At 34.7% G+C, this 69541-nt stretch overlaps 1 protein-coding gene across 1 annotated transcript; it reads left to right on the forward strand.

Moving 5' to 3' along the window:
• The first annotated feature begins 30639 nt into the window (after nucleotides 1–30639).
• Nucleotides 30640–58241, forward strand: LOC129886755 (protein VASCULAR ASSOCIATED DEATH 1, chloroplastic). The gene is made up of 18 exons (XM_055961590.1): nucleotides 30640–31021; nucleotides 31215–31274; nucleotides 32271–32321; nucleotides 32511–32576; nucleotides 33603–33698; nucleotides 33808–33906; nucleotides 36514–36608; nucleotides 36681–36865; nucleotides 37635–37675; nucleotides 37797–37884; nucleotides 38018–38104; nucleotides 38189–38243; nucleotides 43257–43323; nucleotides 51357–51456; nucleotides 55754–55815; nucleotides 55902–55944; nucleotides 56050–56327; nucleotides 57756–58241. The coding sequence occupies exons 1-18, from the start codon at nucleotides 30827–30829 to the stop codon at nucleotides 58005–58007; spliced, it is 1920 nt and encodes a 639-aa protein (XP_055817565.1). The 5' UTR covers nucleotides 30640–30826; the 3' UTR covers nucleotides 58008–58241.
• Nucleotides 58242–69541: the final 11300 nt, after the last annotated feature.

The raw sequence follows: 69541 nt of genomic DNA on the forward strand, positions 1-69541 counted from the left end.
AAAGTACTAAAGACATGATCCTAAATAGAAAAATATGAACGTCGAGAATTAGGGTAGTAGAAAGCATTATCGTATTTTTGTGTGGGAGAGGGAGGGACTAGTCTCCCGTGCTCATCTTCTACTTATTTAGTAGCATTAGTTAGTGCTTGTGTAGTATCTTATTCTTCAATTTTTATTACTGTTTTTTTTTCCTTTTACTTTGTTCAACTTGATGTCGTTATTTTCTTTTCAATTCTACTTTGTTTTCAATACTTCTGAGCCAAAAGTCTATCGAAAATAATATTTCTACCTCACAAAGATAAATATAAGATCTGAGAACATTCTCTCCTCTTCGAATTCTAGTAATAAAATTATATTGAGTATATATATTATTATTTTCGTTTTTTGCATTTTCGTTAGGGACGTTTTTGTTTGAAATTTTCACATTAAGATATGGCTAAACATTGAATAATTTTGAAAAAAATAATTAAATATTAATTAAAGGTTCCAATAGTGACTATTTGCCCAATTTCGTAAACGCCCCACCCCCCCCCCCACCCCCAAAAAAGAAAAAAATTAAAAATAAAGGGTCTATAACACTTGTTTAATCCACTTCAATTAAATTAGAATAAGCCGTAAAGAAAAATTGTTATAGTCATGGCGCATAATACGCATAAATGAATAAACCACTTCATATACTTTTAATTTGTATGTTTTATTTTACTTTTTTTTTAGTTCATTCTTTTAAAAAAATATCTTTTTTTTCTTTTTAACAATTTTTTAATTTTAATTTTTCATATAAAAAATTTAAAAACTATAAAATTAAAAGACGCTTTGGTACATTTCACATAACCTTAGTTTATTAAGACCATAAAAATCAAAAGTCTTCCTTACTTTCTTTAACTTCATACCAAATGATAAAAATTTGACAAATAAATTAGAACGAAGAGAGTATATATTTTTCGTGAACACAATTAACATGGATTTATTTTTTTAATTATTCCTTCTTTTTTTTTGCAAGCTATACATGTCTATGTGTATGTTTCGGTCAAAGAATTACGTTTAGTTTAACATTCATAGGTCAATTATTAGTTTCAATTTTGCAGAGCTAGTAATATCATATTGATTAATTTTCCATTTTCCAGATGCTAGAATTTATTTAAAATGTTTATGTGCTTTTCATGGTATAAGATAATTAATATTTTCCTAGTGTTTCTGGCTACTTTGACTACACTGTTAATTACATGTAAGTTGCTAATTACATTACATTCTCCAACATAAACAACTAAAAAGGTTATTATTGGAATTTAAAAATAACGCTATATTTGTTTTTTCTTGTAGTTTTACCTAATTTTGGATTTACATGCCAAGAGAATTTGTGGACATCATAAATAAATAAATAAATTAATATTCCACTTGTGATGCTTAAAGTAGTTTAGTGGGCATATTTTTTTCTTGTACAGTAATTAAGCCAATAAACTAAGAGAAGGTTAGTGCAAATAAATATTAATTATTTAAAATTAACAAAGAACCATTTAAATTCCATGAGCAATTTTGATTCTTTTAAGTTTGTTAAAAGTGAATTTTTTGTTTCCATCAGCATAACAAACTGTCTATTAGATTTGTGAAAAACTATAAAAATTACATTTAAAAAAATAACTAGAAACTTCAAGAAACTATCCCATTAATTTATAGGAATTATATAACACAAGAAACTACATTATATATCAAAATTAACAAAAGTTGCACCTGAAGAAGTTGCACGTAATAGATCAAAATTGCAAAATTACATCTTTAAATGGACTCGCTAAATCCTTTCTCTCTTCACATTACTCGTCAAATATAACTCACATAATTTTTAAAATATTTGACGGAAATAAAAGTATTCACTTTTAGCTAATTTAAAGGATCAAGATTGTCGAAAATATATTTGAGAGATTATATTGAATCTATCCCAAACATAAGGTCCATTTTGTTATTTTCTCGCTCATATATCTTCAAAAATTAAGAAATTATCTGTCACAAATTTAAATTTTTATTAGGTGTCTGTGTCTCCTCTCTTGTTATTTCAGTAAAAGATAAAGCAAGAAGTTATAGGATCCTCCACTCAAAACTCCAATTGTCCCTATTATTGACTGGTCAAAAAGAGGTACAAATTAGAATCACAGTGAATTTGAAATCATCCTCAAATATGTACCTAGTGGGACACCATATTATAAAGTGTTGCCCCATTTAACTTGTCCAAATTGGCACACTCACAAAAAGGCTTTTAAATCAGAGGGAAGAAATATTCAATTAGTGAACATAATTAAGTCATTAGTTACTGTGCAACGTTTTACGTCTTCTCTGAATATATTATTGTTGTAAAGTTATTATTATCTCATTTTAATGTCAACGACTTTAATCTCCTCAATGTAGCTATTGCACGGAAAGTATTATTTTCTCTGTCTCAATTTACATTATACATTTTTTTTGTCCAGTCTAAAAAAAAATAACATATCTTTTTTGTATTTAGTAATTTCTTTTTCCATTTTATCCCTAATTTGGTAATTTATAGAAGTTCTTTTGATTTATTTAGATAAAAAAAATTGTGTTTAATTAAATATCATCGCGTAAATTAGGACGAAGAGGACATTCAGAAGAAGAAAAAAAGTGAATAAGATTATTTATTCATCATTAGATTGCTTGAAAAATTAGAAGAAAAAAGAGTAAGCATATGATAAGATGAATGAAGTGGCAACATATATGATCAAGTTGGTCCTTCACCAATCCCATGAAAGCTGAAACTTATAGTGATTATAATGATTAGCTCAATATATAATTGTTTTGAGTAACAATTTTCAACATATACTATAGTAAGTCATTCCCACAATAAGCTTAAAAAAGAAGCGTTGATTTGTTAAATCATTCTTTTTGTTGTGGGGCAACCTCATTCCACATTGCTTTTTGAAAAGAGGAAAACATTGAGTTTGAAAGTCTTGAGTATTGTAGTATTGGAATTAGGAAAAGAGAAATAAAGTGGGGGTTGTTATTCAAAGGAAGAGATGATCCCTTTACATGATTCCTTTCTCACTTGGGTTTTTGGTCCACAAGACCTACCATAAAAGAAACTTTATTATAATCTGCTGTTCCTTGCTTGTATTAGTTGTAAATCTTGCACTGACTAAGGAGTAATTCATTTATATGGAAATTAAATAGAATTATCCTTGGGAAAAGGGATTACATGTGACGCTCATAACATAGGACAGATATACGAGTAAAGATCACAGAAAAAAATTAGCAGACTTTTAGTTTGACGAGCTTTTGAAAAAAAACCTCAAAATGATATTTAAGGTGAATTTCTGATCAAAATGAAGAGCTCCTACTACAAGTTCACATGCATGATCTAAAACCAAGGGACAATTGGTTGCCAAGAATGTTGAGCCAGAATGGACAATACACATCATAGATTTGGATGGTGCCATATATGAAAATTACCTAATATTTTATATTAAATTAATAAATATTACATAGTACATAAACGATTGAAATTATGGTCTTGGTTAATATCTCTAGTCTATATAAATTTTGTTTCAATTTTATCAATCTCCAAAATGAAGTCATGAACCATTCTGCAAATTGAAATGGAAATATAACTTTCTACTTCCAATTCCTTCTCTTTAAGTAAATATTTAACATGTAATCTCTTGCAAAGTTTAATGGTTTTGTACAATTTAATATAGGAAAACAATGCAAATCCCATTAGTTTAATAAAAATGCTTCTAATTAAACAACAGAGAAAAGCATATAGAAAAGTTACCTAAATACACATTTTATTTTACCATAATTTTAAAAATTTTCTATCATTTAAAAAAAATTCAAAATCCCCTCTCGGATACATCACTTCCCCCTCTCGGTGATACATCCCTATCCTCCTCTCAGATACATTCATCCCTTATGTATTCGAATGTCCTATACTCTCTTTGATATATCTCTATCCCTTCTCAGATACATTCCTCCCTATGTATCTAGATGTATCCTGATGTACCCGGAAGTCCAGTAATGTATTCGGAATCCATAAATTTTAAGATAATTTTGTAATTTAGAAAAGAGTAAGAAAATAATGTAATTAACTCTTAACACTGTGAGATTTATGTAAAGGAAAAATAACACTTATACCCTCAAAAGGAAAAGTTTTTGCCCTTAAATGCCCCATACTTTTATACCTTTTTTATTTTAAAATGATATAAATTTATTTTAAAATTTACGCGCTGATGTCAGCTCCCACCCTACATGATACCAATAGGGTATCAATATATCGATGGAGTATCACATAGGATTTAGTTCAGTCCTATATGTACCGATATGGTATCAATATACTAACGGAGTATTACAAAGAATGCATTTACTAATTTAGAGTTAATAAATAAGATTGTGATTTTAATAATTTTTCTTAATTATTTTATTTTTATTTCTTAAAGAAAGAGCACAATTTTATACGATACCGATAGGGTATCAATATACCGACGGAATATCACAAAGAATTAAACTCGATCCTATATGATACCGATATAGTATCAATATACCGATGGAGTATCACAAAGATAAGTGATCCTGACGTCAACATGATGTCATGCACGAAATTAAAAAGGCGAAAGTAGAGTAAGACGATAAATAGTTTAGGCTATGAGTCTATTAAGAATAAATAATTTGGGTTGGATCCGATTTGGATAAATAGTTTCACTATTGTATCTATTTTGTATAATTTTCCCTTATGTAAATTACACAACTTATTGCCCACTTGAATAAGTGGGACTAAGACCAATAATTCTAGGCCCATTATTTTAGTCGAGTAGGTCCACAATCCAAAGGGTCCACTTTGGGGTGGAAGCCCAAAAGGAACTATTGTGATTTGAAATCAGTTTGGACCAAAGACAAAACGAATTCCAAATTTCCAACTACCATTCAACTGCCTTGAATAAGAGAGACAGTCACGTGACCACAACAAATTATAAGAAAATTGTAATTGACCTTATTATGATGTAGACTAAGGGCGAACAAAATCGAGTCGAAAATTGAATCAAATCGTAAATTGAGTTAAATCGCAAAAAATAATAATTGATTAATGGTTTAATTTGATTTGATTTGGTATTGGAAAAAAAATCCAACTATACTTGGGTAGTTTCATCACTCATCTCATATTTTATATTATTTTCTCAAGAAACACCTTAGATAGTTATATTTTGGCAGGACTAAAGTAATATTTAAAACATAAGTTAATTATATGTTTATATGAATACTTCACCAGAAAAATCTGGAAAAAAAATCGAGGTTGAAAAATCTGAATTTTATAAGTATGATTTGATTTATAGATTTAAAAATCCGGCGCAAATAATTTAATTTGATATTTGAAAAATTCAAACTAATTTCGTCCATGTACACTCCTAATCTTGACCACTATCAACTCAAGAGCCCATTTCTTTAGTTTTCCTATTATTTTAAAATATAACTTACATAAATCTCATAATAAGCTAAATTCTATCCCTATTCCTTTTCAAATTATAAAATTCTTTGAAATTGATAGATTTCGGATACCTCACTATATTGCCTAATACATAGATCGTCGATACATTAGTACATTACCTTTTTGATTGTTGCGCTAAAAGGAAAAAAGATATCAAATTAAATGTTAGTTCCACAAATAATGCAAAACAAATTGATATCAATTTCTCTTAAAATGGTCACAATTTCAAACAATTTAAATTTCTATTTTTCTTCTCCCTAATTTATTCCAAATCGTAATAATTTTTTTTTTCATCATCTATTTTTTTCTTTCCAGTTCATCAGTTATCAATTTTTATTTTTTTTAGCTTTTCATCTATAAATTTCTGATACATATGAATGATGTTCTATCTTTTAGTATTGTGATTACCCAATTAGTCGAAGAAGGATGCATCTTTGATTTCAAAATCAATTGTGGAAAAAAAGCCCCAAAAAGGAGAAAAAAGATCGAGCTATTGGTGGCTCTGGTAAGGGCTTTGGGTCAAGATCCATAGTGACGCTGTAAGACCCTGAAAGTTGAAAAGACGAAAAACGAAGAACAAAAGATGAATCTCCAGAAAACTCTAGTTTTTGGCACCAGGTGATGACCATGAAGGCCATCACGAACTGTGGTCCTCACCATGTTTCGTGGTGTGCCGTCGTGGTCAAGGTTCTGAAACTCAGTCCTGTAGGAAAGGGACCACGACAAGGGATCACGGGAAGTGGTGAGCACCACGAGCCATGGTGTCCTCCATAGTGATCCCTCCCCTGAGACCTCAGTAACTTTTCTAAGGCAGGAACCACGCCTAACCACCACGGGCTGTATAACCTTTCACGTTCCATGGTGGTTATTCCTAGAGAGCCCCTGCGGGGATGGAGCGAGAGAAGTTTTTTTGAGAATGAAAAAGAAGATCACGGCGAGACTTTCCTGGAGGCCCCGTACCACTCCCTTGATTCACGGACCATGATGAACTCTACGAATCTTAAAGGTCTCCGTAAAGGAAGTCCTGAGACTTCCCCGCAACCCAAAGAATACAAGTTCAAGGCAACCACCACGGAGGACCACCACAGACCGTGGTGCCCATAACAGGTTGTGGTGGGCAACCTTTTCGAAAATCACAAGCCCTCACCACGGAGAGGATCACGGACCGTGGTGATGGTCCGTCCTGAGATCTGAATTCAGTTTTAATGAGAGTTATTTGGTCTTTTCCCTATATTTTATCAATGAATGTGGACGATTTTTTGGGATTAGATTCCTAACTACTAACTACCCTAAAGTATTCTAACCCTCTTATTCTCTCCATAACTCCCAAAACCCCAAATCCTTCTCTCACAAGTCTTCTCTCTAGGTCTTCTTCTTCCACAATCAATTTAAGAGATTCTTCAAGGTCAAGGTTAAGGTGTGTGGGACTTTATCCATGGGTTCCTTTCACCCATGGAATTTCAAAGATCTCTTCTCAATTCTCTTATGAATTCTTCAATTAAAAGTCCTAATTTCATGATTTGCATTGGGTCTTCTTAATTATGATTTATTTCAATGTTATTAGCCTAATTATGCATAATTTATATCATATTGCATGATTTTCAGTTGAATTTCAATGACCCATGTTATATACTAGTTTCAAGTATGATTTATGACATATGATCATGATTTTCAATGTTATTTTAATGCAAGCTTTACGAATGAGTTTAAAAATGTTTTACGCAAAGAAGTTTATGAATGTCTTATGAAAAGTTGTGAATAATATTTTAATGATGTTTCAAGCAAGTTTATGAGAAGGAGTGACTTGAGATACTTGAAAGGTGACTCAAGACTCTAGTGAAAGGTTGACTTGAGATCCTAATAAGGAAGGTGACTTAACACCCTAAAGATATTTTATGGAAGGTCTACACCCACATTATATGAATTACATGATAATGAACTATTCTTATTAACAATTTTATGAATTATGATTATGAAAAGTTTATGATTATCACAAGTATGATTTATGATTATGACAAGATATGTATTCTGTGGGATGATGTACTTAGCACCGACTGGACTTTGAGGTGGGGGCTCGACCTAAGCCCTAGGAGCAACTTCTAATCTCTTTAACTACGTTGCCAACATAGGTTTGCCAACATGGCCTACCTAATGGATCCACATATAACACTTGACGTTATCTTTTACTACCAGATAAATATATCCACACTTTCTTTCAACAAATCGGATTGTTGATTTTTTTTTCTGATTTTTTATTGTTCATCTTTTTGTGATACATATAGGTTCATATTTTTATTGTATCTATTTATTTTTATTTTTTTAAATTAATGTATAATGTCTTCTTTTCATTATTATAATACATTATATTTTTATCATGCACAATATATCGTGTTCAAATATTAATTTTGATGCATAATCTTAATTTATTGAAACACAAATTAATATGTATCATGTTCATAGTTATGTATCAAATACATAACCATTAAAATTTTTGTTATCGTTTACTACCAGATAAACGCATTCACACTTTCATTCAATAGATCAGATTGTTGATTTTTTTTGATTTTTCGTTGTTCATCTTTTTATGATACATATAGGTTCAGGTTTTAAATTTAGCTAGTTATTTTTATTTTTTAAATTAATTTATAATGTCTTCTTTTTAACATTATGATACATTAAGTTTTATCATGCACAATGTATCGTGTTTGAATTTTAGTTAAATATTAATATCGATAGATGCCTAGATACATATATATGTTAAATATTGTGTATCCAAATTCATATATAAGTGTAATGACTTATTTCCATCGTTATGGATAAGTCAATAGAAAAGAAAATTAGGCCAGAAAACTTATGAGTAGTAACTTGGAAAATTTGAGTCTATACTAGATTTGGATGGAATCTGAGTTAGGTGAGGTCTGGGGTAGTCCAGTAATGGATGGTGATGATTATGTCAGCATGATAGTTAGAATTGATAACCAAGACATTAAGGAGTATGTACAGCTTTACGAAATTGAATTCAGACGAGTAGAACTCTCGTAATTGATCTTGGCGTGAACGGTTAATTTCAAAACCTTTTGAGAGCATATTGAAAAATGGGGCTTGGGACACAAATCCCGATGTTTTGTTTCGTGCAACCTGTCACAGTGGGATTGTACCCACTATGGTGTGGACACCATGGTAGGGGTAAGTACACCATGGCGGGGCAAACACAGTTTTAAATGGAAAAATCTCAAAAACGTTATTTTTTTACACTTTCTTATTTTTGGAGAGCAAAGGGACGAACTAGGGCTATTTCTTTCTATCTATTGTTGAGATAAAGGTAAGTTAAATACTCTCTTATTTCATAATTTGGTTCCTAAAACCTAAGTTTCATGATAAATATCTTAAGGGAGGGTTCTTGGGCTGAATTTAATGGTGGGAATTAGCCCTAGATGGGTGATAGGATTATGAAATTGACCAATTTTTAGGATTTTTATGTATCCCGGTTATTGGAGGCCAATAGTTTATTGATTTGTGTAATTCTTGTGTAATTTTTAAACCAAGAACAAGCCAAAAGACTTCGGAAAAGAAAAGCTCTAGCTGTTTAGAGTTTCTAAGACTTGGTTTCGAGGTAGGTGATGTTTTTGCATTCTTGTCTATTCTAGATGTGCTTGGTACTGTAATTTATAGTATTATCTGCATATGTGAGACTAGGAAAGATGTAATAAACTTAATGAAATGACTTTTGATATAAATTGCATGAAATAAACCTGTTACTTGATTGTGCAAATATGTGAAACATTGATTGTGGTTATGGTTGATATATATATATTTCACATGTCTTTACATATGTATAGGGATCGGGTGTCACATTTCGACACACACAATATAGGGATTGAATGTCACATTCCGACACAACTGTTGTTTGGGTATGGGTCCTTGAGAGGACTATTATTGGTTGTTGTACAACATTTTAAACTAATTCATGCTTATGAACTTGCTATTTGGTAATGTGTTTCATAGATGCATGTCTTTACTACTTTATATTTCCTTGCATATATTTCATTGACTGGGTTGGCCGCGTGATTCTATCAGTACATCATTGATTATATGTTATGATACTGCACTTATTCTTTCCTTATTGAGTATATGACATCTTCAGACGGCTGCTGACAAGACACGGCTAGGAGACTAGTGATCGTTGAATTCAAGGGTGAGCCAGCTCTTTCATGCTACCGTAGATTCTGTCTTAGTTCTTAGTCCACCCTTCCATACTTAGACTGCATCTTTTAGACTTATTCTTATGTAATTATTTTTGGGATTGTATCCCCTTACTCTTAGAATTTCAATGTAGTAGTTTTGGTATAATAACTTTCAAGTTGTATGGGGTTGGATTTCGTATATTTTACTTATAACCGTGTTAAATTATTCTCTAGTTTATGGGAACTCAGTTTAAAACTTATATAAAGTTATTTACCACATCTTTTTATGCTAACTTTTGTTAGGATGATAGTTTGGGGTATATTTTTGGTTCTCTTACTGGAGGATTAATGTGAGTGCCACTCACTACTCGTTTTAAATCATTACAAAGTTGGTATCAAGCCCTAGGTTCGTTGATTTCATTATACCAAAACGTGTATATTAGAGTCTTGCGAAATAATACAGAGAAAATCTCCTAATTTTGTTCTTTCTTCGTACTATGACTTGATTTTAATTTATATCTGGTGATCCAAATTGGTATCCAACCTCTTTCACTCACTTGTCCACAGATGATTACACACGTTATAATGGTGTTCGGCCCATAGCTCCCATCAATCTAAAGGAGGAGCTAGCTATAAGAGGGCATGGTTGAGGTAGGAATAGAAGATGGGAACGCGGTAGAGGCCGAGAAAGGTAGCATTCGCTAGGGGTCAGGCTCAAGCTGATAATATTCCACAAAGAGAGGCCTCTCCCGCATATAAGCCAGAAGTAGAAAAGGATGTGAAAGTAGAGGTTGAGGAGGATGCTAAGAAGAAGGTAAATGCTGACGTCGATGCTGGAGGACTTCCCCCTCTAGACTCAGTTATCACTCAGCCGATCATCAATTTCTTGAGTGGGTTGGTAGGCACAAGATCCATACCTACATTGCCCATAGCCCAAGCTTTAGATGCTCGTCCCGTTGCTGCTGCTCCTCGGATTGATGTATTATTTGGCACTAATGCCTTTTTTCGTCCACTTCTAGGCCCAGTGATGACTGGCACTGAGCACAAGATGCTAACTAAGTTCTTAAAGCTGAAGCCTCTAGTGTTTCAAGGTTCTGAGAGTCAGGATACTTATGATTTCATTTTGGACAGTTATGAGAGCCTGCACAAGTTGGGCATAATCCACCAACATGAAGTTGAGTTCGTCACCTTCCAGCTTCAAGGTGAAATCAAGCAGTGGGGAGTGCCTTCATAGAATGTCAATTGCTAGTGTTGCCTCCACTCACATGAGTTCAGTTCCATGACCTATTTTTGGAGAAGTATGTGCCCAGTGCACTGAGAGACTATAAGAAAGATGAGTTCATGGCTCTTGAGTAGGGCAACATGACAGTGACTTCTTATAAAGCTAAGTTTTATGCCTTATCTAGATATGCTACACAACTAGTGACTATAGAAGAGGAGAGGATTCATTTATTCGCCAAGGAATGAAATACTAAGTTACAAATATTGTCTGTTTACATGACTTCTGCAGTATGAGCTTTAATGAAGTGAAAGACTTTGTAAATAAAGTGGAAGGAGTTCGACAAGATGGGCAGGCCAAGGTTTTGGCTAAGAAGCTCAAGAGAACAAGCAACTTCAATGATTCTTACTCTAGAGGTTCAGGTAGGCTGGCAATTGTAGCCCGTCCAATTCAGTCTGTCATGCCTGCTTCTACGGGTGGTTAGAACTCCACAACAGAACACTACTCAAGGTGGTCAGGGAGTTTTCTTACATCGGGCAGTAGATCATCCTTTGACCACACTTGTTTTAATTGTGGGGAGCTGGGGTATATGAGGAGGACGTGTCCCCACTCTAGCACTACAGATCCCACGCTACAACAGACTAGAGCAGTGGTACCGAGAAATATTAATGGTTGTTGTTGAGAATGACATTATGAATTGAATCATGCTTATGAACTTGTTATTTGGTAATATGTTTCATAGATGTCTTTCTTTACTACTTTATTATTGCTTGCATATGTTTCGTTGATTGGTTTGACTTCGTAATTCTACCAGTACACCATTGATTATGTGTGTTAATATTGCACTTGCTTTTTTCTTTTTGAGTATAGGGCATTTTCAGGCGACTGATGACAGACCTCAGGTAGGAGACCAGTGATCATTGAATTCAAGGGTGGGCCAGCTTTTTCAGGCTGCCATGGATTCCGTCTTAGTTCTTAGTCCATCCTTTCAGACTTAGACTGCATTTTTCAGACTTATTCTTATGTTATTATTTTTGGGATTGTATCCCCTTAATCTTGGACTTGCTATGTAATAGTTTGGTACAATGACTTTCAGGTTCTAGATGTTGACTTTCGCATATTTTTTTTATGATTGTGTTGAATTATTCCTAAGTTTATGGGGACTAAGCTTAAAACTTATATAAAAGTTGTTGTCACATCTTTTTATGCTTATTTTTATGTTAGGATGCTAGTTTGGATGTAGTTTTAATTCTCCCACCGTAGAGTTAGTGTGAGTGTCACTCACGATTCATTTTTGATTGTGAGAATAAGGATGCACAAGGCATGCAAGAATGAGTTCGTTTGTTATTTCATAGCATTAAGATAAAATGTTGTGTATCCTGTACATTCTGTCATGTATTAACTATATGATTTAGTAGATGCATTATTGTGTTCCATAAAATTTAGTATATAATACATAATTTGTGCAGTTGTGTTTGGTAAAAAAATTGTATTTGATATTAGCACTGTTTAAAAGACAGAATGATGTGTATACGATTCATTATGTTATGTATCTAATGCATGATTTAATATATGTATTAATATATTCCATATTTATTTTATCAGATACATAACTGCAAAATCTTTACACTTTGCCTCAAACTAAACAAACTCCTGATAATAACATTTATGTATCACCATTTATGAATTTGATACATATTTGTATGACACTTTAATGTATTATGCAAGTTAATAAGTATCAGTTGTGTTGTTGTGTGTGGAAGACCGCTATTATGCAGTCATGACATGTTGTTATGTATCATTTTCTTAGTTATCTATCTAGGAAAAAGACATAAGTTTCACCTTGACTTTGTCTGAAAAAGTCACTTACATACTTCATTTTTGCGGATGACCTTTTACCTCTTTATTCTTGTTAAAAGTGTAATTATTACCTCGCTAAATCTATAGGACTACTTTTTTAATAGGCAGTGTATCATATATTTCTTCCACATCATAGCCATGTAGATGTCACCAAATTTATTTACTTTTGATTCTTTTTTTTCCCATTTCATCTACTATATTTTTCCTCTAATTAAATTTGAACATTCCATACATAATCAAGCATATCTTCTTTAAAAGTGACATTCATCAATGATTAAATATTATATCAATGTTTATTTTATTTTTTTCTACTTTATAAATTAATTTTCATAAATATGACTTTACCGAAAAAGATATTTACTGGCAATCATCTATCAAATTTTTATTCCAGCCAAACCCAACTGCTTTACTTCTTTATATTTTTTTTTCATTATTTTTCTTTTGTGTCTGTTTCAAAACTTCATAATAAATCATTAAATATGTCATTACATATAGTGTAGAATTCCTAGAAAAAGAATGAGAGAAATCAAGGATTGTATTGATAATAATAAATGAGTACAAGTCTCCTTTATATAGCAGCAAGTTCATAGCAGCAACCTAGTCATATTCTGACTCTAACTTATCTAACAGTGAGTCCTACTATAACTTAACTCTTTTAGTAGGTCTTTGACAGTCGTTAGGATTCCTATCAGTTGGACCATGTTGTTCAACATGCTCCTTAGATGTATCTTCAACACTTCCCCTCAAGATAATGAGTGGCAGAACAATTACTCCTAGCTTGCTTCGAAAACCAGGAAAAACTTGCTTTGTCAATGCTTTTTGTATGAATGTCAGCTAGTTGATCCTTAGACCTCACAAACTGAGTAAGAAATTGACCTCTGGCCACCTTTTCTCGAACAAAGTGATAGTCCATCTCAACATGTTTGGTTCTAGTATGCATAACTGGATTGACTATCATGTACAAGGCACTCAAATTATCATAATATAGTGTAGGAACTGACTTGAAATACACCCCAAGATCACGAAGTAATTATGTGATCCATGTCATCTCTGCTGTAGTGGAGGCTAGTGCTCTATACTTAGCTTCAACACTTGATCTTGCTGTTATGGTATGTTTCTTGGAAGTCCAAGAAATACAATTTGCACCTAGGTAGATGCTATAGCCTATAGTTGATCTCCTAGTAGTGGTGCAACTTTCCCAATCAGCATATGAATATCCATACAACCTACAAGGTGATTGTGAAATAGTTTTGAATTCAAAGTGTAGAGTGCCTTTGATGTACCTTAGAATCCTTCCTTGAAGATGTCCAATATTGGGACTTTGCATAAACTAACTTGCTAGATTCACTGCATGAGTAATATTAGGTCATGTGAGTGTCAAATACTGAAGACTCCATACTATTATTCTATATAGAGTGACATCTACAAAACTTCTCACATCTTCATGTAAATCATGCTTTTGAGCCAAAGGAGCAGCAACAGCCTTTGCCAATGTCGTATCAGTCTTATCCAGCAACTCAACAGCATACTTACTCTTACTCAAGTGAATTCCTCCTATAAAATACTTGACCCTACTCCTAAAAAGAAGTGTAGAGGACCAAGATCTTTCACAGTAAATTCCTTTCCAAGTTGTAAAATCAACTTTGAGATATGTAATAGATTACTTCCTGTTATAATAATGTCATCTACATATAACAGGAGGAAAATGGTACCTTTGTGAGTTTGTAAAGTAAACAAGGAAGGATCTGCCTTACTATAAAGGAACCCAAGATATAATAAATACATGCTAAACCTGTCAAACCTGATTCTTGCTGCTTGTTTAAGACCATATAGTGCCTTCTTCAATAAACAAACATGTTGAGGATTCCTCGGATCAATAAGTTGACTCATGTATACCTCATCTTGCAAGAAATCATGTAGAAATGCATTTTTGACATCTAACTACCTGATCCTCCATTTAAACCTAATACCAATGGATAGAACCACCTTAATAGTTGTGGCCTTAACCGCAGAGCTAAGTGTTTCTTTAAAATCTATCCCTTCAAGTTGTGAGAAACCCTTGGCAACAAGCCTGTCTTTGTATTTGTCTATAGTCCCATTTGCCTTCAACTTAGTCTTAAACACCCATTTAGAATCAACTAAGTTTATACCAACAGATTTGGGCACCATTATCCATGTTTTGTTGTTATGCAAAGCACTAATTTCCTCCTACATAGTTGCACGCCAATGTGGGGACTTGAGTGCTTCTTTAGAAGTCTTTGGTTCCCTCAAAATATCTTCTTTATTATTAGTATCAAGTGATAAATGATGTTTCTTTGCCTTATTTCTGGTGATCATGCGATGCGTTTATGGTGCAAAAGGTGCAAGAGGTGCAGTCATATTCCACTTATAAAGATCAACTTCTAGATGTATCTCTGGTCCAAGTCGACTAGTAACAAGTACAGGTTTAGAAAATAGTGAACCAATACTTTCAACCTATTTCATACTATCATCATCTGATCTTGCATCACCATAATCGGATCTTGCATCTGAAAAGTCAGTAGCACTAGTAGCATGATCAAATATAGGTGTTACAATATGATTAATAACACCATCACCAGCAATATGTGAATCAGAAACAATACTGTCAACCTGTTCTATACCATTTTAATTAAAGATTTAGATGTTATAATGTGATCAACAACCTGTGTAGTTGAATCATCAGTAGCCTGTGTAGTTGGATCGACCTGTACTTCCCCTGAAGTAGGAGCAGTTGGTGCCTGCACTTTAAAAAAAAATTCAACAAAAGTATCCAAATGAGATGAGACATCGATGTTAGTCTGAGATTGTTTTTGAGACACAAAGGGTAATATGTTCTTATCAAAGATGACATTTCTGGACACATACACCCTACTTGTTAAAGGATGATAACATTTATAACCTTTGTGCAGACTATTGTATCCTATAAACACATATGGATAAGTCTTTGGATTGAACTTGTTATTGCCATTGATATGTGGAAAACACCTACAACCAAACACCTTTAAGCTGCTGTAATCAGGTTGCTCACCATGTAACTTGACAAATGGAGTCACCATCTTTAAGACTGAGGAGGGCAGTCTATTGATAAGAAACACTACAATGAGAAAATCCTCAATCCATAGAAACAATAAAAGATTAGCGTGGAGTAAAAGAGTCAAACTAGTCTCAACAATATGCCTATGTTTTCTTTCTGAAACTCCATTTTGTTCAGGTGTGTTGGGACATGAAATATGCCTCACAATACCACAATCTTCTAAATGTTTAATGAAATATGTTGTGAGGAATTGACCACCTCTATCACACTGGAATATCTTAATCTCTTTAGAAAACTATTTTTCCATCATTTTTTGAAATTTTACAAATACTTCAAAAAATTCAGACTTCTTTCAGTGGATAAAGTCAAATATACCTTGTGGGTCATCTACAAACACAACATAATATTTCATATGCTTAGAAGATTCAACCGGAGCAGGTCCCCACAGATCACAATGTATTTTCAATAAAGGTTCCTTCTCAATTTTATTCCTAAAGTCAAATGAAAGTTTACAATTTTTTTCCAACTGACAACTGGAACAAACAACATGAATTTTATTTCAACTACTGACATTTATGCAACTATTGCTACTCAAAATTTTTAAAGACTTCAAATTAGGGTCCCTTAATCTAGTATGCCACATGTTGTTTGACATATTCCAATCACATGTAGAAGTCAAGGCATGAATGTTATTGTCTTCCAAAGCATATAGTCCACTTCTCTTAGATTCCTTGTCCAGTAGTGTCCTTGTCTTCTTGTCCTTTACAACAAAATTAGTTTCATTAAATTCAAGAGGGCAATAATTATCTTTTGCAATCTTACTAACTGAGAGTAGATTCTTAGTAATCTTAGGAAATATAAGAACCTCCTGTAATTTTAAACCCAATTTAATTGTATTCCCAACATATGTTATGTCTAGTTGTAATCCATTATCAATAATGATATTATCAAATCCATTGTAGTTTTTAAGATCAGACAGAATATCTTAATTATTTGTCATATGACTACTGGCTCTTGAGTCCACATATAAGGTATCATCAGTGGCAGATGTATTCTGCAAATTGACACCAACCAATGCTTGTAGTAGTTCATCAGCAGATTGGTATGAGTAGTCCCACCTGTAAAAATATTTAAGAGCAGTATGGTTATTACTATCACAAATTTGACAAGACTTAGCGTTATTCCTTTTATTGTTCGAAGAACCTATTCCATTCTGGTGATTCTGTGAACCTGTTCCTTGTCCAGCAAACTTAAAGCCTTTTCCTTTAGAGTTGAAGTTGTTGTTTCCTCTTCTCCTAGAGTAATTTTCTCTCCCCTTACCCCTTTGGGCAGAGAATACGATGTTATGATTCTGTGGTGGCACTTCTTCTTCATCCTCCCTCATATCAAAATCCTTGAGAGCATTTATAAATTGATTAAGAGTGGGATATGGTGACTTTTCTAGAATAACAGTCTTGAAGGTCTTGTACTTAAAACCTAAACTTCTAATAAAGTTAATTACTTTGCTATATTCATCCACAGGTTTGTAAATGGCTGCAAGACCATCACATATACCTTTGAATTCCTTAATGTATTCATCAATCTTTTTAGTTCCTAACTTAACACTTTGCAGTTGTTATTTGAATTGAAACTACTTGCCTTTTATTGCTTGAAAATATGCTTCTTCCAAGCATTCTCACATCTCCTTGGCAGTTGAGCAGCCTACAATTAGGTACATGCTTTATTCTATCAAAGTGCCTAAGACCCAACTCCTTAACAACATATCTTTCTCCTCTCAATTGTCAAAGCTACCACTGTCTTCTGCATCCTTCTCAATAGATACAGCTCTCCCAACAGTCTTTTCAGTGGAACAGGTACTCTGAGTTGGTGCAGTCGTTGTGATGAGATAGGTTAGTCGCATTACCTGAATCAACTGCATTTTTTGTGTCTTCCATATAAGATAATTTGTTGGCTTAAGTTTAACAGAACAGGAAGCAATTAGGTGATGAAGGAAGGAGGTGGATAGTGTATTAGTGGATAGAGCTATTGCAATTTGGACGTGAGATTTTGATTTTGATTCAATACTTTAAATAGCAGAAGAGCTTTAATACTCTGATACCATGTAGAATTCTCAGCAAAAGAATGAGAGAAATTAAGGATTGTATTAATAATAATAAATGAGTACAAGTCTCTTTTATATAGGAGTAAGTTGTAGAGTCGTAGGCTAACTAAACTTAGAGTTATACTACAACACAAATACAATAAAATTAATTACAAATTAACAACTACATGTTCATAGCAGCAGCCTAGTCATATTCTGACTCTAACTTATCCAACAGTGAGTCCTACTATAACTTAATTATTGTAGTAGATCTTTTACAGTCGTCAAGACTCCTATCAGTTGGAACATGTCATTTAACTTGTTCCTTAGATGTATCTTCAACATATAGTTGCTGCATTGTCAAAAAATATATATTTCACCATTTTTATGGTATTGGTCTTCTCCTTTATAAAAACCTTTTAAAATTGAGAGAGGGAGGGAGACTTGATTGAAATAAAAAAGAAATTGTTGAAAGAGAAATGATAGAGGTCAGTTTTTCTTGTTGGTCATAAAGTTGGGATTTTTCATTTGGAGATGTAGAAAAGAAGACAAGGAAGAAGGAGAAAAATAAAGAGAAAAGTAAAATAGAAATATAAGAACATAAATTTTAATAGATTAATATAATCCAATTAGAATGTGACAGTTGAACTATATATTTCATTTTGAATTTACTTTATAATTGCTCACACGCGTCAAGAAAGTGTGCACAATTTCTTTGCCACATCATCTCTCGAGGGGACAATTAATACACTTTTAACAACAATAGAAGTGTAAAAAGTCACTCACAAATATGAAGTGTATAAGTGACTTTTCCGAACAAGTTTAAGATAGAATTTATATCTTTTCTCTATCTATCTATAATAAAAAAAAACAGTATAAACAAAATTACATGCAACATCTTGGAGTAACAAACATAATATATTCAAATTTTAAAAATAAGATAGATATCCATACAACTAAATTGGTAGTATCTAAATCTGATACATTGTGTAATCTTGATGCATAAGAGACAACTTTTTTAACACTATTATATATCATGTACATATCAATTAATTTGAAATCAATGTTTTAACTATAGAACATTAGGATTTATGTATCAAGAGTATTTATTGGATAATGTGTATACATCCATAATCTTCTAATTTGAATAAGTCTGAACAAAAGGTAAAGACCGTAGATACATAACAACAACTGATACATGATGGATTATATAATTAGTAATAATTAGGTATCAGATAAATAATTAAAGGGATGTGATACACATGTTTAGCTATTAAAATAGTAAGGTTTATGTATCACGAGTATGATTTGGTACTGTGTACGGATATATATCCTTCTAAATTTGAATAAAGTAAAAGAGACATATCAACACGACAACACCTGATACATGATAAATGATACATTTGATAGAATTTTTTTATCAGGTATCAAAAGTAATCAAGGTTATGTATCAAAACTAATATTTGAACATAATACATTGTGCATGATAAAATTGTAATGTATTATAATATTGAAACGAAGACATTATACATTAATTTAAGAAACAAAATCAATTAGATACATTAAAAATCTGAACTCATATATATCAGAAAAGATAAAAAATAAAAAATAAAAAAAAAGTCAACAAATCTAGTTTGCTGAAAGCAAAAAAAATGACGAAGAAATCCTCCTACACTTCTCTTTTGCTCTGTATCAACTCTTGTATTTTTTTTCACTGTCACAAGGGCGCCACTCATGAATCTTGATCTAGAAGTCGAAAATGCATCTTTCTTGAACTAATTGGGTAAGCCCAATATTAAAAGATCGACCTTCATTCATATGTATCAATATCTTTTTAAGATGAAAAAATTAAAAAAATCAAAAATTAGAGTGATGAAAAGAGATCTTCCTCTTGAATAACTTGAAATCATTAATTGAAAAGAGAAAAGATTTAAAATTCAAAAATAGATTAATGGATATAACTTTGGAGAGATTTGTGGCGTAAAAAAAGGAAGAAAAATTGTGAGTATTAAATTTTGAATTGATGTATCCAAAAAAAGAAGATAATGAAAGCAAAAGAAGAAATTTTTGATATTTTAAAAATAGTACAAAAAATAAAAAAAATATGATAAAAAAGTATGTAGTTAAGTAAATTTTCCTATTTTACCAAGTTGGGCCTAGTTGAAGAGATCCATTAATAGAAAAACAAGAGTGTTTTTGCTCACATAACTTGTTGAATTTACGATATATTCACAAATTATTTTTAGTTTAATTGATAAAGTAATGACTATTAGGCTAATTCTTCTTAATAAAATAGTCATTTTTAGATCATTATTTAAAATTTTATCATTGTTTCATAAGAATGTTAATTTTACCAACTTTGTAATGAATTGAATAAAGTATTTGAACACTTAATATGGAAAACCTACATTTTCTTTTCTACCTTTTAATAGATTTTTCTCACCATATGACTAATTGAGATTACTATAATTAATTAATTGATAATTTTGTTATCCAATCAAACTTTAAAAAGGATATGCAATAAATTTCACATTAAGTATTTATAATTTTTTTAATCTCGTTACCTTCCAACAAAATTATTTACAAACTATTGCAATTACAAAAGGATAATGGACATTTTCATGTGAGACACGGGGAAAACAGCTTTGTGAAATTATTGTGTTTTCACTGTTTATCATCTTTAAAAAAAATTAAGTTCTTCTTAACAATAATTCTAAAATAAATAGAAATAGTAAATATAACTTTTTTGATAAAAGCATTATACGACATACTAATTAATGCTCTAACAAATTACTTCTTTATTGACCTATGAAGAAGAAGACATAAATAGGCAAAACTTGTGAGTGTTTATGTATAGTTTAATTAAGATTGACATATTTCACTATTTTTATGAATTTTGAATAAATACAATTTAATTATATTATATAATAGACTCCTAAAATCATGTTCAACGACTAAACTGTAAGGATAGTCCCATAATTTAAATATTATAATTAGAACTAAAAAAACCATACAAATGAAACTTAACTACTCTCTCATTGTACATAATTCTACAATGAATACTTAGGGAAATTTAATACAAAACAAATGTTGATTCAATTTATTTTTTATTGACAAAGATATCAATAAAATCATATTCTTTATTTATTAATGACTTGCTTGATCAAAAAGTATAATGATAAAATTTATTTATGGGAGTCAGAAACATTTTAAAATATACATATATGAAAATTGAGAAATATCAATCCCCTTAGAATTATAAGCTATTAATTATCATTACTCAAGAACAAAAAGAAAAGCAAAAGAGAAGTCTCTTCCAACTCTATTATGATACAATGTAAAACTTAGAAGAAAAGTGAAGAAGAATTTTGTGTATTTATTTATAGTATGTTTATGTTTTGATTTAACTCCTACGCTTTTTATTACCATTTTATGCGCATCATTTGCTTGTGAGGAACCTACACATATGTAAGTGTTGATGTGGATATATATATATATATATATGTTTCTCAAGTTTTTATTAATTCATAGATACATATATCTAAGTATAGATAGTGTGTGTATAAACATAATATATTTTTATTTTAATGCTCAAATGTACTTCAATGATGTGTGTTTTATGTGTGTGTGTTAGATAGATAGATTGATTTCCTGAAATTCAGTGACTTATAATTTTTCTATGTTGATCAGAGTAGCATACATCTCTGCATTCTTATATATGTATTTTCATGTGTGTTTTTTCTATGTTATAATTTACCGAGATTTACACAGTGTGAAACTTATCTTAATTTTGAGCTACATTTTGTATGTTTGTCGTTGCAGAGTATAAAGATGAAAATTTTCAAATTGCGAGTGGGTCAAATATAATTGTCAAGAGAGTTTCTGCTGGAACGATGCCTTCAACTGTTAAGTGAGTTCTTACTTCTTGAAAATGCAAAATCTTTTTGAGGACTCAATATTGATGTCCTCAAAAGAATTTTGCATTTGCAAGGTTCAAAAACTCACTTAACAGTTGAAGGCATCGTTCCAGCAGGAACTCTCTTGACAATTACACTTAACCCACGCGCAATCTGAAAATTTTCATCATTATACTCTGCAACGACAAACACAAAAAATGTAGTTCGAAATTAAGATAAGCTTCAGACTTTATGTAAATTCTAGTGGATTATAAGATAGAACACATACATACACACACACACATATATATATATATATATAGGGATACAAAGATATATATTACTATTATTAGCACAAAAAAATTATAAAGTCGCTAAATTTTAAGAAATTAATCTTTCTATCTAACACATACGTGCGCGCACACACATGTAAGCGTCTGTGTGGATATATATATATAAAGTTTTTATTAATTCACAGCTACATATATCTAAATATAGATAGTGTATATAAATATCATACATTTTTATTCTAATGTTCAAATGTACTTTTAATGTATGTATGTGTTTTTTTTATGTGTGTGCGTGTTAGATATATAGATTGATTTTCTGAAATTCATTGACTTTATAATTTTTCTATGCTGAGCAGAATAATGTACATCTCTGCATTCTTGTATATGTTTTTTCATGTGTGTTTTTTCTAAGTTATAATCTATCGAGATTTACACAGCTTGAAGTTTTATCCTTCTAAATTTGAATAAAGTAAAAGAGACATATCAACACGACAACACCTGATACATGATAAATGATACATTTGATAGAATTTTTTTATCAGGTATCAAAAGTAATCAAGGTTATGTATCAAAACTAATATTTGAACATAATACATTGTGCATGATAAAATTGTAATGTATTATAATATTGAAACGAAGACATTATACATTAATTTAAGAAACAAAATCAATTAGATACATTAAAAATCTGAACTCATATATATCAGAAAAGATAAAAAATAAAAAATAAAAAAAAAGTCAACAAATCTAGTTTGCTGAAAGCAAAAAAAATGACGAAGAAATCCTCCTACACTTCTCTTTTGCTCTGTATCAACTCTTGTATTTTTTTTCACTGTCACAAGGGCGCCACTCATGAATCTTGATCTAGAAGTCGAAAATGCATCTTTCTTGAACTAATTGGGTAAGCCCAATATTAAAAGATCGACCTTCATTCATATGTATCAATATCTTTTTAAGATGAAAAAATTAAAAAAATCAAAAATTAGAGTGATGAAAAGAGATCTTTCTCTTGAATAACTTGAAATCATTAATTGAAAAGAGAAAAGATTTAAAATTCAAAAATAGATTAATGGATATAACTTTGGAGAGATTTGTGGCGTAAAAAAAGGAAGAAAAATTGTGAGTATTAAATTTTGAATTGATGTATCCAAAAAAAGAAGATAATGAAAGCAAAAGAAGAAATTTTTGATATTTTAAAAATAGTACAAAAAATAAAAAAAATATGATAAAAAAGTATGTAGTTAAGTAAATTTTCCTATTTTACCAAGTTGGGCCTAGTTGAAGAGATCCATTAATAGAAAAACAAGAGTGTTTTTGCTCACATAACTTGTTGAATTTACGATATATTCACAAATTATTTTTAGTTTAATTGATAAAGTAATGACTATTAGGCTAATTCTTCTTAATAAAATAGTCATTTTTAGATCATTATTTAAAATTTTATCATTGTTTCATAAGAATGTTAATTTTACCAACTTTGTAATGAATTGAATAAAGTATTTGAACACTTAATATGGAAAACCTACATTTTCTTTTCTACCTTTTAATAGATTTTTCTCACCATATGACTAATTGAGATTACTATAATTAATTAATTGATAATTTTGTTATCCAATCAAACTTTAAAAAGGATATGCAATAAATTTCACATTAAGTATTTATAATTTTTTTAATCTCGTTACCTTCCAACAAAATTATTTACAAACTATTGCAATTACAAAAGGATAATGGACATTTTCATGTGAGACACGGGGAAAACAGCTTTGTGAAATTATTGTGTTTTCACTGTTTATCATCTTTAAAAAAAATTAAGTTCTTCTTAACAATAATTCTAAAATAAATAGAAATAGTAAATATAACTTTTTTGATAAAAGCATTATACGACATACTAATTAATGCTCTAACAAATTACTTCTTTATTGACCTATGAAGAAGAAGACATAAATAGGCAAAACTTGTGAGTGTTTATGTATAGTTTAATTAAGATTGACATATTTCACTATTTTTATGAATTTTGAATAAATACAATTTAATTATATTATATAATAGACTCCTAAAATCATGTTCAACGACTAAACTGTAAGGATAGTCCCATAATTTAAATATTATAATTAGAACTAAAAAAACCATACAAATGAAACTTAACTACTCTCTCATTGTACATAATTCTACAATGAATACTTAGGGAAATTTAATACAAAACAAATGTTGATTCAATTTATTTTTTATTGACAAAGATATCAATAAAATCATATTCTTTATTTATTAATGACTTGCTTGATCAAAAAGTATAATGATAAAATTTATTTATGGGAGTCAGAAACATTTTAAAATATACATATATGAAAATTGAGAAATATCAATCCCCTTAGAATTATAAGCTATTAATTATCATTACTCAAGAACAAAAAGAAAAGCAAAAGAGAAGTCTCTTCCAACTCTATTATGATACAATGTAAAACTTAGAAGAAAAGTGAAGAAGAATTTTGTGTATTTATTTATAGTATGTTTATGTTTTGATTTAACTCCTACGCTTTTTATTACCATTTTATGCGCATCATTTGCTTGTGAGGAACCTACACATATGTAAGTGTTGATGTGGATATATATATATATATATATGTTTCTCAAGTTTTTATTAATTCATAGATACATATATCTAAGTATAGATAGTGTGTGTATAAACATAATATATTTTTATTTTAATGCTCAAATGTACTTCAATGATGTGTGTTTTATGTGTGTGTGTTAGATAGATAGATTGATTTCCTGAAATTCAGTGACTTATAATTTTTCTATGTTGATCAGAGTAGCATACATCTCTGCATTCTTATATATGTATTTTCATGTGTGTTTTTTCTATGTTATAATTTACCGAGATTTACACAGTGTGAAACTTATCTTAATTTTGAGCTACATTTTGTATGTTTGTCGTTGCAGAGTATAAAGATGAAAATTTTCAAATTGCGAGTGGGTCAAATATAATTGTCAAGAGAGTTTCTGCTGGAACGATGCCTTCAACTGTTAAGTGAGTTCTTACTTCTTGAAAATGCAAAATCTTTTTGAGGACTCAATATTGATGTCCTCAAAAGAATTTTGCATTTGCAAGGTTCAAAAACTCACTTAACAGTTGAAGGCATCGTTCCAGCAGGAACTCTCTTGACAATTACACTTAACCCACGCGCAATCTGAAAATTTTCATCATTATACTCTGCAACGACAAACACAAAAAATGTAGTTCGAAATTAAGATAAGCTTCAGACTTTATGTAAATTCTAGTGGATTATAAGATAGAACACATACATACACACACACACATATATATATATATATATAGGGATACAAAGATATATATTACTATTATTAGCACAAAAAAATTATAAAGTCGCTAAATTTTAAGAAATTAATCTTTCTATCTAACACATACGTGCGCGCACACATATGTAAGCGTCTGTGTGGATATATATATATAAAGTTTTTATTAATTCACAGCTACATATATCTAAATATAGATAGTGTATATAAATATCATACATTTTTATTCTAATGTTCAAATGTACTTTTAATGTATGTATGTGTTTTTTTTTATGTGTGTGCGTGTTAGATATATAGATTGATTTTCTGAAATTCATTGACTTTATAATTTTTCTATGCTGAGCAGAATAATGTACATCTCTGCATTCTTGTATATGTTTTTTCATGTGTGTTTTTTCTATGTTATAATCTATCGAGATTTACACAGCTTGAAGTTTATCTTAATTTTGAGCTATATTTTGTATGTTTGTCGTTGGAGAGTATACAGATAAAAAAAATTAAATTGCGAGTGGATCAAATATAATTGTCAAAAGAGTTTCTGCTGGAACGATGCCTTCAACTGTTAAGTGAGTTCTTACTTCTTGGAAATGCAAAATCTTTTTGAGGACTCAATATTGATGTCTTCAAAAGAATTTTGCATTTGCAAGGTTCAAAAACTCACTTAACAGTTGAAGGCATCGTTCCAGCAGAAACTCTCTTGACAATTACATTTAACCCATGCGCAATCTGAAAATTTTCATCATTATACTTTGCAATGACAAACACAAAAAATATAGCTCGAAATTAAGATAAGTTTCAGAATTTATGTAAATTCTAGTGGATCATAAGATAGAACACATACACACACACACACATTTATATATATAAGGATACAAAGATATATCATACTATGATTAGCACAGAAAAATTATAAAGTCGCTAAATTTTAAGAAATTAATCTTTCTATCTAACACACGCGTGCGCGCACACACATGTAAGCGTCTGTGTGGATATATATGTATATATATAAAGTTTTTATTAATTCACAGCTACATATATCTAAATATAGATAGTGTGTATATAAATATCATACATTTTTATTCTAATGTTCAAATGTACTTTTAATGTATGTATGTGTTTTTTTTTTTTATGTGTGTGCGTGTTAGATATATAGATTGATTTCCTGAAATTCATTGACTTTATAATTTTTCTATGCTGAGCAGAATAACGTACATCTCTGCATTCTTGTATATATTTTTTCATGTGCGTTTTTTCTATGTTATAATCTATCGAGATTTACACAGTGAAACTTATCTTAATTTTGAGCTACATTTTGTATGTTTGTCGTTGCAGAGTATAAAGATGAAAATTTTCAAATTGCGAGTGGGTCAAATATAATTGTCAAGAGAGTTTCTGCTGGAACGATGCCTTCAACTGTTAAGTGAGTTCTTACTTCTTGAAAATGCAAAATCTTTTTGAGGACTCAATATTGATGTCCTCAAAAGAATTTTGCATTTGCAAGGTTCAAAAACTCACTTAACAGTTGAAGGCATCGTTCCAGCAGGAACTCTCTTGACAATTACATTTAACCCACGCGCAATCTGAAATTTTTCATCATTATACTCTGCAACGACAAACACAAAAAATGTAGCTCGAAATTAAGATAAGTTTTAGACTTTATGTAAATTCTAGTGGATTATAAGATAGAACACATACATACACACACACACACATATATATATATATATATATATATATAGGGATACACAGATATATATTACTATTATTAGCACAAAAAAATTATAAAGTCGCTAAATTTTAAGAAATTAATCTTTCTATCTAACACACGCGTGCACGCGCACACATGTAAGCGTCTGTGTGGATATATATATATATAAAGTTTTTATTAATTCACAGCTACATATATCTAAATATAGATAGTGTATATAAATATCATACATTTTTATTCTAATGTTCAAATGTACTTTTAATGTATGTATGTGTGTGTGTTTTTTATGTGTGTGCGTGTTAGATATATAGATTGATTTCCTGAAATTCAGTGACTTTATAATTTTTCTATGCTGAGCAGAATAACGTACATCTCTGCATTCTTGTATATGTTTTTTCATGTGTGTTTTTCTATCTTATAATCTACTGAGATTTACACAGTGTGAAACTTAAATCAAAACATAAACATAAGGAATAAAATCAAAAGAAGTGAGGGACCTTGTTCGAAAAGGGCATCAAAGAAAATGACAACAAATACCTGACCAATGTTGAGAATTTTTTGGTGGGGGATCTTCTACCTCGACTTCTACAAAGAGATAGAGGCTGACATTTGAAGCAAATTGGCATTTGTACAACTCCTGAATTTTAAGCGAATTGACATTCTTTCTATCAGCCAGACTCAATTCAATCGGTCGTCAATTTCTATCTTTATATGTGTATAGGGAGCGATAGGTTCGAGGGTTCTTTAAGGAAGGGGGCTAAAAAATAACGAAAGTTGAAAATTGAACACACACAATACACAACATAGGCCCTTTTATATCAGAAACGAAAGGGGTCACATGTTATTGCATTTTCCTAATAAATTAATGAGTATTATTCTTTTCTATATTTTTGAATCAAGACATTTTTTCTACAATATACAGACACATAAGAAACATGTTCTTCACAAATATAAATTAAAAAAATATTTTTGGTGAGTCACAGTGTGAAGCCATTTCAACAGACATTTATGTAAGAAAACTTCATTACTTTTCTATTTATTATAAAACAACATGCTTGTGTGTCAAAAAAAGAGAACCAAAGAGTTAGATAGAGAGAGGAGAGGGTACTGACCATTTGCTCCTTATCCATATTTTCAAGATATTCCTTTATCTCATTTTTTAGTATTTTGTGCGCATCTCTGTGGTCTATATTTCTATTTTAAGCGTATATCTTAGAGGAATAACATATTAAGATATCAAATTGATATAAGCCGATTAAACTTAGCTATCCTCTTTCAATAGCAATACCTGCAAAGCAATATTTAGCACAAGTAGAACTACAAAGACGAAGGCATTTTTTATCATAAAAATAATAAAAATAAAATCAAAAGCAACACCTGATATTACAGGCTGAACATTGTTAAGAATCACAGTAATTTTGAGAAACCAAGCAAGGTCAACAACGACTCGTTGCAAATCCTTATTGTTTGTGAAAAGAGTTGCGAGATGATTTCTTATTGCTAGTATTAGTATTATATAGAGTATCTCAATGAGGAGTGATTGAAACACTGCGATGTATACACTATATTTGGTAGCCCTGAGACGTCCTAGCCTAAGCTCATTTGAGATTTGAACATTGAGAGAGTGACGATGCATTAAAACAAACCCAAAACATATGGAGTACATTTTCTACAAGTATTTAGACTTAATTACTTTATGATGAAATTGATTCCAATTAACAAAATTGCTTCCCATCCATCAACATTCATGCTGAAAGACCAAAAAAAAAAGGGGGGGGGGGGGGAAAGAACATTGATACATGTTTGATGAAGGAGCTCACAACATTTCATCTTATCTATATACAAAATCATAAATTTTTTGTAGGATAATTTAGCTGTTCAATTCAATCAATTACGATGTTAAGCTTATCATTCAGTACTCTAAATAAAAGTGGTAGCTTCATTGTCAGTAGAAGATTAAAAATTATTTTAACAAGTTGAACCATTATCCAATTAATCATTCTATGCTAAAATAGTTAATTACACATAAAAAAATGACAGTAAGCAAATATCAAAGAGGTTGAATTTTAGGGTATCAATCCTAAGCCACTTAAAATCATAGAAAATTAACAGCAAAACATAGGATAATACCAAGTAGTAACAATAATGAGAAGCAAAAAAAAGGAAAAAACAGGCAAAACATTAAAAAGAATTAGGATACTTACTAACATGTGACAGACATCACAAAAGTAATTCGTTGAACGATCGCCGATCGAGGACATCGTAATATATACAATTTTGAAATCCTGATGGATTTTGTAGTCGATCATTTGATAGCCCTGTTCCTGAATATACACAAAATAGGGCTTCGATGAGCCCTAGATGTAAAGGGGTTCTTGAACCCTTCTACTTCCAAGCAATTAGAAGAGCGCGGAATTGAACCTCCCTCAAATCGATGGATCTGGGATTGATTGTGGAACCGAGCATAGAGAATCGGGGGCAGGCAAGAAGATATGCTAGGCGGAGTAATCGCTCTGGAACAGGTTCTTTGATTGGATCAATGCGCATGTATAAATGTTAAGAGTCCGGGATAATCGAAGAAGCGATAGAGACGATGAAGATTAAAGAAAGGCGGAAAAGATATTCATAGAAAACTGTTGCGTGACAATTTTCTTTTAGGTCAAGAGGACACACATTATAAAATATTATGTTTAATGACCAACTTATCCTTTAGCTTTTCTAAAATGACAAGAAGCACGCATGCTGAAAGTAGATCTTTTCTAATATAGTAGTAAAAAATATACTTGATATGAATTATTTTTATACAAGTAAAGATCTTGACGAGGCTTGAACATTTTTGAATAAATTATTACAAATTTAAAAGAATATAATTATTACAATGTCACAATACCTAAAATGTCCATACTTCATGATTATAGAACTATGAAGAAAATCTCATTCTTAGCTAAAGTCAAGTAAATGATAGAAAAAGAACTTGATTCAAATAAAAGTGACCAAATACCATTGGAATTAAAGACTTAGTTACACCATCAAGTGATATTATTTATACATTGTAAGTCACTAGATATAGTATCATATCTTCTCGTCAATTATAATTGCTAGTAGATAAAATGTGATTGAGCTTGAAAATGTGTTATTTTTAATATTAATAAATTCTTCCTTTACCTTTTTCATAATAGATGGAGAATGTACCACAATGTTTGAATTGCAATTTAAAAATTCACATAACTAATACTTGTATAAATTTATAACAGAAAGTATGCATTATTTATACTACTTAAATAAAGCATGAATAACCAAACAACTTATTATTATCAAAATCAAACAAATCCGTATGTACTATATAAATAAACATATCGTTCTTTACTCAATAATTCTTAATATATGCTTTTCTAGGTGCTTTTTGTTATACCAATCATAAACTACTTTTTTTTTTTTAAAAAAATTCCTATAATACATTATTAAGTGCATTTGTTATGTTAATGATATACTTTAATTATACCGAACTCTAATAACAGTGCTGACCATTAGTTAGTCTCGTAGTCGCAAAAAAGTCAAAAATAGGCACATCAAAAATAAACTGAAATCCTTATCTTAAAGTCCGGTGAAGTTACGTCCCAACAAAACGACGGCGCGCTGGAACGTTGATGTATGTAACCGACAACGTTTACACTTTCTTTTGACTCTTCGGTTGCCTTATTAATTAATTTCACCACCACCACCACCAGTCCACCACCATGGCTGCCGTCGTCGTTCCGGAGAAAAACATGTCGCCGTCGCCTCCGCCGTCTCAGCATATGCATCTATCAGCTTCTACTTCCCGGCGTGGCCTCGATACCGGCTCTGATACTGATGCTGCTCCCGATCGCCGCTCTTCCCTTGATCTTCCCTCTCCTTCCACCCGTAGCCCTTCTCGATTGTCTGATGCTCAGGTTACTGAAAATTTGTTAAATTGATATTCTACTTGACATTGCATTTGAAGTCCGAATTATGAAAATAACTCAATTTTATGCTTCAAAGAAAATTTCTTCTCTGGTTTTGTTGCATGCAAACAAGAACTCTTTTAATTATTAAGAGTTTTCTACTATTGATGACTATGTTTAAACAATTTCTTTGTTGTGACAGAATCAGCTAGCTATGAAGAGTGAAGAGTATCGACAACTTTTTCGTTTACCACCTGATGAAGTGAGTGAAATTCTCTCCTTATATGCTTAATTTCTAAAACTGGTTTATTTCCTAACAAAACTACAATGTGCTTGTAAATTTGAGGATTCTCAAATCGTTTCTTTAAATTCGTTTCTCTATGAATCTCCTGGACATCAAATTGTCGAAGTTTACTTTATGGTTATGTAGTCTGTAGTGTGATTCCCTGAGGGATACATTTATCCCTTTTTACTTGGTATTTTTAATGTCTTTAGAAGTATCATTATTTCTAATTACCAATTCTTGTTTGGGGCATACTCCTGTAAGAAAAAAAAAGTAACGGTCTAGAATCCAGATTCACGGATTCATTTTTTGGTGGTTATGGAATATAAACGTCTTCGGTTATTGCTAGCATATTTGGTCTGAATTTGGAACAAAGGAGGGCTGTGCTAGGTTGATGGCCAGTGTATATTGATGTAGGATTAGAATAAGTATGATCAGACCTCTAGAACAGAATGGATGCAAAAGATTCATATGACTGGTCCGAACTTATTCGGGGTTGAGGCATAAACAGGATATTTTTCTGTTTGAGATGTTCTACATGCTTAAGAAAATACTAGGCTGTTCACTTAGGCGAATGTGTCCTAGTGCATATTGCGAAAAAAGTTATCTTGAACTGTTTACTCAAAAAAGTACTTAGCCTTCATGTGTCCAAGTTATACTTTTATGTGCACCCCATATGTGTCATTCATCAAGTTGATTTGTTGTGCATCTAATCTTCATGTGCATGTTTCATAAGTGATATTTAGGACTTTTCTAGAATACATCTCTTCACTTGTCAAAGTGGTTGATTGAGCGTGTCTGATGTAATCTCTGTCTCATCTGTATAAAGAATATACTTCTGGATTTTTTTTTCATGTGACTGAATAAGCTTTCAGATCTACATGCTAACAGATATTTTATGTTTATGTTCTGATACAACCACCACGCCTCAATCCCATACAGTTGTGTCTGATCTCCCTTATAAATTCTTCACAGGTCCTGGTTCAAGATTTTAATTGTGCGCTGCAAGAGAGTTTTCTACTTCAGGTAACTTTTAACTGTATGATATTTTATATCCCATACACATTAGGAAAAATGGTGCATGCATTTATAGTTGAACTTATTGCTTCTTGAACCACCCTCATCTTATTTCTTATATGTAACATATCTTTTTCTTTCTTTCTAATATGGTTTACATGCTGTTGTGAGTTGGTTAATGTTGTACTGTTGTTGCAGGGTCATATGTACCTCTTTGGCCATAGTATTTGCTTCTATTCCAACCTCTTTGGCTTTGAGACAAAGGTTTGTTGTTTCGGTTTTTTATAGTTTGATCTTTATAAAGCCTATTGTTGATTGAGGTAGGGTTTCACTGCTAATAAGGCGTTCATCGTCTTTGTCCACAAATATAGCTGAGATTTATCAGTTTCCTTTATGCAACTATTTTGGAATTGCTATTAAATATTAACACAAAATATATTAGACATCACGAGGTCGGGAAAGAGATTGCATGCCAGTGTGAGAAGGAAAATGCATATTTATATCTTTTTGGATCTGTTCTTGATGCCTTTCTTGATCGAATTTCAAATGAAAGCCTCTTCGTGATTCAAGGTTGAAAGAACAAGAAGGATCTGTAATTTAGAATTGGATATGACGATTGGATTCTAGCCATTTGAAACGGGTGCTTCAAAGAAGTGAAGATTCCAAGTAACACTAAAAAAGGTTTGGTTCACATGTTTGGGCTGATATAACAGGATATAAAGGAGGATTTAGGCAAGGGCCGCTATGATATCATCTCATGTGTTAGTGGGAGGTCATCTGGAAAGAGAGATATCAAAAATGCTCATAGTGGGATGTTGTATTAGTATTCTCTCTAAGCAGTTTGCTTTAAGAAAGTCTCGTTAACTGAAGGTGATGGATATTTGAACACAAGGGACTCTCTCTTGCTTATATCTTCCTTTGTACTTTCCCCTTTATTTGTTCTTCATAATGGGCTCCATAAATATATATCAATTTCCTACTTTTTTGTTGCCTCCCTGCATGCGTGCTGTTGAAATCTTTTGGAATTGATGCATAAAATCGTTCCTGCCATTGTTGGCAATAGAAGGGTACACCATCATGAGGTCCTACTGAATGTTTGTAAAGGATTTATTTGTCTGTTTTCTTCATAAAGCCGTGGGTTTTAAGCTCTAAGACTGACTAACAAGCTCCATTGGACATTTACCAAGAATTTATACCGCATGACCCATGATGTTACCTCATGTCCTGTTGTTTCTCTTTCTGTTTTATTTTTACCTTGATGCAAACTAAATTATCATGTTCATCTGACAGAGAATAATTCCTTTTCATGAGATCACGGCAGTACGAAGAGCTAAAGCTGCGGCCATATTCCCGACGGCAATAGAAATAGTAGCCGGAGGAAAGAAGGTGATGTCCTGGATCTGTGATGCTATATTACCATGCTATATGCCTGTTTCTCGTCCTTTCAGATTACTACTAACGTGGTAAAGTCTTGACATGCCTTCTGTTAATGCAGTACTTTTTTACATCTTTCCTTTCCCGAGATGAAGCTTTTAAGCTTATTGATGATGGTTGGCTACAACACAATGGTGCGGATAAAGAGTCTGCAGATCCGGTGTGTTGTAACTCACATAGCTTGCCCATTTATAAAATGCATAGTCATGTTGCAATATGAAGCACCCCCCTGTCATTTTGCGTAGTGCTGGCAACTTATGAATACTCTGTTTGCACTCTTTTGGTTACTCAATAATCGTCATGTCAGTTATTCCTTGTGTAGCCCGACATTGATTTATTTGCCAGTTACTTAAAACCTTGTAATGGTACTTGTTACTTTCAACTCTGGAGAAAAGTCCGAAGAATATAACTTTTTTAGGCATATAAATTCGAAAAGAAAGATGCTGCAGCTTGGGGTGGGCATAGTTTGGGCCAACCCAAAATCCAAACCACAATCCAATTTTTTTTGGATATTTGGATTATGAATTGGATTTCGGATTGGATGTTGGAATTAGTACTACGGATTTGCGGATCCCAAATTTTTTTATACCTTATATTCATCCCTACCCATATCATATGTGCCAAATACTAATAAGTCCAATTTCCAAAGGTCCAATAGATTATTACCCAACGCCCCTAGACATTATTGTATTAAGTCCCACATGGCATGGGCTGCAGAGTAACCTCAATCCTTGTTAATGGTAGAACATTATACATTCTAATGAGCAAAGTATTAGGTGAATTGCGGTTGTTAATTGTTATGGCCTGCCTTTAGGCTCAAAAGTCAAAACCGAAAATCTGAAATATCCTATCTGATTAATCCAAAACTGAACTTAAAAAATTCAATCCGAGCTTATTTGGATTGGATTCTGATTGTCGTTTCTTCAATCCGAAAATTGAAAATCCTAGCTGTAGCAGTGCAAGGATATTGAATTGAATATTCCAAGTTGAATCTCTATTAGCTACCTATGTAAGGATTTAGACTTTGAAAGTGGCTTTAAAGATTTTCTTCTCTAGGGAAATGAAACATGATATGCAACCAGAATTTAAGCAGTTCCTTGAAGGGGTGCTTTTTCTTGAAAATCTTATCTATGACTTGATTTTTTGTGTGGGAACACCTGATAGTAAAATGGATGGAATTCAGCCGTACCCTTCTTTGCCAACGATGTTGTTATGGTACTAAGAATAGTTGTCCCCCTTAGTTCGCAACCAAGCACATATAATTAGGAGTATGATGTGAAGACATATGGCTTACTCGTTGCAATGTTGCTGATTCCTGGCTAAGTTGCGTGGTTAGTCTTAGATATTTGGGTCATGTGCCATGTTGCTGCATCACTGGCATATTTTAAAGTTGTTTGTGAGAGCATTGGCGTCATCTCTCTTAAGAGTGTTTCCTTACTATCAGTGGCAGATGCAGGATTTTAATTTAGGGGGTTCAACATATAAAGAAAGGAAATAAGCAAAGGAAAATTAAATCTGACGTCTGCTAAATTTTAACCCACCTTCTTTGTCCTTTTAACATTTCTTCCCATTTTTCTCTACATCGTCGAGCCTTTTTTAAAAAATATCGTATTTTTTTTAACTTTCACTTTGCACTGTCCTACTTTATTTTAAACTTTCTATTTTTTCTTTTAAATAATACCCCCAAAAGATAAGTTTCTTAAAAAAGTGTAAGTATTGAATTATTAATATCATAATATATTTTGTTGAAATTAATAAAGAAAATAAAAAATATTATGATATTAATAATTCAATATTTACACTTTTTTAAAAATAATATATTTTTAGTACTCAATAATAATAGTAATAATAACAAAAGATGTTGAACAACATCAATATATTAATATGTAGAATGATAAAAATATAGTTGAAAAGAACTCACTATGTAACTCGATAAATAATATATAAAATTTAACAAAACGAGATATGCATAGTGTGTTATTTCTTTTCTTTTGGTTGAAAAGAGTGTTAATATTGAAAATCAGTTAGAAATTATAGAAATCTAGCTAGGGCTTTAAATTAGTATGTGAGCATGAAAAAAGAGAGAATAGGAATATTTTTCATTCCTATTACATAAAAAAATATACAAAATATTTTAAATACAATATTTAAACTTAAGAAAAATAAAAAACAATTAAGTAAATAACAAATATACACAAATGGGCTAACTACTTTTTGTCTACTCAGCCACAATTACTCATTTGAGAGTGAGAAAGGCTCAAGCCCAACAACATATCCAAAGCCCAAAATGCACATTAAATAGAAAAGGGAGTGAGAAACTTTTAAAAACTTAAAAATAAAGACTTGAGCGAGAATCGAACTCCGACCTTAGCTATGAATTGAACCCCCTTGACCGCTGAGCCATTCTTTTCAATTGTACTAAGGGGGTTCATTAAAGGGTATATATCCATAATATTCAAATTTAACCTTCTATATACAACGTAATTTTTCGATTGAGGGGGTTCGGGTGAACCCCCTCACTCCCATATAGCTCCGCCCCTGCTTACCATAATGGCTCTGCAGAAGTTCTCTGAACTTGACATTTTACTTCCTGGTTTCTTCTATTCATTGCTCTTTTATTTTGCAAAGAGAATTTTGAGGGTTTTCCTTATATTCATCTTCTGAGGAATATCTGCTTCAATCGAATGAAAATATTTTCTTGCCTATGGTGCTTTTCTGAGTCTTCTCATTGCAGTGCTAACTGTTTTGAACTTTGCTTTGATGTCAGGAACCAAAATCTAATCTAAACATCCTAGATAGTGGAATAGTAGAAGGAGCAGATAGTTTCAAGCAGGCTAGGGAAGGGGTCGAATGCCTAGAAAGGTATCTAGAGTCAAGTTAGGAATCAATTGCCCTTTTCTGGAGTTATTTCATTCTGTTTATACGTGTGACCAGGAATGAGGACAATATGGTACAGGAAGACTCAAAGCCATTAGTCAATGGTCAGTTTGAAATTGTATCAAACCCTTCAGGAGTGCAGGACAAGGTGGAGGAAGAAGCGGTTATTGTTCAAAAAACTGATTGTTCATCATCTGGAAAGTCCTCTGGTTTGAAGCAGGAGGATTCAGATGCACCTAGGGGTCAGTCAAATGTCCTTTGGGCTTTGTTATTTTCCAATTTTGTTTGATGGCTTTTTCCATTCAATTAATGAATATAACTGCAATGCTTATTCATAAATGACTGACATGTTGAAATTATCTGCTCTCTGCTCTGACAAAAGTATGTGCTCATGTTGCCTTGCCCTTCCGCTTTACTTCTTCATGAACAAAAAGAAGTGCAGTGAGACTAGTCTAAAACATGAAACAGAATTAAAGCTAAAATGCAATGCATAAAGCTAAATCTGAGGCCACTTTCTCAAATGTGCAAGGAAAAGGATAGGAGCAATGAAAAGGTTTTAAGCTACTCTGTTCATTTAGAACCTTCAAGTGGAGGGTGCTGCCTTTTCCTTTTCCTTGATAATATAGTGCCCTCTCTTTGGTCTGGTTTTGTAATCCTATTTCTGTGCCTCTGTTTGCTAAAATGGTACCAGACATGCTCATCACAATGTGAGAGTGTTTTGCTAGGCCTTTTTTTTTCTTTTTGAGAATGAAGAGACATTTACCAGGGCTTATGAGCAGGTTCACTTCCTTAGTACTAGACAGATGCTGTCTGGTATTTTCTTCAGGGGTGGGTGTCTATTCTTAGAGTTCAGTACAGGTTAATGCTTACCTTCAACCAGAAACAATATTCTTTTTGGTTCTTGTATCCATTAGGTCCTAAAGCGTATAAAGGCTTAAAGCAACTGTTTCTTTGTTTTCAGTTAATAAATTTAGCTTAACTTTGGTTCTTCTTTTTTTTTCCTTCATGCAGTCCCTGAATGCTTTACACTTGTTGCAGAGGCAAAATTTCCGGTGATATAACTTTATCTTTTCCCCAAAATCTTTCATTTGTTCTGAATCCCTAGTTTTCTGTGTGATGGCCATGTAATGACTACAATTAGACTGTGAGTTCAACCTAGTCTGTGTGGTGCAGGTTAAGGTTGAGAAGTTCTTTGAACTCTTCATTTCAGATGCCGGTCTTGATTTTCAGGAGTCATTCCGTAGAAAATGTGGTGATAAAGGTGACATCATTCATGGATTTTGCTGAAGGGGATATATTTCAACACATTATGTTAGTTAGATTTAGAAGCAATGGATCACAATGAACTGATGAGTAATTATGCAGTTTCTCACCTTTGCGGTCCTGTTTTTCAGATTTTAAGTGTACACAGTGGCATCCGCATGAAGAATTTGGGCACACTCGCAATTTGTCGTTTCAGCATCCTATTAAAATCTATTTAGGTGTGACTACGCCTCTATATGACATGGACTCTCTCAAATGGATTTAAGAGTTATTTATTTATGACTAATGTAAGGTTTTATTAGGTGCAAAACTTGGTGGCTGCCACGAGGTTCAAAAGTATCGTTGTTACAGAAATAGGTAATCTTTTTTTGTCCAGGAGATCTGTCCTAACTTCTACTATGGTGCTACTGTAACTCACTGGTCTGTTTTCCTACTGATCTGTCCTAACTTCTACTATGGTGCTACTGTAACTCACTGGTCTGTTTTCCTACTGATACTGGCACTTTAAGTTCTTTCTCGATTGGTAGATTTTTTAGGCTCTTTGTAATTAGCTGTGGTTATAACTCTTTGTTGATAACTTTTTGGAGGTCTTGAGCATATCCTTAATGCTGAGGAATACAAATTACCAGTTTTCAAAAAAAGTTCTTTCTCGATGCTGTTATTCTCTGTGCTGCTCCATGCGCCAGTGTGTCTGATACATGATAGAGTTCTATGCATAATATCATTTTGTGGTTACGTTTGAGTTTCTCCAAAAGTCAAAGGGGCTTGAGCCAACTGTAATTTAATTAGTCGACAGGCTTCGGTTTGTGCGAAGTTGTCTAGCTAAACATTCAGTGTGCTATGAATATGGGATTCTCTACTTTTATATGTACCTTGTATTATCAATATCAATAGTCTATTTATCTCTATGAAAAGATAACACCTCGCAAAGCATATGCTTCTTTTAAGATCTATCATCCATATACTACTTTTGGTGTATTCATGAATATCCTCAAGAGGCGGAGGACATTCCTAGTTATTTATGAGGCTTAGGTGGTAGGTTTTGCTCATATGACTACTTCTTGTAATTATTACCGAAGTACACCTTTGGTGTAGTACTTTGTTTATAATAATATGTTAACTGCTAAAAAAAGGCCTATCATCCATATACTTAACAAAACCTTCCCCTTTTCCTTTTTGGTAACTTAGGATGTTTGTCACATAAATGCATATGTAAACTACATTATTACTAATGTTTTCTCACAGCTAATATATAATTAAGACACTCAGAGTGGCCCAGTGGTTTGGGCTTGGGACTTCCATGTTGGAGGTCTCAAGTTCGAATCCCCTTGCTAGTGGAAGCAAGGGGCTTGCCTTCTGGGTCGAACTCGTTGCAACAGGCTTGCGTAGTGCGGGTTACCTCTCCTGTGTGGTTTGCGAGCTATTGCATAAGAGTGGGTGTTTTACCCTGTGCGCACCCAAAAGGGTAGCGGCTGCGGGTTTTCCTTGTCATCAAAAAAAAAAGAGACACCCGGGAATAATATTGGAACAAAAAATTAAGCGAATCGCGAAACAGTATGTTAGTAATTTGGGTGGCATTTGTGTCCCAGTAGCAACTCTGTCATCTTTCGAACAACCATGTTAATAGAGACTCTGTCATCTTTCAAACAATCATGCTAATTCAGAAATTATTAGGCAATCACACGGTAACAGTGGTCTAATATCTAGCATCAGTTCTTGTTAGAATACCTGGCTATCTCTGGGCAGAAACAGAGTCTGGATAAGATCTCTGACTTGGTGTTTTTATGTCCATATTTCAGTTTGATGGGTGGTTGGGCAAGCATTAGGTTTGGCGACCTAGCTTTTTATATCTTACATGGTAATAGTGAGGAGTTAATGATGTATGGACAAAACACACAACTTATTATTCTCTAAGTTGCAGCCTAAAAGTGCTATTAATTGGTAGAAAGAAGTTGAAAGAGAATATTGTTTGAGCTCTAAGTTAAGCGATGAGAGAAAGAAATAGATGAATGGAGTAGTGATTTATGGACAAAAGCATGTACTAGCTTTTTAGCTCTAAGTTACTGATAAAAAGAGATGTTTCGTAAAAAGAGGTTCTGAAGAAGAGAGGTTTCAATGTTTTTGGGTTAAGTGATGATAAAATTAAATAAAGAAACTTTATGTACGTTGGATCTTATGCATCAAACTACGTATAAACGAGTGCTACATGTGCAAAAAAGATGAAGAGGATGCCAAAGGCCTCCTTATACATATCTGTCTTAATGTTGTAGAATCTGATACTTAAAATTCCTTGGATTTGCTAACATATCTGAGAATTTCTCACGACGCTGATTGGAAGCTGGTAGTTTTGTTAGACTCTTATAAGGGAAAGGAACAAGAGGCATTTGAAGAGAAGGAGAGGAAAGTTCTGCAACTAGAAATGATTGTGCTGATAGATTTTGTGTATAGGGACTCTGTTAAGTCCCAAATTGGTTGATGAATGGATTGTGATCTCCTTATATGGTCCGGGGACACTCTTCCTCTCATGAGCTAGCTGTTAGAGAGTTGAGTTAAGCTCAAGGTTTATTTCTTCATGCGGTATCAGAGCCAAACCCATCGATTCCTGTGGTTGTGTCCCTGTATTGTGTTATCCAAACTTCAGTTGTTTAGTCCTAGTGGGTTGTGGTCTCCTTATATGTTCTTAGACAATCCTCTTCCATGAGCTAACTTTTGAGGTTGAGTTAGGTCTAAGGTCTATTTCGTCATAGACTCCTCTACATAGGTTCCCTTCGCACTTACGTAGGTGAGCTTTTCATTTTTTACATAAAGCCTATCTAGTTATAGGGGAAGGCCAGCATCACACAATAAGAAGGAAGTAGAATTTATCTGAAAATTTCTGTAATAGCCAACACTAATGGACTCATGCAATGTTCTTTACAGATGTAGAACTTCCAGATTTTAAAAACCAACTCTAAGAACTAGTATTACCCAAACTCTACCTAGAAAAACTTAATTTTTTTACTATAAAATCTCTGCTCGGGTTCTTTGTGACTATCAATAATTGCCAAAATATTGTATGTACAGAAAAATCCACAATGTTAAAAGATTGAAAATATAAAGAAGAACAATGAAAAGCTATGGAAAGTTCCAATTTGCTAATTCTGAATGGAAAGACAGTAAAACGGAAGTATGTATTGTGTACGCACAAAAATAAAGTAAGAGAGTAGGAAACCTCGAGTATTGATGGAACTATACATTTAAACAGAAGAATGGAGGAGATCAAATCCGATTCAAAGTCGTATCTCAAAGGAGTGAAGATATAGGATGAGAATACGTTCTCGTATTGGTTTGTGACTACATTTATGGTGAAATGGGCATGTGCTTTACGCAGCTTCTCCGGTATATTAAGTTCTCATAGGAAGCTTGGTTGTCACACATAGAAAATTAGATCTTTTTGTGAGGTTCTCTATTTTTGGTTACTTCTTGTACACAGCACATTCTTTCCTTTTTGGACATTATTTCCCTTTCTTAGATGAAATTTGTTACTTTATCCCAAAAATATAGGTCCTCATAGGAAGCTATAAATATAGTCAGGAACTTTGTATATAGAGATATGGTGGATGATAAAGTAATTGATAGAAGAAAGGAGTAGATGATTGCAATTGCTCTGGTCCTATTATCTGAATGAGGAACTTATCTTAGCTTATGTAACCCATCAATAGTTTGATCTTTGACTATAGCCTCCAGAGCAGCATCCTTTTGTTTTTTTTAAAAGGCCTTCAGAGAAGCATCCTCACTCTTATTATGGTGGAGCACCTTATCAGTCATTTTTCAAGGCCAAGGATTCAATGCTCCTAAGGCTAACCGGATCCTGTTCTTCCAGATTCCTCTTGTGGCATGGAGTGACCTTTGATAATAGGGCCATAAATAGAATTATATATGTGGAAGCTTATGCTGCTGATAATTAAATCCTGCAAGTGTGAATAATATGAACAAAAATCACTTAATTGTGGCTTCACGTGGAGTCTTTGTAAAAATACTTTTGAGGGCCAAATGTGATTCACATGCTTCTATGTGGACTCACTTTGTATTATATTTCAAAGCAATGATCAATTTGTTAACTTGTTTGCGTACTGTGTCAAATTTTCATCGAGATGTTCTTCAAGCTGTATGTTTTTGCTTACTCAACTAGCTATGTAATGATCCATGGGATTTACTGAGCAAGGTAGAAAGCCTTTCTTCTTTCTCATACTTTCGGGTCCGCCTTTGCTCTCAACCCTCCCCAATAAAAAACCAAAAAATGAAGGGCTATGGAGCTTCATCAACTTCACAGTTTATTTTTAATAGTGTTCTCATGATCAGGGTATTTTCCTTCTTGATGACCTATAGATCAGTGAAGGAGCATTTTTGGCCTCTTCCTAAATGGCCTTCGCCAACCCCTATTCAGATAATAGAAGGGTAAACCAACTTCTTTTTGATACTGCTTCTATGCTCATCACAGTTTCTTCTCCCAAGCTTGGAGCTTCTTACGTGTTTTCCAATATTTTTTCTCACCTTATCTTACTTCTTTTCAAAACTATTCTTCTTTAATTGCACTCCTCTCGTTGTCTGGTTTCCATCTGAGGATTCCGTTCTTTCGCCTCTACAAGTTCCAGGGGAAGACCAAACACAAACATTGTGTTACTTAAGTGATGGTTGCTCTTTTGCTTTTTTTTTTTTTTAATTTTTAAAAATCACCTGGATTCGTGTTGTGTTGTTTTTCCTGTTTAGAGAACCTCTAATTTGGCTGAAAAGACGAATTATTTGGCATTGGAATGAAATGGACCTGAATCGAGTAGAATAAATCTGGAGGACTGATACCAATTTGTTTGGATTGAGGCATAGCTGATTGATTCTTTTCTTTTTTTGGTATAAGCAGTTGATTGAAATTCATTTATTTTTTTAAAAAATTCACTAGGATATTCTAATGAATCAAGTAACCGTCAAATAAAACAGCCGCGTAGCTTGAATAATTAACTAACTAGGTTCAGAACAATGCCGTTGTTTGGTCCATAAAAAGATGAATCTTTTAAGGCAATGGCTTGTATCCAGACCTCTATCCTCCTCCTAAATCCCCCTCCTACATGCATGGCTTCAAGAGAGAAGAAAGATCTGTTTCACTTCACTAATGTAATAAGCAAATCTTTTTTGTTATAAGTTGGTAGATTCTTTAGACACATAATTGATCGATTTTTTTCCTGAAGAGATGTCCCATGCCTGCATATGTCTAGACAGTTTGATCTTTTAGGTGCTCTTCACTTTTCTCTATCATTTAGAAATGCACAGGTTTTAGTGTGTTGATTTGCTATTGATATGTTATGTTGTTATTTTAACATGTTACTTTGATTTCAGTCACCTGGTGATTGAGTCATCACAAGAAGTCAGTGATGTTCCTTTTGCAGACTATTTTCAAGTGGAGGTATGAGTTTTACTTTTCATAAGGGTCTGATTTCTCGTTAGAAATAGAACTCCCTGCGGTTATCTACTTCTGGTTCTTGATTAGTATTTGTTACAAAACTGCACTTGTCTCTTATTGTTAGGGTGGTTTCCAACTCATGCTAGATGATGACTGATTGACAGATATTGGTAACAAGGAAATAAATACCTCATAGGTGGAAACTTAAAAGGTAGACGTTGACTGTGAAAACAAAGAAAGGACCTTAGGAAACTATGCCACTTTTTTTTTTTTCAGTTTCAAAAACTATGCCACCGTTTTTCCTTCACACATTGCTATCATGTTCGCAAACAATCATTGCTACACTTCTGTTATCATCAGTCGCTCCATTGCACACAAGCCCAAGGGCTCATTTGTCTGGGATATTTGGGGCTAGATTTGGTGGAATAAACCTGTGTGAATGTTTGATGGTCTTCAGTGCTCAATCTAATTCTTTTTCAAGGGCCCACTAGATTTGGGCCTTTTTGCCTTTTCCCATTCTCTCTCCCCTCATCTCACCTTGGCGACTTTTTCCTGTAATTTTGCGTTTTATAACGTATGTTCCTTCGATTTTGCTTTGTTTCCTTTGGACTACATTCAACCTTATTTGTGATATATTGATTTAGCGGTAGTATTATAAAGATCTAATAATTGTATTTAAGTGTTACCTGCTACTTGATCACAAGCTTCTAAACTACTCAAACGAATTTAAGCCGCTTTATGTATGGAAGGGAAGCACACTCTCTCTCTCTCTCTCTATATATATATATATATATATATATATATAAGGACTAGATGGTTCTACACTATATACTAGATGCGTAGTGCTGTCCTTAGTTTCCTTATTACGACCCAAGTCATACTACTCTACTAGGTAGCCTCCAAGCCTTGTGGACAAAGTTGCCCGTTACTTGTGCCGGGAGGAGATAGTAGGCATCCCGTGGAATTAGTCGAGGTGTGCACAAGCTGGCCTGGATACTACAGTTATATACACACACATATTACGTCCCTTCTCTCTCATTCACTCCTATCTTCATATGCTCTGTCCCTTGCCCTCTTGCATTTCTTGAAATTTCATTTTCTAAGTATCTCTCCGTAACATTTTCCTAAGGAAGAACTTTTTTGTCAAAAGGGGAAAAATTAACTTATGTCCCTCATGAGTGGAAAACATTTTCCTTCACAACTATTTTGACTCTTCCAACCATTAGTCATAAACCAAGAAAAAAGAACTTCAATACTCAAGTCTTTCAAAAAGAAAATATTTTTTATTCATTAGCCAAAAACATGAAAACATGTTCTTGAGGTAAATATTATTTTGAGGAGTACATTTCCCTTCATATCAAGTGTTAGAGTGGGTAAAAGTCCCACATTGGTTGGGAAATGGACTGGTGGCCGCTTATATGGATTTGGACAATCCTCCCCTCTTGCGCTAGATTTTGGGGTTGAGTTAGGCCCAGGTGCCATATCTTTACATGGAATCAGAGTCAGGTTCATCCCCGGTCCACGCTTCAGTTGGGCTTGGGCGTGAAGGGGGGTTAGAATGGGTTAAAGTCCCACATTGGTTGGGGAATGTACTGACGGTCTGCTTATATGTACTTGAGCAATCCTCTCCTTTTGAGCTAGCTTTTGGGGTTGAGTTAGGCCCAACTGTCATATCTTTACACCAAGTACAATAGATACAGGGCTAGGTCCAAAAGAGGTTGCATGGTACTTCAAAAATCTTCTTTTATCTGCCCGAATAAATAATCCACTCTTACCCATTTATTGAAAAAAAATCCATCTTAGGGTAGGATTGCTAAAAAGTGGAAACCAACTAGTGTTATTAGTCCAATGCCACTATCAATTTAGTGGGTAAACATTTTGAATGTGTTGGTAAATTTATTTTACTTGGAGTTACTGCCTTGGGGTTATCATGTTCTTAACTTATCCTGCTTGAAATCATATGACATTAACATTGCTGGTTTATTATTCCCCTTACATACCAGTTTCATCTCCACAAACATTAGAATTCCAATCTCCTTGCAATGACTTTCAAGCTCACAATAGCTGCTAGCAGCCTGTTAAATTTACTACTGTTAATTCTTGAAAAAACTATATCAAATTTATGGATGTGAAAATACTGTATAAAACTTAACGCCAAACCTATTGTCCTGGAATGTGGTGACTGGGTACCTAATCCTTCTTTCTTTAAGTTCGAAATCATGTGGTTCAAGTATGAAGGATTTAATGATATGGTTAAGGAATGGTGGCAATCCTATTCTTTTCTTGGTTCTCCGGATTTTATTTTTTATTCAGAAGATTAGATCCCTCAAGAGGGACATTTCAGCATGGAATAGAGAAGTGTAAGCATGCTGGCAGGCCCTTGATGAACTGAAGCTATTGGATCAAATAGCTGATCAGAGAGCACAAACAACAAAGGACAAGTAGAAAGCTTTCAATTTGAAACTAGAGCTCCAACAAAAGAGATATCTTGGAAGCAAAAAAGTGCTCCTGGCTCAAAAAAGGGAACAAAAATACCAAGTACTTTCAGAGAATTGCAAACTCCCAAACAAGGTACAAAAACATTGACAAAATCTTGGTGGGGATAGAACTCATGGAGGACAAGGATCAAATAAAGGGGGAAATCTTGAATTATTAGTAGGCACTATACAGAGAAGGAGCAATGGACCTTTCGGGGTGGCCCAGTGGTTTGAGTTTGGGACTTCCATGTTGGAGGTCTAAAGTTCGAAACCCCTTGTCAGCGAAAGTAAGGAGTTTGCCTTCTGGGTCGAGCTCGTTGCACCGAGCTTGTCTAGTGTGGATTACCTCTTTTATGTGGTTTGCGAACTATTTTATAAGAGTCGGGGTTTTACCTTGTATGCATCTAAAGGGTAGCGGCTGCAGGTTTCCCTTTTCATAAAAAAAAGGAGCAATGGAGACCAATTACAACTTTCGAGAACCTGACCTCTTTATCAGCAACAAAGAGTAGTAAGGCTCTGGAGATACCTTTTGAAGTGGCAAAATTTTTGGCAACACTAAAATCTTGTGCTCCTTATAAGGAACCATGGCCCGACGGATTCACTTGGCCTTTCTTTAAGAGGCACGGATGTATCGCCCTAGAAATATGGGCGTGTACATTGGCAAGTCAAGTGCGCGCCAAGCAGGCCGCACACATATCAACCATGCAGGCGGTATGTGCTGAAGGAGGGGCTGAAATAGGACATTGGGGCAAAGAGGCGTGGCAAGAGGTAACAACCATATGAGATGTTGCATGACATGTCCTAAGAGTTCCAAAGATGTTTGACAAGGACTTGGGTTGCACCCAAGGGTTTAGCCTGTGAGCTAACTTGTGAGCTTGGCAAGGGTTCAACCAAGCGAGCAAGGGTCCGTTGGCCTAGGCGTGCAGTCGTGGGGCGACGCTGCAATGTGGGACTTGAATGCATGATGCGTGGGCTATGTTGGGCCATGCCCTTATACAAATGAAGGCACGGTATGGAACGTGCACATGACTAAGGCCAAGGATTGGAAGTTTCCCTACTCGGGGGAAACAGAGGCCAAGTGCGCATGCACGAGGCGACTGTCAAGCCTGAGGATAGGACGGTGCACGTGGTGGCGATGCTCAGCTCCAGGAAAGGGACAAGCATGTCCGTAGGATGGGATCCAACCTACAAGGATGCGCAACAAGAGTCGAATGCATGTCAAAGCATAGCTAGACATTTGACGGGCGGCACTATGAGGTGAGCCTTGGAGGCGAAACCTCCCCACAGGTACAAGGATCGTACTAAGGAACCTGGGAAAAGAGATAGGCTGGACCTAAGCTATGGGGAGCTTTGGTCGCCGCACAGACAAAATTGTGTGCTGCAGTTGAAAATGAGTCCATGACAATGGAGCATCATTGAAGCATATCTGATGGGGGCTATCAATCACTTCCTCTCTCCCCTTTCCTTTTCATTTTGGCAATGGAAAGTCTCACGCAGATGCTAAGTAAAGCAAAGGAGCTTCAGTGGATAAAAGATTTTCAGGTGGGCAGTTGACTCAATCAGCTATATGCATCTGATACACAGATATCCTGTGATGCTGAGAGATCTCAAGTCATAAATCTTAACCTCATTCTACTCCTTTATGAAGCTTTAACATGCCTGCACATTAACATGCTCAAGAGCACTAGCTATCCCATCAATGAGGTTCAGAATTTGGAGATATTAGCATAAGCTCTGAGCTGCAGAATTGGTCCCTTACCCACTACATACCTTGGGCTGCCGTTGGGTGCAAAATTCAAATCCACTGGAATCTGGAATGTGTGCTTGATAGCATCCTTGTCTACACTATGTCATTATATTCTATGGCAGCCTCCGTCTTAAAACAACTGAACTGTTTAAGGAGGAGATTTTTATGGGAAAGCAACAGTGAGACTCGCACATGCCCATTGTCCCCAACCAAAATTTGCTGGAGGACTTGACATCGTAAATCTTAAACGACATAATCAAAGCTTGCTAATGAAATGGCTGTGTAGGTATGGACAACCAGATGCAAGTTACTATAAAAAGATCATTATTGCCAAATTTGGAGCTTAGAATCACTGGAGTCCAAAGGATAGCACAAATCCTCATGGTGTTGGGCCCAGGAAACATATCAACAGCTTCCATCAAGCCCTATTTTGGAGAATATCCTTTAAAGTTGGCAATGGTTTGAATGTGAAATTCTGGAGATATAGGCGGATTGGAAACGAAACACTTAAGGACTCTTATCTGGCTTGTTCTTTATTGCCAGCAACCAGGATTCATCTGTGGCTCAAAATAGAGAAGGACAACATATGGAGACCTTTACTAGAAAGAAACCTAAATGACGGGGTGATCATTGATCTGATAACTCTCCTAGCCACTTTGGAGACTTCTACATTCACAGGTTAGGAACCAGATAATCTCTTAGGGGAAGCTCAAAGTAGGGGAAGTTCACAGTCAAAGAAGGTTACAATGTTGTGTGTTCTCAAAGTGGTGTGCTTGAGGAAAGTCCCTTGAAACATATCTGGAGAGCCAAAATGCCCCTCAAAGTTTCTTGCTTTACCTGGAAGCTCTCAGGGAAGCAATTTTAACTCAAGACAACCTTTGTAAAAGGAAAATTGCTCTAGTTAACAGATGTTATTTGTGCCATCAAAGCCTAGAGATTGTCAATCACTTACTTCTTCACTGCCCTCTTACTTCTGAAATCTGGAATTTCTTCCTATCTATTTTTGGACTATCCCGGAACCTCCCTCAGACCATCAAGGAAGCTTACACTTGCTGGATTTTTTGGGCAGTTGACAAAACCATCAAGAAGGTCTGGGAAATGATTCCTGCAGTCATCTTTTGGGTTGTGTGGAATGAAAGAAACTGTAGGTGTTTCGATAGGATCTCAATTCCAACGCAAGCCCTGCAAGCTAGATGCTTAGTTTTTTTGTTTAGCTGGAATTTTCTTACTCCTGTTAATAGCATGGACAGTTTTTGGACTTTGTTAGCTCCATGGTACCAGTATAGCTTTTTTGTAATAGAGGCTAACAATATATAAATATATATTTTTGGCTTCAAAAGCCCACTGGCTTTTGCTTTTGTAATTTGGCACCTTCCAGTTTCCATATAGGACTCTCATACCTTGGAGGGTCAAAAGATGGATATCGTTTTTTTTGGAGGCATGTTTGGATGTTGATTTGTTGGTGGGAAGGGGAGATTGAGTTGTTGCTGTTCTCTTCACCGGACCTTGCGCATAGCGGGAGCTTTAATGCACCGGGCTGCCCTTTTCTCGGGGAAGGGAAAAGATGGAATGTGAGGAGGTGACAAGAGTGATGGTTATTGGTTGTCCACACCATTCTGTTTTGCTAAGACCCCAATGCAACTATTCTTGATAAATTATTGAAAGGGTTTTCATCTTTAAGTGACCCAGAAGGGTAATTTATCCCCAAAACAGGGTTAGCTACAGAGCTATAGTTTAAAATTTAAAGAACCAAGGTAAGAGCTAGGCCCCTAGATGTGAGCCTCAAACATGGAATAGGCTGTGCAAGAGTGTCACATTGCCACTTGACATTTGACTTGGTTGGATTTGGAAGCAATTGCATGAGTGCGCAATGTGAGTGTTGTCTTGGGCTAAGTGCGTAATTTATCCCAAAAACAGGGTTAGCTACAGAGCTATAGTTTAAAATTTAAAGAACCAAGGTAAGAGCTAGGCCCCTAGACGTGAGCCTCAAACATGGAATAGGCTGTGCAAGAGTGTCACATTGCCACTTGACATTTGACTTGGTTGGATTTGGAAGCAATTGCATGAGTGCGCAATGTGAGTGTTGTCTTGGGCTAAGTGCATTTGCTGACACTTGGGCAGTGCGGCTGCACCAAGGTGCCTGTGGATGGAAAGACAGCCTCGGGGATATTATCAAGCAAAAGAAGGCAATGCTGGCACCAAGTCAAGTGCAAGGCATGCGCATGTCAGCATGTGCGGGGCAGGTGTAGCAAGACATGTGTGTGGCGTAAGTGTCAATGCCTTCTCACTTGGCCCCAAAGTGAGCATATTGGCCATAGGAATGCCTGGCATATGGACAGTTCCAAGCAAATATTATCCTAGTCCTTGGTGACACAGCTGAATGCAGGCATGTGTCAAAGTGCCACAGAGGCACCAGATGGTTTCTACTGGATTGTTGAAGACCCGTAAACATAGACCAACAGTTGGGGTCCTCGGGAATGTCAACGGCATGATAATAATGTATTAGCATCTCCCAAGTGTTTCCTTGTCCCTTGTAATTTTCATTGGCTACATAATGGCCATGTCTGCTTGTTCGCTAAGGCAGTTGGTGTTTTACTGTGCTGCAGGATGAGAGTTGGGTATTCGTAAGTTGCGCATGTCAGTATGTGTGGCGCAGGCGTTGCAAGACGTATGTGGCATAAGTGTCAAGACCTTGTCACTTGGCGTCAAAGTGAGCATGTTGACATAGGCATGCCTGGCATATGGGAAATTCCCGACAAATATTATCCTAATCCTTGGTGGCACTGTCTGATGCAGGCACGTGTCAAAGTGCCACAGTGGCGCCAGATGGTTTCTTCTGGATTGTTGAAGACCCGTAAACATAGACCAATAATTGGGGTCCTCGGGGATGTCAACGGCATGATATTGTTGTATTAGCATCTCGTCAACGGCATGATATTGTTGTCTTAGCATCTCCCAAGTGATCCCTTGTCCCTTGTAACTGTCATTGGCTACATAAATGGCCATGTCTACTTGTTCTCTACGGCAGTTGGTGTTGTACCGTGCTGCAGGATGAGAGTTGGGTACTCGTTAGTTCCTTTTTGTATTGAGATTAAAAAAAGGGTTGGGAGTATTGTCTCATAATTAGTATGCCTGTACATTGCTTTATTCTTCAATTTTATCTAAAGTCATAAATGAAAAACTATAAGTGGCAGGTCGAGTCAAGTAACTAGATTGTCATGCGAGATTTTTTAGAGGGGAGATATCCCTGGGACAGTCAGATTATTAACGACTTTCATCAAAAAGAAAATATCCCTGGGGGCTGGGACAGAACTGTAGTTTGTCAGTTCATTGAAAATCTAACTGAATCTTATCAAAAAGAGATCTAACTGAATAACCAACTATTTTTACCAAATTACCGATTCTGATATGATGTTTGATATGAATATAAAATTAAGCATATAACCACGGGAAGAAAATATCTCTGAGTGAAGAAGAGCAGATACTTTTCCGCTGAGCTTTTGTACTTGATAACATTATTGTGTCTATAGTTGTTATTGGTGTGTGTTTCACATCTAAGCCTATTCTGATGCCTGCTCTAACTGTAATCCCCAGTGTTCTGTCTGCCCATTATATTTTCTAGTAACTTCATACCGTCAAACAATGTCTTCTTTTGACCACAATTATTTTGAATATATTTATGCTTTAGGATTCTTTTTGTTATAGGAAGGTGTGTGTGTGTGTGTTGGGGAGAGGGGGCTTATCGTTGTTGATTATGTTGAAATTTTCTTATTTATTCTTTTGTTGCTCATAATCTCTGTCTTTTACATTAGGCTTTTTGGGATGTAGAAAGGGATGGGGATGGACCTGAAGGAGGCTGCAGTTTGAAGGTGTATATAAATGTGGCATTTACAAAGAAAACTATATTTAGAGGTGCACATCCTTTTTTTATTCCTCATATACCTTCTTTAATTTTTAGTTCTGTAGTTTCCAAAAGAAATAGCAGGTGTGATATTTTATTCCTGATATACCTTTTTAAAGTTTTACTTCTGTAGTTTTCAAAAGAAAAAGAAAGTGTGATCAAATCTTGCTGCAATGTTAAGAGGCACTGAGTTCTGGGCTTGGGCATCATGCTTTTATTATTTCCCCCCCTCCTCCTATGTAGGGCTTTTCTCCAACTCCTTAATAAGTTGTTAGTTTCATGAAAACATCTTGCTTTCTCCTCATCTTCAAAAAACCTGAGCTTTTGGTGATAAATTAATCAAATGCTTCTATATGCTTATAGGCCTCATTTATTCAAGTGGCTTCTTATATCTCTTTATTGATTTATTATTTGGCTCATAAGAAAATTTTGGTTGGAGCACGAGAGGATGACGATTATATAAATCAATAAAGAGAGAAGAAGTAGAAATCAAGATCTACTGGTATCAATACAATATTAAACTAAAAGCAACTGAGCTCAAGGGACACCTACGAGTGCGAGACATTGTATTGTGTCAATGTATTAATTGGAAAGAAAAACTTGATTGTCGCACATTTCAAATTATTTCAGAGACCATTCCGATCCCAAAAGACGTTTTTACCATATCCTGGGCTCTTCATCTCTAGGAAGATGTGTCTAGGACCTGGTAATCTATGATTCACTTCTTTTGGTCGGCTTGTATTAACCTGTGCTTTAGTAGGCGTATTATGTAACTTGATATTGGGAATTGGTTCTTTGTTTTCTAGAAGCACAAAGTGTGGTTCCCTTTCACTTTGAATTCTGTCATAGTCAAATTTGATGAAGCTGGATAAACAAGACATATTGCCTGCTTGTCAATGCTTGATAGATTAGTCAAATGATTTCATCTTCTTAGTACACTTATGTTGATAGATTAGTCAAAATGATTTTCCATAGATGGTACATAGGGCTTATCCTTTCAGATTTTATTTGTTTGGTCGTTCTGATTTTGACCGTGAAATGTTGAGCAAATGTATATAACCATTTGCTAGTGCTCTTCCTTTAACTGAGCCTTGGTTGTGTTTGATATTACTATTTTAGTAAGTAATTTCCAAGAGTTTATCTTATAAGGGAGAGGAATTCTCTCACAACTTGGGAGCATCTCAATTGAATAACACTTAAGTAGCATCACGATTTTGTTTTTGAACAGGTAACATTTTTGTCTATTAATAATTAATGACAAACTACACAAAGGGTGTGTAGTCCCCCATTATTACATCCAGATGAGGAAAAAAAAGAAGAGCTCCTAGTCCTTAATCTTCTCATAAGAAATCTAAAGGGGCAGCCCGGTGCACTAAAGCTCCCGCTATGCGCGGGGTCCGGGGAAGGGCCTGACCACAAGGGTCTATTGTACGCAGCCTTGCCTTGCATTTCTTCCATTAAGCTATGTTTACTCCAAAAAAAGAAAAGCCCTAAACATTTCATCTTTAGTTTCTGTATACTAATGGCTTTGTCTTCAAAACAAACATGGTTTCTTTCTCCCCACACAGTCCACCAAATGCAAGCTGGGACAATTTTCTATCTCCTTCTGATTGGAAGGATTGGTATCACTGTTCCAGCATTTCAGCACCTCAGATATTCATCCCGGCATAGTCCAGCTAATGCCCCTCAAGTTAATGACAATCTTCCACAACTGGTCAGTCCAGCTGTAGTGAAGAAAGAGATGAGAGGTTATCTCTGCTTCCTTACGACAGAGAAAACACCTTGAGCAAAGATTTAAACTTCTCCCCTTGAGTTTATCTTGTGAGTACAACTTCTCTAGCTAGAAACCAAGAGAAGCATGCAACTTTGTGGCGGATCTTAACCTTCCAGATCATCTTCCAAGGCCAAGACCCACTCTGATTGTTAGAGGTTGTGAATACCCTGTATGCTGCTTTGACTGAAAATTTGTTTTTGCTTATTCCTTAACCATATCAAGCAATCTGGCTCAGTTGGTGCTCTTTTGAATGTTCTAAAGTTCCGAAAAAGCTTGCTAATATCAATAATCCAATCATTTAAAGCTCTCTGTAACTCAAGTTCCACCCCAAACCATTTCACTACTTGAGTTTTGTTGTTGATTGAGGGAGTATATGTATGGATAGAGCTGCTTTAGGGGGCCTTTCTCTATCCATTTATCATTCCATAGATCTACTTTTCTTCCATTACCAATGCTGAACTTGGTTTTTGTTAGCAATTTGGGCCACAAGTTCTTTATGGATTTCCAGAGACAGACTCCATAAGGACTATTGCTCACTTTGGTAGTCCATCTTCCATCCAAACCATGTTTCTCCCTGATTACCTTCTTCCATAATGGCTGGTCATCTGAGTTGAAGTTCCATATCCACTTCATCATTAAACTCTGATTATGGATCTTCGGATTCTTATTTGCAGCACTTTCATTCTTCTTGCTGGTTAGACAAGACTTCCAATAGACTAGATGTATTTTATTCTTCTCACTGTTCCCCTCCCAAAAGAAGTTCATTCTTAATGAATCCAACCTTTTCATAACGATTTGCATAACATATACCACAAGCAAGGTAAGCACCGATGAAAATGGTTGGGAATGACCAATCACCATGTAGATTTTGTGGAGGTAAGGTCTTATAACCCCCTTCCTGTATGTATTGGATGCTAATATCCGTGTAGGGGTTAACGCCTAACCCCCTCCCCCTCCCCAACAACAACAACAACAATAACAACAAAATACAGCATTCTCAAACAAAAGAAAACAGAAATAGGGGTTAGACAGTTGTTATATGTTAATATGAAAAACTTTGATAGCCTAAGCATGGGAAATTTCTTTATTTCTGATATTGATTTGTAAGACCCTGAAGCAGGATACAGCTATTTGCTGGTTCTCTTTCTTCCCTACAGCCTTAGTTGTGTTCCATCAGACTATTTTTCAATCTTCTTATCACCCAGTGTATGTGCTAAACTACCTGCATTTGAACAAACCTGTCTATATCTTGATACTTGATACTGAGTCATTAAGGGGCGTGTCCTATTCAAGTGTCTTGCCAAAATCTAGTGTATCTGCCATTGCCAACCTTGATCTTTGTGTTTAAAACAAAAGCAGACCATAAGCTAGATATATGCTTCCAAAGGCCTAAACCATGAGAATAATTTAATAGGACCAGTGAACCAGATGCTTTGTTCTCCATATTTATCAGATACGACCCTTCTCCACTAGCTCTCATTTTCTTTTCCATTTCTCCATAGTCATTTCATCAATAAACTATTGTTATGGACCTTCAAGTTTCTGATGCCGAGTCCCCTCTTTCAAGAATCACATTGTCCCACTTCACCAAATGAATAGATCCTCTTTATCTTTATTACCACCCCACTAAAAACTGCTCCCAACTCTATCCAATTGGTTTCTCACACTGATAGGTAAAGGAAATAAGGACATAAGACATGCAAGTAGAGAATCCAAAACACTATTGATAAGCACCACTCTACACCCAAGATATAAATATTGTCTTTTCCACATAGCAAGTCTCCTTTCACATCTCTCTCAATCTCTTTCCATACATGTTTCTCCTTATACCTAGCCCCCAATGGCATTTCAAGATATGCTGTTGGTAGCTCGCCAATCTGACGACCCAAAACATTTCCTAATCTAGGCAGGTTTTGTGCCCCATTTACTATGAACAGAGAGCTCTTTTCCAGATTTATTTCAAGACCAGAAACCATTTCAAAAAGTAGTAGGATCATCCCTAATTTACTTCAATTGCGAAACTCCTCAGTGCCCACATAATATAAGCATATCGTCTGCATACTGTATGTGGGAGATTTTCTCTCCAGTTGACACAATGATATTGATTACTGAATCTTTTCTGTGACCACTTCTGGATAAGACAAAAAGGGCAGCCCGGTGCACTAAGCTCCCGCTATGCGCAGGGTCCGGGGAAGGGCCCGACCACTTCTGGATAAGACACTTCATTGATATTCAACAACTGAAAAGTCTTCATGCCTAATGGACGAGTGTCAGTCTCTGATCTTTGGCATTCCTTGAAATTTAAGCCCCGACTTCTCATTTCGCAACCCCAATGAAGAGTTAAAAATTGTGACGGGAGCGAGAAAATGAGGGGGTAGAGGGGGTAGCCATTGTATTTTGCACATATCATGGGTAGCTAGGCTGAGTATCCTTGTTAGTTTGGCTGCTTAAGCGGTTACAGAGTAAAGGTAACTTATGATGTTCTCCTCACGAGAACTTTTGTGTCACTGCTAATTGCTTGGGAATATCTGCAGGGAAGATAGTGCAGTCTACAGTTGATGAATGTCGAGACGTGTATGCCACATGGATTTCCCTTGTATATTCCTCTTCCTCTACAATTTCTATTTCAGTTTGCAGGGTCTTTAAAGCTGATTAAAAGTTTGACGTGGGTTTTTATTTCAGGCGCATGAACTGTTGAAGCAAAAGAAGTTAGAGAAGGAAAAAGGTAGTGCTTCTGGAAACCTCTTGTATCACACCTTTGGCTATCTATATGTTGGGCTATACATTCTTTGGTTCCAAGCTCATATATCTGATTAAATTATTCTGTCAGCGGATGGTCAAGCTGCTAATGTGGTAACAATTGCTCAGCCGAAAGAAAGTTCTGAACATGTGGAAAACTTAGATGAGACAAGTAATGAAGTCAGGTCACAAATACCGCTGCTCAGCCAGCAAGCTGCAAATTCCCGGCTGGGTAGCTGTAGCAGTACTGTGTCCCTAACTTCCTTGTGTAGAGATTTCATGCTCAAGTGTTCATCATCTTTGAAATCTCAGAGCCAAGTTTCCATTCTTATAGTGATCACCATTGCTGTGATCCTGATTTTAATGCAGGTATGTTTCTCAATTTGCTCGCTCTATTTGAGAACTATGTTTTAACGAAATTGTTACCACAGATTGTTCCTCTTATGATGTTTATGAGCAGGGAAAGTGAACTTCTATGGTATGCAGTTGTTGGTTTTCATGCATTTTCCTGTTAATTTTTGTTACTGTTAAAAATAACCAGACACTGTAAGCTTATTTTTGGTCTCATTCTTTTTCTTGCTTTTCTGTTTAGCATCAGATACTCTCTGTAACTAGTCTTGGCTCTGTGGAATTCATCTTTCAATGTTTAAGATAGCAATGCAGACACTCCGTCCTTACCATTTTAATTAATAGGGGTTGACTTTCAAGGTTTGAATGGATAATTGTATTGGTCTTGTAAAGGAGTTAAAATAATTTGAATTCTGAGGAAGTGTAAAATGGAAGAGAGATCAAATTGATTTTTGAAATAATATAAAGTAGCATTTTTCTGGCGACCCAAGTATGACCTAGTGGTCAATGAAGTGGGGATGAGGACAATGAGATCTCGGGTTCAAATTCTAACAGAGGCCAAAAACACTGATTTTCCACATTTGCCTAAGCATTGGGGGATAGATTTTCTTGGTATCTATGATGGTTGGAGGTAACACGTACTTGGTGGAATAGTTGAGGTGCGCGCCAGCTAGCTCTGACACCAACATCATTAAAAAATAAAATAAAATAAAGTAGCGTTTATTGAAATGTTATTTGCACTTTCGTTACTTCTTTTTCTGGATATCTTTGGACTGTTTTTCCCTGAGCCGAGGGTCTATCAGAAACATCTCTACCTCTGAGGTAGGGGTAAGGTCTACGAACACTCTATCCTCCCCAGACCCCACTTTGTGGGACTAGATCAAAATCATTGTTTTGACAAATGAAGGTAGAAACTTGGTCAATAAATTGAGACGAGGAAATGGAGTGTAATTAGCTGAATGTTACAGGAGTGTAACAACTCAAGTTTTTAAAAGTAGGTTAAGGGCACACTTAGAAGGGAATGACCAGGGTGATATCCTAGTATATTTGCTCTGGCCATCTTCTATAAATGTAGTAGATGCTGCCCTTTTCCACCTTGTTTTGATATCTGTGGAACATGCTTGGTTGCGTTGTGTTTATGTGCATTTCCTTTGATCATCTGATCCACAGTGACACTACTTCCCTTTTCATTATGCCTTCCGGAAAATAGGTCTAAAACTAGTGTCAGAGCTTCAGCCCAGTCTGGCTTTTGTTTCACTACGTCAATTTTGGTCACTGCTCTAATTTGTTTGTTACTTTGTATCTCTGTTACATTGATTTTTTACTTCTGTTTTCTTAATCTGATACGTATGATGGATCTGCAATGAATTGACCCCTTGATTATGCAGTCAAGATGATCAAAGATAAGTTTGCTGATTAATCTTTTTGTCTCATCAAACTTTGTTGCAGATGAGCATACTCGTGTTATTAGGTAGACCACAGCATGTCCACGTGATATCTCAAGGGGATTCTGCAAGTAGCATGTATCGACTTGGAGAGACGGCTTTTGATACACTAAGTTTTCTGGATAAAAAGATTAATCATCTAAAAGATGAGATGCTTATGGTTGAAACACTGCTTGACAAAATGCAGCAGGAACATACACTTCTAAAGACAAAACTGGAAGAGTTTGAGCACCTACGGAAGCTGCAGAAAGGATAAACGAGCTGTGTACGTAGATGCTACTGCTTCTTTTGTGTTTTTTTTTGTTTTTTGGGGTGAAGGTTTGCATGTTGTACATTTCTTCTGATTTTTGTATTTTGGACATTCATGTACATTTTGAATTACTACATGATTGCAGTATCTTCATAAGTAGTAAAATAATTGTAAATATGTAACAAATACAACCGTCCTAAGAGCTTTTATATCTTGAATTGAATAGTCTTCTGTTGAGAATGGTAAATATCCACACCATGATTTGAATAATTATGGAAATAGGACATATATGCACATTGAGAGTATAAAAGCATTAAAATATTTGAAAAGTGTAATCTTGTCATAAATACATGGGTGAATAAATTTTGCGTATCACATATCCCTTAAGTGGCTTACCTGGAAAACAGAAGATAAGAAAATAAAATACGAGTAGTTTTTAAGACCAAACTTTTATATATTTCACTTTTTCAATAAATAAATCAAAATATCTCAAAAACGGGGTGATATTGTTAGCTGATATCAATGTGAAAGGGTTAAATAGTGAAATGTACCTCAGTAGATGGAACTGTTTTTTTTAAAAAAAATCTGAAAAGGTTCTAGAATTCATAACAATTAAATTTCTACTATCTCACTGTGGGTGTAGATCTTGAGGGACATGACATGAAGGATCTCACTTCAATTCGAAGGGTGAATAAAAAACTGAGGTGAAGAAACTTTTTACAATTGTATTACTAATAACACCTCAAAAAGAAAGATTTAAGGTATATTTAATATGTTTAAACTCTTAAGGAGGAAATACCCTAAAGAAAAATAAAGCCTTGAAACAACATTTTGAAAGTAGTTGGAATCTCTTATACCAGCAACCAAAAAGAATAGTACGACACTATCTTCCAAATTTAACCAAGCCACATAAGGTAATATAAATAACAAAAAAACTCTCTCAACTGTGGTAACAAAAATATATGCTAACACTAATAGTAAATAATTATTCTTTTCATTCATATACATTCCATGAAAGTACAAGATATATTTGCCTCGATGGTCTAACAATTATAGTGACACTTTTATTTTAGATTGTTCTAACTATAATTATAGAATAAAGTTGAAATGCGTCATAGACAATTAAATCAAAACTGACTATGAACGTGGCTTAAAAAGTATAAGGGGCTAATAATGGCTCAACGATGATGTTCATGTTCTCGTGCATAGAGTCCTTTTTGATCAATTGATGCAACTCAAGAACATCCAATCCAGGTAATGAATTGCTCTGCATATAGCTTGTGTACTCCTCCATCAATCAATGCCCATTTTGTCGATTATGCCCTTTATTCACGTAAGACATGCTCTTCTGCATATAGCTTGTTTACTGTTCATCTACAGTGAAGATACTATTTACTGTAGTAAAAATGGGTCCCATGGACATCCACTTTATCTACTTTTTTCAACACTCTCCCTTAGATGCTCATGTACAAAAGAAAAATTCTAGTGAAAGAACAAATATCTCCGAACACCCATAGATGTTGTGCCTCGTTAAAATCTTATTAGGAAAAAACTAGTGAAAAAAAATCTAATGAAGGAAAAAGAGTACACATCTGATAATACGCCTTAAGTGCTGCCTCATTAAAAACCTTGCTAGGAAAACCAGTAGGACAAAACCTAGATAAGAAAAAAAGAGTGCAGCGCGTATTATACTCCCCCTGATGAAGACATAATTTAATATCTCAAAGATGACACATTCCAATCTTGTATCTCAATTTCTCAAAGGTTGAAGTTGGCAATGCCTTGGTGAACATATCTGCTAAATTATTACTTGAACGAACTTGTTGAACATCTAATTCACCTTTCTTTTGAAAATCATGGGTAAAGAAGAATTTTGGTGAAATATATTTTGTTTTGTCTCCTTTGATGTATCCTCCCTTTAATTGAGCTATACATGCATCATTGTCTTCATACAATATTGTTGGAGTGTCTCTTGTCAAAGCAAGACCACATGTTTCTTGAATGTGTTGAGTTATTGATCTTAACCAAACGCATTCTCGACTTGCTTCATGAATGACTATTATCTTTGTATGATTTGAAGAAGTGACAACCATAGTTTGCTTTTGTTGAACGTCATGATATTGTTGTACCACCATATGTAAATAAGTAGTCTGTCTGCGATCGACCTTTATGGAGATCAAAAAAATATTCTGCATCTGCATAACCAATCAATTCAGACGTGGATTCATTTTAGTAAAACAATCTCATATCTAAATATATGCTTAATTCCATTCTAGTATCTTCGCGTTGGGAAGAACTAAATCTTGCTAACAAATTTACTGAGAAAGCTATATCTGGTCTAGAATTATTGGCAAGATACAGTAATGCACCAATTGCACTAAGGTATGTTATTTCAGCACCAACAAGCTCTTAATCATTTTCATGAGGTCGAAATGGATCTTTATTAATATCAAGAGATCTCACAACTATTAGGGTACTCAATGGGTGTGCTTTATCCATGTAAAATCTCCTTAAAATATTTTTTGTATATGTTGATTGATGGACAAATATCCCATTTGCAAAATGTTCAATTTGTAGACCAAGACAAAATTTTGTATTTCCGAGGTCTTTCATTTCAAATTTCTTTTTCAGACATTTTACTTCATTTGAAAGTTCTTCAAGAGTTCCGATAATATTCAAATCATCAACATATAAGGCTATTATGACAAATTTAGATCCAGACCTTTTCATAAAGACACAAGGGCAAATTGGATCATTTTTATATCCTTCTTTTAGCAAATATTCGCTAAGACAGTTGTACCCATTCGCCCTGATTATTTCAGCCCGTATAAAATTTTTTGAAGTTTTATTGAACAAGTTTTTCAGGCATCTTTATATATTTTAGGCAATTTAAATCCTTCAGGAATTTTCATAAAAATATCATTATCTAGAGAATCATATAAATAGGTTGTAACGACATCCATCAGATGGATGCCGAGTTTTTCATGAACTGCTAGATTTATAAGATACCTAAAAGTGATTACATCCACCACAGGAGAATATGTTTTCATATAATTAATGTCATGTCTTTGCGAAAATTCTTGTGCCACAAGTCGTGTTTTATATCTTACAACTTCATTTTTCTCATTTCGTTTTCGCACAAAGACCCATTTGTACTCTATTGGTTTTTATACCTTCAGGTGTTCGGACTATCGATCCGAAAACTTCTCATTTTTCAAGCAAAGCTAATTTAACTTGAATTGCATCTTTTTATTTTGGCCAATCATTCCTCTGTCTATATTCATCGACAGATTTTGGTTTAAGATCTCCATTTTGTTGCATTATTTCAATAGCAATATTATAAATAAAACTATTGTCGACAATTTCATTATTTCAGTTTCAAATTTTTCTGATGAGACATAACTTATTGTAATTTCTTTATCATTTTCATGTGCCTTAACCTCTTCCAAGGTCTTATCAATTGTTATGTCTCCCCGTTCTTCTTGAGCAGGTTCTTTCATATCATGACCATCTTGATTGTTTGCTCTGTTTTTTTTTCGAGAATTTTTATCTTTGGAATCGATTGGTCTACCACATTTTAAATGTGATTTAGACTCATTTGCATTAATTAATTGTTCTACTAGGATATTAACTCGAATTGGAGCATTAGTAGCTGGAATATGAGATTTAGTAACTTTTGATAGGTCAATGAATGCATCTGGCAGTTGATTTGCAATATTTTGCAAATGAATTATCTTTTGAACTTCCAGTTCACATTTATTTGTACGAGGATCTAAATGAGATAGTGATAATGCATTCTAATTTATTTCCCTTTTCAACTGCTTATTTTCTCCCCCTAATGTTAGGTATACTGATTCATCAAAACGACAATCAACAAATCTTGCAGTAAATAAATCTTCAGTCATAAGTTTCAAATATTTTATGATAGAAGGAGATTCATACCCAACATATATTCCCAATCTTCTTTGAGGTCCCATCTTTGTGCGTTGTAGTGGAACAATTGGAATATATACTGCACATCCAAATATTCTAAGATGGGAAATGTTTGGCTCTTGATCAAAAGTCAATTGTAATAGGGAGACTTTATGATAACTTGTGGGTCTGATCCGCACAAGACTTGCTGCATGCAAAATATCATGACCCTATAATAAAATGAGAAGTTTTGTCCTCATAAGCATTGGTCTAGCAATTAATTGTTAACTTTTAATCAATGATTCCGCTAAACCATTTTGAGTATGAACATGAGCAACCGGCTGCTCAATTGTTATTCCAGTGGACAAGCAATAATCATTAAATGCCTGAGATATGAACTCACCAGTATTATCAAGACGAATTGTCTTTATTGCATAATTTGAAAATTATGCTCTTAACTTAATTATTTGAGCAAGTAATCTCGCAAATGTTATATTACGAGTTGATAATAAGCACACATGTGACCATCTTATAGATGCATCTATTAAAACTATATAATATTTAAATGGTCCACATGATGGGTGAATGGGCACACATATATCACCTTGTATACACTCCAGAAATGCTGTGAATTCAATTCTCACTTTGATTACTGATGGCCTAGTAATCAATTTGCCTTGAGAACATGCAGCACAAGAGAATTCTTTAAATTAAAAAAATCTTTTGGTTCTTCAAAGAGTGTTCATGTGAACTCTCAATTATTTTGCGCATCATATTAGAACCAGGATGGCCCAACCGGTCATGCCAAATAATAAAATTATTTGAAGGTTTACTATGGCATGTGTTTCAACCATGCTAATACTTGTGAAAGTATAAGCCGAATGAAAGAGCGAGTAACTTTTCAAGTATAAACTTTTTGTCCACATCATTGTAGTAACGTAAAGATATTCATTATTTTCATCATTTGTAGTCTCAATATGATAACCATTTTGACGAATGTCTTTGAAAATCAATAAATTTCTTTGAGATTTACTACAATATAATGCTTCATTAATTGTTAAATTTGTTTTTCTGACAAGTACAACTTTAGCTTTTTCAGATCCTTCAATTAATCTTGTGCTACCAGATATTGTATTCACATTAGCTTCTTTCATAATCAAACAAGAGAAATGTTTCTTATCTCTTAAAATAGTGTGTGTTGCGGTACTATCAATAAGACACATATCATTATAATTGATTTTGAATCCAACTGATGACCGGGGAATTTTCATATTCTTCATAAAAACGTGAAAAACTAACAAATTAAGAAACTTTAAGAATTGCACTACCTTAAGAAATATTTTTATGAAGGACAACATTGCTAAAACTCCATTAATGGAGGTTATCAGTCCTCCATTAATGGAGGAAGAATAGAAGAGAAACAAGGAAGAAGAAAGCTTAGAGAGAAATCTGAGTATAGAGAGAGGAGTAGAAAGAGAAAGAAATATATGTACTTAGCCTCTTCTAACTAATACATGTATATATGTATATATGTATATGTACTGTATTATGTATTGTGTACACATATACACTCTAACAGTATTTGTAACTAACTAATAACTAATCAGTTAATTTCTAACAACCAATTAACTACTCTTGTTAGCTTAACTACCATTTGTTAGCCATGATAACTTGACTAACCATGTCTTTTAGTCAACACTCCCCCTCAAGCTCATGGCTTAAACAAGTCCAGTACTCCTAGACCATTCAGCAGTAGTTGATGTTGGGCTTTGCCGAGGCTCTTTGTGAATAGATCAGCTAGTTGATTTCCAGTGGGTGTGAATTCAGTTTTCAAGACTCCTTGACATATTTTTTCCCTTACAAAATGACAATCTATGTCTATGTGTTTGGTTCTTTCATGAAATATTGGATTTGCAGCAATTTGTATGGCTGACTTGCTGTCACAAATCATTCTGACTGGAAGTTCAATTTGAATGCCAAGTTCTTTGAATAAACCAATCAACCAAGTTACCTCAGCTGCACAATTTGCCATACTTTTGAATTCTGCTTCTGCTGAGTTTCTGGAGACTGTCTCTTATTTCTTAGACTTCCAAGATATGAGACTTTCACCATATTTAATCACATATCCAGTAACTGACCTCCTGGTCTCTAAACATGCACCCCAGTCTGAGTCACAATAGGCAATGAGCTGTTCTGATGCTTCTGATGGCATGAATAGCCCAAGCCCTGGAGCTTCTTTGATGTATTTGACTACTCTGAGTGCTGCATCCATATGTGATTTCTTGGGGCAATGCATATATTGACTCAGCTTCTGGACTGAAAATGCAAGATCAGGTCTGGTCATAGTAAGATATAGGAGTCTTCCTACTAGCCTTTGATACCTGTCAGGGTCCTTCAGAGCAGGATCTTCATGTTCTCCTTTTGGGGCAATAGCTTCATCATATTTGGCTGAGGTCAGTTTTAAATTTTGTTCAAGTGGTGTAGCTGCAGGCTTGGCTCCCCCTAAACCAGTTTCAGCTATTAGTTCCAGTGCATATTTCCTTTGAGATAGATGTATGCCTTTGCTGGATCTGGCAACTTCAATCCCAAGGAAAAAATTAAGCTCTCCTAGGTCCTTCATCTTGAATTTCTTCTGCAGATCACTCCTTGTGCAGTCTATCAGATATTGTTTGCTGCCAGTGATTAAGAGGTCATCTACATAGACTAGGACAATCACAATACCACCTTCAGCTTATCTAGTAAACAGTGAGTAATCATAATGGCTCTGGATGAAGCCCAATTGTACCAAGGCTTCTGTCAATTTGAGGTTCCACTGTCTGGGAGCCTGCTTGAGGCCATAGAGTGATTTGTGGAGTTCGCAGACCTTGCCTTGCTCCCCCTGTCTAGCAAAACCAGCAGGAACAGTCATGTAGACATCCTCCAAGAGATCACCATTGAGAGAAGCATTGTGAATATCCATTTGATGAAGACACCAGCCTTTGGAAGCAGCCAGAGCAATAACAGATCTATCAGTGACCATTTTTGCAACAGGACTGAAGGTCTCACTATAGTCAAGACCCTCTTGTTGGCTATACCCTTTGGCCACCAGCCTGGCCTTATACCTTTCAACTTCACCTGAGGCCTTATATTTCACTTTGTAGACCCACTTGCAGCCAATGGGTTTCTTACCAGGAGGCAAGTCAACCACACTCCAAGTGTGATTATCTTGCAGGGCATCAATCTCCAGTTCCATAGCCTGGATCCATTTAGGATCAAGAAAGGCTTCAGAATATGAGATAGGTTCACTTATAGCTGAGTAGGCAGCCAGATCATGAGCATAATGGGGAGATAGATAAGCATAAGAGATGTGATCAGATATGGGGTAAGAAGAAGAAGAGACACCATGATTGGCAGTGACAAAGTCCTGAAGCCATAAAGGAGGATGGGTTTGTCTAGATGACCTCCTAGGAGGTAGAGGTGGAAGTGAGGAAGGAGGATCAGGAATAAGACATGAGGAAGGAGGTACCAAGGAGGGCAGTTGCATAGGTGGAGAAGCAACACTATGAGAAGGTATAGTGAGAACTGGAAACAAGGGATTAGAGGACACTTGTAAGTCTTTGAAGGGGAAAATATCCTCCTTGAACACTACATTTCTATTAACAAACATAGATTTGGAGTGCAGATCATAGAGGAGATAGCCCTTTTGGGATAGGGAGTATCCCATCATGACTGCAGGGATAGCTCTGGGGGAAAATTTGTCTGATATCTTGGGACAGGCTGTTTAGCACAGGCAGCCAAATGTTCTGATATGGGAGAGAGAAGGAGGTGAAGAGTGAAGCATTTCAAAAGGGGACTTATAGTGAAGAAGTTTAGAAGGAAGTCTGTTCAGAATATACACAGCAGTAGTGACACACTCACCCCAAAACTTCAGAGGCATACTAGCTTGGAACCTGATTGCTCTAGCCATGTCTAGAATTGTTCTATGCTTCCTTTAAGCAACCCCATTTTGTTGAGGAGTGTAGACACATGTACTTTGATGAAGGACACCAATAGTGGACAGTAGAGATTGAAAGTCATGGCTAAGGAACTCACTCCCATTATCAGTTCTGAAGGTTTTAATAGTAGTAGAGAAAAAATTATGAACTTGTGCAAAGAACTTTCTCAACACCACTATAGTATCAGCTTTGGAGAAAATAAGAAACAACCAAGTAAATCTAGAAAAATCATCCACTAATGTCACAAAGTATTTCATACCAGAATGAATGGGAACTCTGTAAGGGCCCCAAATATCACAATGAACTAACTCAAATATAGATGTAGAGATATAGGAGCTAGTTGGGAAAGGCAGTTTAGTTTGTTTAGCTAAGGGGCACACTGTGCAAGGTAAATTTACAGTAGTATGAACTATATCGAGGCTAGATGACTTCTTTATTATGTCTATGGGGGCATGGCCTAATCTTCTATGCCACAAAGAGTCAGATTCAGCTTGACTTGTTGAAGTAGAGGCAGTATGTGTTGAGTGTGCAGAGGAGAGAAAGGCTAAGCTGATGAGATTTTCTTTGAGGATGTAGAGGCCTTGATCTTCTCTACCAATCCCCCTGACCAGTCCACTTGATAGGTCCTGAAAAATACAAAAGTCAGGAAAGAAGGCTGTCATACATTGAAGTTCCTTGGTAAGTTTTGACACAGACAGTAAGTTACACTTGAAGTCTGGAACAAACAACACATTACTAATACTTTGGCTACCAAGTACTTTTGTGCTCCCAGTGTGTGAGACTGATACTACATTACCGGTAGGGAGGTGAACTTCTTTTCTCTCAAGACTAGGCACAGGTTGAACTGCATCAAGCACATCAAGACTAGCTGTCATATGATCTGTAGCTCTAGTATCTATTATCCAGTCCAAAGGCACATATTTGGATACTAAGGCAGATAAGGTACTACCTGCTGAGGTTGCTTTAGATACATGTTCCCCTGCATTCTCACTTCCTTTTGCCAGCATCTGGATGATTTGTTGATATTGATCTTGTGTGAAAAAAGTAGCAGTTGATGAAGTTGAAGGACTCAGAGAGGGCAGGCCATTGTTAGTCGATTGAAATACTTCAACTTGATTAGCATAGGAGCTTGTTCCTCCACCTTTCTTCTTTGATCTCCACCCCACAGGATAACCTTTAACCTTGAAGCACTGCTCCTTAGTGTGTCCCCTGTATCCACACACTTCACATACAACTTTCTGAGTTCTCTGAACCTGTGGCTTGTATTGAGAGTCATAGTGACCTCTGTTTGGATTACCATCACCACTTCCAAAGTTTCCATTCCCATAAGTATATGCTTTCTGACTGAACAGGGCTGCACTTTCAATAGTCCTGTGAAGAGAAACCTCTGAATTGGTTAGGTTTCTCTGGCTCTCATGATCTAGGATGAGTGAGAAGGCTTTGTTTAGGTTTGGGATAGGAGTTTGAAGTAGAATGTGTCCTCGAGCAGCTGAGTATGATTCATTCAACCCCATTAGGAACTGGAGTAGCCTTTGATACTCACAGTGCTCCTTAAATTTTCTGGATTCATCACATGAACATCCTGGACAAGGCATGATGGAGTCGAACTCGTTCCACAGGCTTTTAAGTGTGGTGTAGTAATCTGTCAGTGACATTGTTCCTTGATTTAAGCTGTGAATCTCCTTGTGAAGGTGAAATACATGTACTCCATTGATTTTATCAAATCTCTCTTTTAACTCACACCATACTTTATGAGCGTCTTCACTGTATACTACACTACTGAGTAGGTCTGACCTTACAGAGTTCATAATCCAGGATAACACTACTACGTTGCATTTTTCCCAAATATCAAGGTATTCAGAGGGAAATTTCGACTTAGGATATCTACCATCCACAAACCCTAACTTACTCTTACCTAGCAGTCCAATACGCATGGACCTACTCCATACTGCGTAGTTTTCTGAACCGGTGAGCTGCACGGAGATCAATGAGCTTCCTGGAGTATCACTAGGTTGAAGATAGAGCGGATGATTATGATCTATCACTGGAATGTTGAATCGAGCTGCCTCAGTTGTGACGTTTGTGTTTTGGTTGCTGGTTTCTGTAGATCCAGCTTCAAATCCAGTTGTAGTCACCATTTCTTTTGTTTGTTGTTGTTTCCTCTTAGCCGCTGACTTGCGATTCTAGTGCTTCTTGGCTTTGAATCTCAGCAGGAGGTTCCCGTACTTAGTAGATCGTCGTGTAGGCTCTGATACCATGCTAAAACTCCATTAATGGAGGTTATCAGTCCTCCATTAATGGAGGAAGAATAGAAGAGAAACAAGGAAGAAGAAAGCTTAGAGAGAAATCTGAGTATAGAGAGAGGAGTAGAAAGAGAAAGAAATATCTGTACTTAGCCTCTTCTAACTAATACATGTATATATGTATATATGTATATGTACTGTATTATGTATTGTGTACACATATACACTCTAACAGTATTTGTAACTAACTAATAACTAATCAGTTAATTTCTAACAACCAATTAACTACTCTTGTTAGCTTAACTACCATTTGTGTTTTGGTTGCTGGTTTCTGTAGATCCAGCTTCAAATCCAGTTGTAGTCACCATTTCTTTTGTTTGTTGTTGTTTCCTCTTAGCCGCTGACTTGCGATTCTAGTGCTTCTTGGCTTTGAATCTCAGCAGGAGGTTCCCGTACTTAGTAGATCGTCGTGTAGGCTCTGATACCATGCTAAAACTCCATTAATGGAGGTTATCAGTCCTCCATTAATGGAGGAAGAATAGAAGAGAAACAAGGAAGAAGAAAGCTTAGAGAGAAATCTGAGTATAGAGAGAGGAGTAGAAAGAGAAAGAAATATCTGTACTTAGCCTCTTCTAACTAATACATGTATATATGTATATATGTATATGTACTGTATTATGTATTGTGTACACATATACACTCTAACAGTATTTGTAACTAACTAATAACTAATCAGTTAATTTCTAACAACCAATTAACTACTCTTGTTAGCTTAACTACCATTTGTTAGCCATGATAGCTTGACTAACCATGCCTTTTAGTCAACAAACATAATATCAAACATAATTAGAAAAATAATAATTATTTTTATAATATTTATCCCCAGTTAGATAATTAATTATTCAGTCAATATTCATAAAGTCTTCAGTTTCCAAATGAGTAATATTTGGTAGATCGTCAAAATCATCATTTTTATAAGCAAGATTTGCCTCAATATCTTCATATTTATTTGAGGGAGGAGTTTCTTCATTACCATCATTCCGAAAATTCAAGTACGCCTCCACATTATTATCTCTTCTTTTGAGAGAGGCTTGATAAAGTTTCACAAAATGATCAGGCGTACGACATTCACATGTCCAATGACCCTTCATACTACACTGGTGGCAAATATTGAATTTACCTCTGGAAGGATTATTTTGAGGAATTTTATTGTTCTCATGTTTATTTCCATCATGATGACGATAATTATTTCGTCCTCTACCACGTTCTCGCCCACATCCACGACCACGGCCACGGCTGCGGTCGAGATAATTTTTTTGTCTTGATTTAGACTGATTATGTGCTGCTACAACATTCGCTTCAGAAAATAGAGCAGACCCAGTGGGACGGGCTTCATGATTTTTCAGTAGCA

This window comes from Solanum dulcamara, chromosome 4, assembly GCF_947179165.1.
Source record: "Solanum dulcamara chromosome 4, daSolDulc1.2, whole genome shotgun sequence".
In the NCBI taxonomy this organism is placed as follows: domain Eukaryota; kingdom Viridiplantae; phylum Streptophyta; class Magnoliopsida; order Solanales; family Solanaceae; genus Solanum; species Solanum dulcamara.

Bases quoted from the DNA above. Each gene is read 5' to 3' on its own strand.
- LOC129886755 (XM_055961590.1), top strand. From the start codon at position 30,827: ATGGCTGCCGTCGTCGTTCCGGAGAAAAACATGTCGCCGTCGCCTCCG. The intron at 31,022-31,214 runs GTTACTGAAAAT...TTGTTGTGACAG, and splicing joins CTCGATTGTCTGATGCTCAG to AATCAGCTAGCTATGAAGAG. The intron at 38,244-43,256 runs GTAATCTTTTTT...CTTTGATTTCAG, and splicing joins TATCGTTGTTACAGAAATAG to TCACCTGGTGATTGAGTCAT.